Source organism: Globicephala melas, chromosome 3, assembly GCF_963455315.2.
Source record: "Globicephala melas chromosome 3, mGloMel1.2, whole genome shotgun sequence".
Classification (NCBI taxonomy): domain Eukaryota; kingdom Metazoa; phylum Chordata; class Mammalia; order Artiodactyla; family Delphinidae; genus Globicephala; species Globicephala melas.
In genome coordinates this window covers 167,062,816-167,134,160 of record NC_083316.1, presented here as the reverse complement: position 1 = coordinate 167,134,160, position 71,345 = coordinate 167,062,816, and the positions used below count along the sequence as shown (strand labels likewise).

The 71,345-nt window shown below is 51.3% G+C and overlaps 1 protein-coding gene and 1 long non-coding RNA gene across 3 annotated transcripts; both read right to left on the bottom strand.

Annotated features, from left to right (window-relative positions):
- Positions 1-844: 844 nt before the first annotated feature.
- Positions 845-2,481, bottom strand: ZNRF4 (zinc and ring finger 4). Its single transcript, XM_060295555.1, is given in 2 exon segments — positions 845-2,088; positions 2,466-2,481. Coding segments are annotated over 2 exon segments (1,260 nt in total).
- Positions 2,482-27,780: 25,299 nt separating this feature from the next.
- On the bottom strand, positions 27,781-65,783 carry LOC115865070 (uncharacterized). 2 transcript variants are annotated; one of them, XR_004044248.2, is made up of 3 exons: positions 65,590-65,783; positions 62,468-62,643; positions 27,781-28,348 (listed from the first exon to the last, which is right to left on the bottom strand). It is a non-coding gene; the product is annotated as an uncharacterized lncRNA (long non-coding RNA). The 2 variants fall into 2 exon arrangements; XR_009563331.1 differs by lacking the exon at positions 65,590-65,783 and adding an exon at positions 63,025-63,133.
- Between the last annotated feature and the right edge of the window lie 5,562 nt (positions 65,784-71,345).

Genomic DNA, 71,345 nt, shown 5'->3' with positions numbered 1-71,345 from the left:
CAGTCATGATGACCACAGATGTCCCCAGACACTGCCCAGTGTCCCCGGGAGGACAACATCCCCACCCCAGCTGAGAACTACTGCTTTAGAGACACAAATGGAAACATTTACAGATGAAAAAGCATCTGGGATTTGCATCAAAATAGCGAAAGAGGAGGAAGAATAGAGGAAACCAGAGTGGCCAGTAGATAATCATTGAATCTGAGTGATGGGTACACGTGGGGAGGGTCATTATTCCATTCTTTCTACTTGGGTGTGTTTGACACTTTCCACTATAAATAGTTGAAATGCTGAGGACATTCAAATTAAATCCATAGTTCAGTTCATCGTAACCTACCCAAGGTGCTCTCTCGGTTGAATCAAACGTGCGATGCTGATGTAAGACACGAACACTCAGGAGAAGCTGGGCAAGGGGTCCATGGAAACTATCTCTAGTACCTTTGCAACTTTTCTGTAAAGTTAAAATTATTCCAAAGTAACAAGTTTATCTTTTGTTTAAGGTTTAAATGAATCATAAGCATATGAGAAATCAGCCGCTCCCGTGCCCAGTATTGGAACGCAGGCACAGGGGCCCCGTCGCAGGGCCACCAAGGACATGATGCACACAGCAGCCCTGAGAATACCGCCCCCCCCCGCCCCCATATACCCTCACTCGCCCACAGATGCCAGGAGCCAGCCTTAGGCTCAGCTTGCCACACGCGTGGCATGAGGGGCCGGTCCGCCCCACAGCAGCCAGGGCAAGAATCCGCTTTCAAACCCACTTTATTATCTAGTCTCCACACTAGAAACACTCCTCACTTCTACCCTCGCTGCCCCAATCTCCACCAGCCAGGGGCAGCGGGCTTCAGAGGGGTTCTGGAGGCCCCTCCAAGGATTCGCTGGGCTCAGGTGCCCCCACGGAGGTGGCACTCCCGCGGCGGGGGGCGCTGGCTCGGGTCAGCAGCTCCAGCCTCCGGAAGCGCAGCCGGGTCTGGATGGCCCAGATCGGGGGGCGGTGGCCAGGCAGCGAGGGGTCCTCCTCGTACCCATGGCTGCTGACGGTGGAGTCAGAGCTGTCCTCCGTGCTGACCACCGACTGCTTGCAGACAGGGCAGGAGCGCCGGGTGGGCTGGGAGAACCAGGGCTTGATGCACTTGCAGTGGTAGGTATGGGAGCAGGGCAGGATCTTGAGCTGGTCACCTTCCTCGTATTCATCCAGGCAGATGGCACACAGGTCGTGAAGCCTCGTGAAAGTGCTCACCTGGGCCCTCTGGCTGGCCCACGCCTTGACCCCTGGCCCGCGGGCCCACCAGGCCCGCAGCCAGTTCCATAGATACCACAGGACGAAGAAGGCGGTCATGAGCAGGGCCAGGGTGCAGCCCAGCACCCAGGAGATGGCCAGCATGGGGTGGCAGTCCAGGTCCGGGCAGGCCGGCTGGTCGGGCAGCAGGAGGATGTGGGCCAATTTATCGCAGCGCACGATGACCCGCAGGTCCTGGGAGGTGGCCTCGCCCACGAACACCGAGGGGATGGTGATCTGGCGCCGCAGGTCCTCGTAGACATAGGCCATGAGCACCAGGTCGTCAGAGCGCACGTTGTACACGATGGCCGCCTGGAAGCCGGCCCGCTGGGCGTGCAGCACCTTCAGGTCAAACGTGCAATCGTACCGGCGGATCAGCACGATGCCACCCAGGGAGCCGTTGCCCGGCCGCGGTCCCTCGATGGGATGACACGCGTTGGCCGGTCTGGCCTCCGTCAGGTAGCCCCGCACACCTTCGGGAGCTAGGGGCATCCCGAACAGGGCCGGCAGGTCCGCAAACTCCATGGTGCTTGAGTTACCATCCAGCACGGCTCGCACCACCGCCTGTGTGGGCACCAGCAGCCCCAGAAGGATCAGTGAGACCCTGACTGCCCCCAGGGCCAGGACTGGCCAGGGCTGCCCCATGGCCAGCCCCTCCTTCTCTGGCTGTGGTGTGGAGCTAGGTCTCGCTGGGGACCATGGACAGGAGGCCTCCAGGCATCTCCAGGACCTCCCAGGGGGCCCATGGCTGGGGTGTGAATGGAGTTTGAACGGGTGGCTCATAGGCAGTTAGGCAGAGCAGCTGGGACCTGCGTGGCCCTAGACAGAAACAGCTCCTGGTGGCAGCCCAGCGTGCATTGTGTCTTTGAAGGTTGGTCCCAGGAGGAGCTGACCTACCCAGGCGGCCTTCCTAGCAGATGACGCTGAGACCAGGAGCCCCCAGAGTTCTAGATGCCCCCGGCCTCTGTGACATCATCCTGTTACATCCTGGTCCCTCACCCACACCTCCCACCAAGACAGAATTCCTGGGGCTCTGACCTGGGGGGCTGGGCAACCTTCGCAAAAACTTCTGGACGGCTTAGAGCATCCCCAGCTCCTGGACCTCGTAAGGCCCAGAGGTGCCACAAAGTGGGCTGGCGGCTGCCCCACCACCACCCCATGGCTTGGATCCGGCCCTCACACTCACATTCTGCCAACATCATCTCCCCAAGCCTCCTAGGGACCCACTGAGGAAGGGGCTAATTTCCCCCCCCTTTCGAGATTTCCAGGGGACTCAGACTTGTTCAGGGCACCCTCTGCCCATGAGGTCTTAGAGCCCAAATCCCAGATATCCTCCCTCTCTTCCCCTCGCTCACTCTGCTCCAGACACATGGGTCTCCTTGCTGTGCCTCCAACACACCAGGCCCGGTCCTGCCTCAGGGCCTTTGCACAGGCTGTTCCCTCAGCCTGGAATGCCCTTTCTCCCTGTGATCGGCTCTTTCTCACCCTTCAGGTTCTCAGTTCATAGGTCCTCAGAGTCTAACTGACTTGATATAGGGGGAGGGAGAAGTGCCAAGGTCAGAGCTTCCTTTCTAGCCGGGTCTCCAGCTGTCCCTCATCCCTCAGCCAGAGCCCTGGCCATCAGCCTCATGACCCCCCAACTCCTCATACTCAAATCTCCCACCGTGAGTCTGCTGCCTGGCTGGGCAGCCTATTCTAGCCCTGATTCCTTGCTCTGTCATTGACAAGCTGTGTGATGCCAGATAAGTCACTTAAGCTCTCTGGGCCCCAGCTTCCAGATCTGTAAAATGGGTGTAATGATGAGAAACCCGTCTTGTAGGGCTGGTGGTATGAGAAATGAGAGAATGCCTGATTGGCATTCAGCATAGGGTCTGAATTTTTTCATTCTCCCATAACAGACCTGCCTCCAGTTCACAACTCTTTCAGTTCATCACCACATGCCAGCCAGGGATATTTCTAAAATCTCAATCCTCTGGTCTCTCCCATGCTATAAACTCTCCCATGGCTCCCCATTGCCCTCCAGATAAAGTCCATGTTCATTTCTGTGTCCTACAAGCTCTCCCATGGTCAAGCCCCTGCCAATCTCCAAAGCCTCAATGCTTTTCTTTCTTTTTTAAAAATTATTTGTTTGTTTATTTATTTATTTTGGGGTCTTCGCTGGGTCTTCGTTGGGTCTTCGTTGCGTTGGGTCTTCGTTGCTGCACGCGGGCTTTCTCTAGTTGCAGTGAGCGGAGGCTACTCTTCGTTGCGGGGCACAGGCTTCTCATTGCAGTGGCTTCTCTTGTTGCAAAGCACGGGCTCTAGGCGCATGGGCTTCAGTAGTTGTGGCGCATGGGCTTTGTTGCTCCTCAGCATGTGGGATCTTCCCAGACCAGGGCTTGAACCCATGTCCCCTTCATTGGCAGGCAGATTCCTAACCACTGTGCCACCAGGGAAGTCCCCTCAGTGCTTTTCAATGTTCTAAATGCATCATGATTTGCTGACCTCTAGAACTTTGCAAATGCTGTTCCCTCTGCCAGGAACAGAATTCTCTCCCTCAACCATAGTTTGCCAGGCTGGCTACTTATTCTTTAGGTTTTCTCAGTTGGTCTAATACCTCCCAGAGCAGGCCTCGGCCAATGATAGAGAAGAGACACAGGAGTGAAACAGGCAGAAGGCCATGTGACAACAGAGGCAGAGATTGGAGGGATGTGTCTACTAGCCAAGGGATGCCAAGGGTGCCAGCAACCACCAGGAGCTGGGAGTGGGGCACGGAACAGATTTTCCCTCTGAACCTGCAAGAAGGAATCAACTGGGCTGATACTTTGATTTTGGACTTCCAGCCTCCAGAACTGTGAGGGAATACATTTCTGTTGTTTTGAATCCCCTGGTTATGGCAGCTGTAGAAGTGAAGGCACAATGGAATCCTTGTCCTAGGGTCTGCATCTGGGTGAGGCCAAAAAAACATGAGGTGTCACCGCACTGAGACTGGAGGGTAAGGATGAAGTTGGTGTAAGGGGGCAGAGAACAGCATGTTGGGGATGCAAATGGCATGTGCAAAGGTCCTGAGGTGAGCGAGAGGGGAGAGAGAGAGAGAGAGAGAGAGAGAGCTGAATGGTTGGATATGACAAGCCATTCAGAGTGGCTAAAAAGAGGGTCTTACTCAAGGATAGGAGAGAGATGGGGGAAGGAGGGGCAGGACCAGACCCAAACCTTGAATGTCCATGGCCTTGGGGTTTACACAGAGAATGACGAGGAGCCACAGAAAGTTTAGAGTAGAGGCAGGACATGACTGGATTTTGTTTCCCATTTCCGCTCTATATATTTCTGCACTGTTTGCATCTTTTTCGATGGGAATAAATTCACTTATTCCTCCTGAAATAAAAGAGATTTATGTTTCTGAAAGAACCCTCTGGTTGTTGCGTGGAGGGTGGGTTGGAGAGAGAGAGAAAGAGGTGGAGAAGCCACGGAGGCAGCTGTAGCATCAGGGGAGGGACTGGGGAATGGGACAGAGAGACTAAGAGGGGACAATATCCCTGAATGAGTGAGTGGGTGTGAAGGACAAAAGGGGAGGTGACCATGAATGTCTCCCCCTGGGGCTTACTTCAAGAAAGACTTGTTTGGTGGTACAGTCTTTAATGTCTTTCTGGCAATTGCTAATTTCCCTAAGAGACAGGTCCTTGGCCCCGTTGGCATTTTAAAACATCGTTTTGTTTTCTGTGTCTTTGTTTCTTGTGAGTCCCATCCCTTCTTGGCAAGAGATATGGGTTTTTCGTTTATGACTCTCACAAAATTTTCTTTTTAAAGAAAGATAAAATGTAGATCCTTAGGGAGTATTTGGTAAATAAAGGAACAGGTGCATGGTAGTAGGGGAAAAGGTCAAGAAAGAGTTCTCCAAAGATGGGCAGTTGATAAATAGGGTGTATTCGTTTCCTAGGGCTGCTGTAACACAGTACCATAAACTGGGTGGCTGAGAACAGATGTATTATCTTGTGCTTCTAGAGGCCAGAAGTCCAAGATCAAGGTGTTGGCAGGGAGGCACTCCTTTTTTTTTTTTTTTTTTAGTATTTATTTATTTGGCTACACCAGGTCTTAATTGCGGCATGCAGGATCTAGTTCCCTGACCAGGGATCGAACCCGAGCCCCCTGCATTGGGAGCGTGGAGTCTTAACCACTGGACCACCAGGGAAGTCCCAGGTGGCACCCCTTCTGAAGTCTCTTCTGGTGTGCCAGGGAATTAACACCCTGCGGAGCAGCCCAGAAATAATGAAAAATGGAGGCGAGTGGACAAATGCCCCATCTCTCGCTCCTCAAATGAGATAACTCTGGGGTGCACATCTCTCACCATCTCCTAGAGGCCCCCAGTGAGAATGGGCCCCAACTGTCCCCATGATAACTTGCTCCTGACAATGCTTCCTTCATGGGTTGCCTTCCTTTTCCTGTCTCCCTCCTGCCACTCCCCTCCCAGTGTTTTCTGAGATCACCTCCAAAATAAATGACTGGCATTCAAATCCTTGTTTTGGGGTCTGCCCCTAGGCCAACCCGACCTAAGACGCTGCCTGAGAACAGAAGAATGCACAAGCAAGCAGAACAAAGAGACCAGGAGAGACCCAGGTCCCAAAAACGTCATTTGAGCACTTCAGTCCATCTGAACCTGAGGGCCATACAAACGTGTACCCCTGTGACATGAGCCAGTTATAGTCCTCTTTTTGCCTGAGAGAGGGTGTCTATCCCCACACAACAAACCTCATAGGGGAGTGGTGAGTCTTCCAGAACCTCATAGGAGAAGACATTAGGATCAACTGTAAGTTTGATTTTCTTTTTCTGCTTCATGCTGTCTCCTTCCCCAAATATTTCTAGCAAGAGCCTACTTTGATTATGCTGGAGGGGACATACCATAGATGACTGGTTCCTCTGACTGTTAGTTATAAAGCACATATCAGATGGGGTGATGAGATGTGCCAGTGTTCACTCTGATTTCTCCAGAAGTCAGAGTCACATCATATTCCTTCCTTGGTGCCTCTCCTGTAAATTGGATGCTAAACTTGCACATACATGGGCGGGCATGCAGTACACATACCCATCCAGCAGGATTGCGATTCAGGAAACCCGTGTGGCCCCAGGGGGCTGGGGCTTGAGCTGGAGGGGGGGTGGACTTGGAGGTCTGCCAGGGGTCCTTGATAAATTGCCAGTGAGTCATCCACAGGAAGGCTGCCCTGGGCCCCTCTGTCTCTCTGTCTCTCCTCTCTACGTATCTCTATTTATGTCTCTCTCTCCCTCCTTCTCTACCTTTGTGTCTCAGTCAGGGTCGCTTTTTGTCTTTGCCTCTTTTGTTTCTGCCTCTCTCTCTGTCCCTCTCTCTCGAACTTTCTCTCTGTCTCAGTCTTTCTATGTCTCTGTGTCAATATCTCTATTTGTTACTGTCTGACTCTGCTGTAAGTCCTTGTCCTGAGATTTCTGTCTCTGTCTGTGCCTGTCTCTCTATGTAAGTTTTTTTGGTCTCTGTCACCTTGTCCCTGTGTCTCCTTGTCTAATTTACTCTCTTTTCTTGTCTCTCATGCTACTTTCTGTGTGTGTGTCTGTCTTTCTGTGTCTTTCTCTGCCTGCCTCTCTCTCATCCCCCACTTCTCAGTCCCACACCTGGCCCACAGCAGATAACCCACAGTGGGTTTTGTCAGCTTGAAAACAAAGGCACATCTCTGTGACATGGTGAGAGAGGGGAGCCCTCACTTACTGGCTGAGTAAGTCCCTCCCAGTCTCAGCATCACGCCTCCCCATCTGTAAAATGAAGGGCGTCAGTGCAGAGCCAACAGTCTCTGAACACAATTGCCAATGGACCTTCCCACTGTCTTTTGAGCTTGGGGCTGTGCTTTTTCCTACTTTTCCCAGGAGGAAGCTGGCAAAGGGGGGATCATCCTCCCCAAGTGCCACAGCTAAGAGGAGGAGGGACCATCTTCCACGCCCCAGGCTCCCCAAACCTCCTGCCCTTGCTGGGCGAGGCATCCAGCTGCCCGTCACAGACTTGCTGTCTGAGGTCAGATGGCTTCATGTGTCTTCCCACCTTTCCTCTCCGAGGTCCCAGTATTTTTTTTTTTTTTTTTTTTTTTTTTTTTTTTGCTGTACACGGGCCTCTCACTGCTGCGGCCTCTCCTGTTGCGGAGCACAGGCTCCAGACGCGCAGGCTCAGCGGCCATGGCTCACGGGCCCAGCCGCTCCGCGGCATGTGGGATCTTCCCGGACCGGGGCACGAACCCGTGTCCCCTGCATCGGCAGGCGGACTCTCAACCACTGCGCCACCAGGGAAGCCCGAGGTCCCAGTTTTTATGATAGAATAATTAAATTTGTGAAGACAGGAAACATTGCTGAGGAGAGGGGTCTGTCTGCACAGGACGATGTGCCAGGTGATGGGTACACAGTCGTGACCAAGACAAAACTCCTGAATTTACAGAGATTATATTCTAGCTGAGAGGAGGGGAGATAGCCAGGACACAAATTAACTGAATGAATAAACCATCAACCATCAAAAGAAATAATTTCAAGGTGGGACGTGCTATGAAGGAAATCAGGCAGCATTAGTTGGGGCACTCAGGGAAGGGCTTCCCAAGGTGGGGACATTTGAATGGAAGCCCGAAGTGAGGGAAGGCCTTCGCTTCTAGAACATCCTTGGGGCGCCACCAAATCATACTTCATGAGCACCTGGGATTTGTCGATTGGTGTCCTTTCAAATCAAATATTTGCTCATGCACCTGCTGTGTGTGTGCGCCAGGCACTGGGGACACAGGAGCGACTGGGACAGACCCAGCCCCCACCCTCTAGGAGGCTCTGTCCAGCAGAGGAAGAAAAGGTTCAAACAAATGAATAAGAAAGTTTCACAAGACAATGTGGAGATAAGATAAAGGCTCTAAGTATCCAATCAATGGAAGAATGCTAGAAGATGTGGGTGAAAGTTTAAGGAGAAACAGGCTGGTTACATATTGTCAAAGTAACCCTCCCACAATATTTTACAGATTTGAAAGGTAAGAAGGTAACTTTCCAGGGGGGAAATGTGGTGTTGTCCTAACCACGCGATCAAGGTTAACATCACTGGTGATGAGATAGAGCAACTTCCTGAGTCTCTTGACATCCTACACCAAGAAGGATGCAACATCACCCTCATGGGATTCTGGGCAAAAACGCATGACCCCAGTCCAACCGTGAGCAGACATTGGACAGATCAGAACTGAGGGACCTTCTGCAAAATCCCTGGCCAGTGCTCTTCATAAATGTCAAGGTCATGGAAGACACGGCAAGACTAAGGAAGTGTTCCAGAGTGAAGGACGCCAGGGTGATATGACGATGAGATTCAGAGTGATCCTGGGTGGGATCCTGGACACTCATGGCAAAACTTCAGTAAGGTCTGTAAGTTCGTTAGCAATATTGTACCCGTATTACTTTGCTGGTTTTCATCATCTTACCGGGTTACATACGATGTTAACATTAGGGGAAGCTGGGTGGAGGGTATGCAGGAATGCCACTTATATTTCTGCTGCTTTTCTGTAAATCTAAAATTATTCCAAAAGAAAACATTTTTTAAATACAACCAAAGAGGCTTAAGGCACTAAAATGAAGGACGATGGGGAGGACGAGGGAGAGGAAGCAGGGGGAGGAGCAGAGCCTGGCCTATCTGGGCTCCCTGCAAGCAGCCCTGAGACAGGTTTCGGGTGCAAGCAGTTTATGTGGGAGGTGATCCCAGGAAGCCCCAGGAGGGAGTGAGGGAGTGTGGGAGGGATGGGAAGAAGCCCATCCAGGGTGCATTCGTGAGTAGGTGACTGTGGTGGGCAGATGGGGCTCAGTCCCATTGGGGACCTCTGCAGAGCATGAACTTCAGAGTTGCCTGGCTCTGGGAATGAGGGAGCTGGGGTATTTACACTCCTGTTCCTGCCGGCCATTGGTTGGGGGCTGCTGGAGGGAATGGCACGATCTCTGAGATACTTCTCACCTGCCATGGGTGTGAGCAGAGCAGGCTCAGGCAGAGAGTCAGAGCTGGGATGCCTCCCAGCAGTGCAGGGAAATGGTGAGGGCCCAGGGGATCTGGACAGGCCAACAGCATTAGCTGAAGAGACCTTACAGCTGCACTGACCAATATGGCAGCCACCATCTACCTGGGCTTATCTCAGTTCATTAAAATGAAATAAAATTAAACATTCAGTTCCTCACTCACACGTGCCACCTGTGCTCCACAGGTGCTCCATAGCCACCTGTGGGTGACTGTGTTTGGTGGCACAGGTCTAGAACATTCCATCAGTCACAGAAAGTTCTATTGGACAGCACTGCATTGGAGGATTTTAAGCGAGAGAGTGGCATGATCCAATGAAGGCGCTAGGAAAATCCCTCTGGCTGCTGAAGGAAAACAGTCAGCTGGGGGTAAGGGTGGAAGCCAGCAGCCCAGGAAGGAGGCAGAGGCAAGCTGGAGGTGACGGAGGCTCGGACTGGTGCAGTAGCAGTAGGGGAAGTAGCTGTTTGGAAATGGCATCACCAGTGAGTCCTGACCGTTTGGACCTAAGAGGTGAAGGGAGAGGAAGAAGAGGAGCTGAGATCTGGACTCCGCTGTGAGCAGCAGGGGGGCGGTGGGAGGCCTGTCCCTCAGATGGGGACCCAGGAGGGAAAGCCAATTCAGGTGCAAATGTCGGCTTTGTCTGGGCCCCCCAGGGCCTGAAGCGTCAGGGAGAAGTCCAGGGGGACATCCAGTTGGCAGCTGGACTCTAATGGTGGAGGCCTGGGTAAACACAGGAATCTGGGCCCTCAGGCCATTCTGGCCGCAGGCCCAGCTGGCAACTACTGGGCCGTGATCTAACTCGGCAGGCGGAAGCCAAGCCCCGTCCCCAGGCTCGAAGGCTTGCCTAAACGCTAACAAGTTTTGCCTCCACATGGCGGCAGGGTATGCGTGTGTGTATGTGTGTGTTTAATTCCGGAATGAATTTAATTCTAATTCCGCCGACTTTGGGGATGGGAAACAGCTGTCTTAATGAGTTAAACAGTGGGTTTAAAATAGCAGGCATCTGTTCGCAGTCTGAGCTAGCACCTGCTGAAGCTGCTTGGAGGCTCTGGGGCTCACAGTTCGGGGGTCCTCTGGGGATGGTGCAGGACATGGGGTTAGCAGGTCCAAGAAGCAGGTTCAAAGCTGGCCCTGCCACCTGGCAAGTTACCTCCCCCTGGAACTTCTGCTGCTTCGTCTGTAAAAACAGGGTCTGTTTACCCACCACACTGAGCCGTACTCTGTGCTGGAACCAGGTGCACAGCTGAGGATGGCTCAGGCTGGTCCTGCGGGGGTGACAGACCATGAGAACATACCCCCAGAGCTCACATGCCTCCTGGCTGTGTGGCCTGAATCTCTCCGTGTCTGTTTCCTCATCTGTAAATGGAGGTAATAACACTACCCAACGCACAGAGTTGTTTAAAAGTTTAGATGAGGGACTTCCCTGGTGGTGCAGTGGTTAAGAATCTGCCTGCCAATGCAGGGGACACAAGTTCGAGCCCTGGTCTGGGAAGATCCCACATGCTGCGGAGCAACTAAGACTGTGCGCCACAACTACTGAGCCTGCACTCTAGAGCCCACGAGCCACAACTACTGAGCCCACGTGCTGCAACTACTGAAGCCTGCGCGCCTGGAGCCTGTGCTCTGCAACGAGAGAAGCCACCGCAATGAGAAGCCCGCACACCACAGAGAAGAGTAGCCCCCCGCTCGCCGCAGCTAGAGAAACCCTGTGCACAGCAACAAAGACCCAACACAGCCAAAAATAAATAAATTAATTAATTAATTAATTTTTAAAAGTTTAGATTAGTTAAGACACGTGAAGTCCATGCTTAGAACCAGGTCGGGCAGACAGTGAGTGCTATGTAAATGTGTAACGAGTTTTTTAAGTAAATAAATGTATCATAGAATTCCAGAGAGGAATAAGAGCTAGGGAGAGGAAATCACAGGGCGATGGATGCCACAGAGGGGACTAGGCGGAGCTGATTTAGACAGGGAAGTCAGGGAGGGCTTCCCTGAGGAGGTGACTTTTGAGCTGAGACCTGAAGGCTTCCCAAGTGTAAGTCAGGAGTGGAGCGTTCCAGGCAGAGGGAATGGCAGGTGCAAAGGCCCTGTGGCAGGACCATGTTTGGGTATTCTGCAAATAGCAAGGAGGCTGGCATGGGTGGAAGAGGAATAGGGCCAGAATTTGAACAAACCTGTCGGCTGCATTATGGAATTTAAGCTTTACCCTAAAGGCACTGGGGAGCCACTGTGGGTTTCAGCTCAGGAAAGAGTGAGATCTGATTTGCAGCCAGATTGACGGCTCTCATCTTGGTTTCTGCTTGCATTTTTTAAGCACCTACTGGACACCTGGCCCTCATGCAGAATCAGAGTTGCTCATGGCCAAGCTGGGAAAGAGAAACACGTTGAAATGCCGCACACTTCTATCCCAGCTCGGCAGAGTGTAGCCCACGGGTGACGTTCTGGGCACAGACAGCCCTGGGTTCGAGTCCCAGCTCTGCCACTTCCCAGCCACATGGGCTGTCCTCAATCTCTCCTTCTTGTGACTGAGTTGTCTTCTGGATGGAACAAGACGATCCACGCCCAGCGCTTCTCATGTGCTGTCATCACGTTTCCAAAGCTTAAACTAACTTCTTAAAAAGCGAAACGCACACCTACTACATGACCCAGCAATTCCACTCTTAGGGATCTGCTCAAGAAAAAGAGATCACACATCCATACAAAGACATGTACCTGCAAGTCCAGAGCAGCCCCAAACTGGAAACCACCAAACTGTCCATCAACAGGTACATGGATAAGCAAACCGTGGTCCATATGAACCATGGAACATTCCTCAGCTGTGGGGAGGAACGAAGCCCTGAGACAAATGACACGGAAGCCAGACGGAAGAATGCACACCACGTGATACCCAGAAAATGCAAACTAATGTATAGTGACTGAAAGCAGATCAGCGGTTGCCTGAAAAGGATGGGGGGGTGGGCGGGGAGGAGCCGTAGGGAGGAGTTACAAAGGGACCCAAGGGACCTGGCGGGGGTGATGTGCCCGCACGAAAACACATCCAACTCACACTTCAAATATTTGCATTTTACTGTATGCAAACTATACCTCAATAAAGCTATAAAAACAGATGAATGAAATAACCCCTTCCCCCAAAATGCCAAGCACTTAGCCCAGTGCCCAGGGTGCAGGAGGTACCAGCTGGGTTGGAAAGTTCGTGGGTGACCATAATGGGGGTGGGGGACAGGCATGGGGTTGGGGGAATTTAGGGGGACTTTGGGGGGAATCTTCCTGAGGCTGCAGTCCGGGGCCACAAGCTTGCCCCAGATACACTTCCTCCCCACCCTTGCACTCCACAAGCCTCCATCCGGGAAAAGGAGCCTCGCCAGCCCGCACTTCACCCAGGCCCGGAAAAGTAATTTCTTAACGTTCTGCTCTCCGCCAACAAGACACAAGATTAATTACAGCCATAAACACATTGGGCGCCGCCTAAATATTTCATAGGTCTGTGCGTGCGCGCGCGCACACACGCAGCTCTCTCGTTTTTTATATTTTGTTTTTAAGGGAGGCTGCAGGTGGACACATGGGGAGATTGCCCCCCTCTTCCCTCCCGTCCCTTCGCTTTCCTTTCCCTCCTGTTCTCTCCTGTCTTTTCTTCATTCCTTCCCCTGCTAGAAGGGTCTCAAGGATATGGGGAGCTTTTGCCCTGGGTTCAATGGAGGAATGAGTTTCCCTGGCTGCCTCTTTGCAAGTTGGCAGATGTGCCAAGAGGATGTAGGGGATGGCAGGGGGTCTGGGCATGACCTTACTCTCAGGGGAAAAACTGGAGGCCACTATGTCATTATGGAAAGTGGCCAAGAGCCCCCTCCCCCTTCCCAAGGATCAACACTCATTTATTCATTCGACAGATGTTTCCTGGGGCTGTGGAGTATGACAGTTTAGAACACAGACTTGGGATCAGAGGACCCGGTCCAATTCAGCCTCGACAATTTCTTGGCTGTGTGACCTTAGGTGACTGTCTTTAACCTCTCTGAGCCTCAGTTTCCCTGTTTGCAAGATGGGGATAATAATTGTACCCTATATCACAGGGCTGCTTTAAAGCTTAAATTAGACCTAAAATACTTATAATGTTCTCAGTGTGGGGCCGGGTATACAATAGGTGCTCAATAAGGTTAGCTATCATAAGGAGGGTATATTACTGTTTGTTGAGCTCTGGGTCCTGTCCTGGGAGCTGGGAATGGAGCAGCAAAGAAGACCAATGGTTACCACCCACCATGTTCAGACCTTATTTCTTCTTTTTTTAGCCCTGCACTTTACATATGGAGGCTCAAAGCCATGAAAGGGTTTGGTCAGAGACTCAGTGTAGGATATGGCTGAAGGAACTCAGAGATGCCTCAATAATCTCAAGGTCTCTTCTTTTTGCTGATGCAGAAATTGAGACCCAGAGAGGGACAGGGAAGTCTCCCATTCCTCCAACTCTGTGCCCAGCCCCAGGTCTCAAGAGGGAGCCCAGAAAATTTCCTGTCACGTCCCTGCCTGTCTTTGGTGCTGCAGTGTTGGGAGCCGCCTGCCTGCAATTTACCAAATATGACAGTGTCTTGGCCCCAGTGGTCCAGCCTGAGCCAGTGGCATCTGCAGGGCTGTCACCTCCCACGCTGGGTCTGAGTAATGGAATGAGAGCGAGAAACTCAGGCTCTTACTGTGTGCCAGAGCCCAGCTGGCCAAGAACTTCTGCAGAATTGGGGGATGGCCGGAGACTCTCATCAACCCTACAGAAGGACGGATCATAACCCCATTAGATAGATATGGAAACTGAGGCTCCAGGATGGAAAGTAAGTCAACCTGTGTTATACAGAAGATACTAATCTGAGTCTCTCCTATTGCTGACCCCGGGTTTCAGGTTGCAGACAAGCAGTGGCCAAGACAGACCCAGGAGCAGCCCTCTCAGGGCTCAAGTCCAGAGGGGAGGATGGGCAATGAGCAATAAACACTATAAATAATTGTATGGTGTGTTGGATAATCAATGCTGTGGGGAAAACAACAAAGCAGGGAGAAGGTATAGTATGTCAGAGACGGAGGAGGGTGAAACGATAAGAGGGGCTCACTGAGGAGATGACATCTGAGCAGACACCTGAGGGAGGTGAGGGAGGGAGCCATGGAGGGGGGGCGGAATCTGAGCAATGGTATTCCAGGCCGAGGGCACAGCCCGTGCAAAGGCCCTGGGGCAGGACTGTGCCCGGTGTGTTGGAGGAACAGCAAAGAGGCCCTTGTGGCTGCAGCACAGTGAGCAACGGGGAGAGAGGGAGGAGGGGAGGGCAGGGAGGGGACGGGGCAGGTCGTGCAGGGCCTTGTGGGCCCCCGGGGAGGACTTGGGCTTTTACCCCCAGGGAGGTTGGAGCCCTGGAGGGCTGTGGGCAGGGGAGGGGCGGGGCCTGACTCAGGTGCTCACAGGTGCCCTCTGGCTGCTGTGGGGAGGACAGACCATGAGAGGTGAGAATGGGAACTGGAGGACCCAGGCAGTTATAGTTATCAATAGTAAAAGGCCATGGGAGGAGAGGGGGGAGGTGAGATTTAGCCCAGGTGGTCTGGGAACATATCTCTGCAGTGGTAAGCTTTGAGTTCTAACTGAGTGAGAAGATCTAGGTAAGAAAGGGCATTCCAGGCAGAGGCCACAGCCAGTGGAAAGGACCTGAGGCAAGAACAAACTTGGCCTGTGTGAAGATAACGGAGACCGAGTGAGATGGGGAGAGGGACATGGGAGGAGAACACAGATTCTGGACCAGGCAGAGCCCTGTGGCCCCCAGTGAGGTGTTTCCATTTATTCTAAGGCAATGAGGATCCATGCCTTTGAGCAGGGAAGGGACACAATAGGGTAGATGATGTGGGAGGCAGAATAATATGCCCCCAAAGATGTCCTCATCCTAATGCAACCTGTGACTATGGTTCCTTACATAGTGTGGTGGGATGAATAGTGTCCCCGCAAAATTCATGATCACCTGGAACCCCAGAATGTTACCTTATTTGGAAATCAGCTCCTTGCAGATGTAATTAGTTCAGGATCTAGAAATGAAATCATCCTGCATCTAGGGTGAGCCCTAAATCGAATGACTGGTACCCATGTAAAAAGAAGAGAGACTCAGCCATTAAAAAGAATGAAGTAATGCCATTTGCAACAACACGGATGGACCCAGAGATTATTATGCTAAGTGAAGTAAGTCAGACAGAGAAAGACGAATACCATACGATACTGCCTAAACGCAGAATCTTAAAAAAAAAAAAACAAATGAACTTATTTACAAAACAGAAACAGACTCACCGACTTAGAGAACGAACTTATGGTTACCAGGGGGAGGGTGGGCAGGAGAGATAGATTGGGAGTTTGGGACTGATACGTGTACACGCTGCTGTATTTAAAATAGAAAACCAACGAGGACCTACTGTATAGCACAGGGAACTCTGCTCAATATTCTGTAATCACCTAAATGGGAAAAGAATTAGAAAAAGAATAGATACATGTATACGTATCACTGAATCACTTTGCTGTACACCTGAAACTAACACAACGTTGTTCATCAACTCTACTCCAATATAAAATAAAATTTTAAAAAAAGGAGAGCACAGAGACCCAGAGAGAACATGGTCACGTGAAGATGGAGACAGAGATTGGAGGGATGCTGTCACATGCCAAGGAACACCTGGGGCCACCAGGAGCAGGGGGCATTTATGTGTCTTTAACCACAATAAAAATTATTTTTTAAATGTAAGAAGTGACACTATATTTGGGGTTACTGGATTTTCTTTTGGGGTGATTAGAATGTCACTTAATGCCACCAGGTTGGTTAATTTTGTGTGATGTGGATTTCACCTAAATTTTAAAAAGTAATAATAAACAAAACAAAATAAAATATAACCCCTTGCCTTGGGTACCCCCCGTTGACATTCTGATGCAAATGCTTCCAGAACTTTCTCTGCCCACATGATTGTCCTGTGGCTTCCTCTTACCGTTGTCCACGTGTCCCTAAGCAGTCCACACCTGCTCATATAGCTGACCTCATCCTCTGTCACAGCTGTGTAGCCTTCACTTATCCGAGGTGCAGGGGTCACCCACCTCGGTGGTGGGCTTCGGGCAGTTTCCGGTGGTCTGTCCTTCAATGCCAAAGTGACAGTGACTGGACATATGTCTCTGTCACTCTAGAACGGGGGCAGAGGCTGAGTTCGGTTTATTTGGAATTTCACTGGATGCTGCCGACACCTCCCAGCGTGTGTGGGAGGGTGTTTGTTCCTCATCTTTCTGCCCTCAAGCCAGGCTGGGTGGCCAGGGCTCTCTTCCTTGGCCTCCACACCTCTACTCTGTACCCCTCCAACCCATTCCCAAGGGATATATTTACACATAAAGGAGATCACAACCCTCCCACCCCCACCCCCTCAAACATCCTCCCAGGGCTCCATAAAACCCAGGCCTCCCCATGGCCCACAAGGCCCTGCACGACCTGCTCCGTCCCCTCCCTGCCCTCCCCTCCTCCTTCTCTCCCCCTCGCTCCCTCTGCTCCAGACACACGGGCCTCCTGGCTGTTCCTCCAACACACCAGGCACGGTGCTGCCCCAGGGCCTTTGCATATGCTGTTCCCTCTCTGCCTGGATCACTCCTCCCACTCACCCCCTTCTCCAGGCAAACTCCTCATTTTGCAAATCACAGCTCCAGTGTCATTTCCTTATTCCAAACTCACTGAGGAGGGAGACAGAGGTGAAGGGACTGAAAGACCGTGAGATTCTCAAGGGGAAAAGCCAGGCAAAGACCGGAGAGGAGCGGGTGGGGAGCTGGGCATGGGGAGGGTTGGGAGGGTGATCTGGAGGCTGAAGAGGATGCTGGGCTGCAGTGCCTGTGGCTGGTCCCCATTGTGTGGAGCCCCTACCCCCCCACCAAGCCACTGGCTCTTACACATCAACACTCGCCAGAAATGAAGGAAATATTTTCTCTCTGATGACACTTTTGGCAAAATACAAATCCTCCAGTTTTTTTCCATGCAAAAAACATGTCCATCAAAACCATCCCTGCAGTGTCTGCTGGAGAGGGAGGCCACTGGGTTTGGTCCGGGGATTGCAGAAAGGGCTCCGGGGAGAGGGAGATGTAATGGTCTCGTGTGTCTCTGCAGTCAGAGGGCGACACAAAAACAGTAAGAATAGTAATAAAATAGCCCCCCGTTTGCCGAGCGCTTGGTCAGTGTTGGAAGCTCCGCTATCTGTACCTGCTCTGTGCAACTCCACAATTATCTCCATTTTTCAGATGAGGAAGCGAAGCCCAGAGAGGGGAATACACCTCCCCAAAGTCACACAGCAGAGCCAGGCTTTGAACCCACAGGCCACTCAACTTCCCAGGGATACCTAGAAGAGCCCCTTCTCAGAAGGGAAAGGGGAGGAAAGGCAATGGAGACCAAAGGATCGGCATATGCAAGGGCTTCAAAGCATGTTCCATTCAATAGTTCTAGGTGTGGCCAGCAGCCCTTAGCTAAATCAGTCTGTGACTGTGTAGAGCCTAGGTGCATAAGCTGGGTCCCCAGCCAGATCCCCAGCCACAGTGGTGATGAGGATGGGGTGTTCCTGGTGTCCTCCAGCTGGCAGGTCACATCTTCCCTGACTGCCTACATTGCCTTTGTCACATCCTGGTCCCCACAAACCCCTAAGCCAGGGGTGAGTGTGAGAGCAGCAGCTGTGCGAACTTAAGCAAGTTGCTTAACCTCTATGTGCCAGTTTCCCTGCTGGTTAAAGTAGACATAAAAAATAATCCCTAACTCCCAATTAAAACCGTCAACGTCCCCAAAACACTTGACCCACAGTAGGTGTTTATAAATGTGGAATATATTTAGGTAAGTGGTTCCTGACCAAGGACTGGGTAAGCCAGGGGGTATCTTCTTTCGTCCCCCCCCCACCCAACCCAGGGAAAGGTGCAACTTCTAGAAAGGCAGCAGGAAGCTGGCTCTGGTGTTCTGGAGCCCCAGCTGCCGCCTGTTCCCGTGGTGAGGGATTGACTTTTCTAGAACGTTACCCCTCCTCCCAGTTTCCATCCAGAGCCAGCACTGCTGCATAAATTCTACTTTATGGCTGTTATTGATGAGGAGCGGGGAAAGCAGCCCTAGCAGGGCCCAATTAATTTTCCTGTCTGGCATCTGTGCACCGGGCGAATTTCTGAGCTCCTGGAGGGAGGGGGGCAGAGCCAGCTGGGGACAGGCCAGGCTGAGGACAAGGTCATGGGCAGGCCAGGGCATTCTAGACCCCCATCCTATGAGTACTGTTCAGAGAGTTCCAGATTCTGAGCCCCAGGTTCTTGTCTGGAAGGTAGGATAGGAGCTATCTGTAAATTCTGAATAAACTCTGCGATTTTTAATTAGGATGAAAATGAGGGTTTCACCCAGGAGACCCTTGAGCAAAAACCCAAAGGAGGTGAGAGGGAGTCATGTAGATTTCTGAAGGAAGAGCTGCCAGCAGAGAGAACAGCCCATGCAAAGGTCCTGGGGCAGGACCATGCCTGGTGTGTTGGAGGAACAGTGAAGAGCCTGTGTGTCTGGAGCAGAATGAGCAAGGGGGAGAGAGGGAGGAGGGGAGGGCAGGGAGGGGACGGGGCAGGTCGTGCAGGGCCTTGTGGGCTGCAGGGGAGGACTTGAGGTTTTATCCCAAGGGAGGTGGGAGCCCTGGAGGGCTGTGGGCAGAGGAGCGGCGGGGCCTGACTCAGGTGCTCACTGGGGCCCTCTGGCTCTCTGCAGAGAACAGTTGGGGATCCACAGCGAAAAACAAAGCCCACTTATTAAATTCTCCCTGTCCTGGGCCCCAAGCTGTGACCACGAGGCCTCTTTCCTCTTTAGAAGGAAAATTAGTGCATGTGAGGAGGCATTAAAGCAAGTTCTTGATGAACTTCTTGTGAAGAGAGAAATGGTCTATATCTGTCCTGCCCGATATGGGAGCCACCAGCGGCATGTGGTTTCTGTGTCCAGTGCAACTGTGGGACTGCATTTTAAATTTATTTAATGATTTTATTTTTTAAATTGTGGTAAAATACTCATAGCATAAAATTTACCATTTTAGCCGTTATTAAGTGCACAGCTTCAGTGGCATTAAGTACATTTATATCGTCATGTGACCAGCCCCACTGTCCATCTCCAGAACTTTCTCATCTTCCCAAACTGAAACTCTGTCCCCATTAACTGACTTCCCATCCCTTCCCCTAGCCCCTGGCCCCCACCATCTACTTCCTGTCTCTATGGACGTGACTCCTCTAGGACCTCCTGTGAGTGGAATCAGACAGTATTTGTTCTTTTGTCACTAGCTTATTTCTCTGAGCATCATGTTCTCAAGGTTCATCCACGTCGTAGCAGGTGTCAGAATGTCCTTTCTTTTTAAGGTTGAATAATAATCCAGTGTATGGATGGACCACATTTTGTTTATCCATCTACCTGTTGATGGACACTGGGGCTGCATCAACCTCTCAGCTATTGTGAATAATGCTGCTATCAAGATGGATGTACAAATATCTCTTTGAGACCCTGCTTTCAATCGAATTTTATTTTATTTTGATTAATTTAAATTTAATGGCTACTGTATGGGACAGTGTGGTACTAAAAAGATTCTAAAAGACTTTGAGAGAATGAATTTTCTCTTTATTCAGTGTCATTTAATGCCCTGTCTGAGCCAACAAACGACATCGTATAAGTCACCCCCACTTATTAGCGTCCCACACTATAACCTCTTGTTCAGAGTGGGACACAGCCCAACAGCTTTGGAACTAACAGAAGAGCCCATACCCAGTATGAGGTAGCCTAGGCCCACCGCCACCTCCTCCCCAGGGGCAGGTGGCCTGGACCCCATAGGCCTAGGGATGACGAGCACCATGTCCTTAGTTACCCCTCTCTGGCTTTTGCTACCCATCCAGCCTTGCCTGCAAGAGCCCCAATGCAGCCACATCCCACCCCATGACACTGGGCCTTGTTAGAGTGGTGCCATGGAGGCTGGATGGGGAATATGGATCTCCCTGTATGTTACCTGAGCTGTAGAAGAGCCCTGAAGGAAATGTCTAAGTGGAAATGTATCAGTCAGCTATTGCTGTGTAACAAAGTACCCACAAACATAGCAGCCTAAAAGAACACATTTACTATCTCAGTTTCTGTGGGTCAGGAATCCAGGCATGACTTAGCTGGGTGGCCCACTTCAGGGTCTCTCATGAGGCTGCAGTTTTGGTGTCTCTGGGACAATAGTCTCATCAGACGCTCAACTGGGGAAGGACCTGCTTCTAAGCTCCTGCAGGTCGTTGGCAGGACTCATTTCCTTGTGGCTATAAGCCTGAGGGCCCCAGCTTCTTGCTGACTGTCAGTTGGATGTTGCTCTCAGCTTCTAGAGGCCACCCACAGTTCCTTGCCACATGATCCCCTCCAGGGACTATTCTCAAAATGTCTGCTTGCCAGTAAAAGAAAAAAAGAGTGGCAAGGCTGCTAGCAAGAAAGTGTCTTAAATAAGGCAGCATAATCACAGAAGTGGCTTCCTATCACCCCTGCCATACCCTGTTGCTTAGAATCAGGTCACGAGCCCCACCCACATGCAAGGGGAGAGGGCCACACAAAGGTGTGGGCGTCAGGAAGCAGGAAGCGTGAGAGCCACCTTAGGGTCTGTCTGCCACAGGAAGCAAAGGGAGGGAGATGTTGCAATGGCTCTGGGTCCCAAGGGGTTTCTGAGAGAAAAAGAAGGAAAGGAGGAAGAGGGAGGAGCTGAGGGTAAGAGAGTTTGGGAATTGGGAGAAAGACATTAAATCCAAACATATTTTTGGTATCCCTTTTTTGTCCAGGCTTGTGTGTAGAAAAGACACAGCCCCGAGACCTCTTGGAGCAGCACTGATACTCCCAGCCTGGTGTCATATCTGCTATGATGGGCGAGAGGGATGCACAGGACACTGGGGGAGCCCTGATCCACTCTGTGTGTCACAAAAGGCTTCCTGGATGAGGCAGCCTCTGTGCTGACCCCCAAGGATGAGACAGAGGCAATGGGTGAGTTGGGGGAGTTTATTCTGGGAGGAGGGACCAGCAAGAGCAAAGGTCTGGAAGCCTGAAAGAGAGCAGAGCAGCATGGTCATGGAAGGGGGTGGATGGTGAGTCATCACTTTGCCTCTGAGGGAGGTAATGCCATACTCATTGTACAGATGGGGAGACTGAGGCTCAGAGAGGTGAAACGTCTCCAGGTCACATGGCTCAGAAGAGGAGCAGCCTCATTCGTCAAATGGATGTTTGAGGTCCTTCTGTGCTCTCACACCCTGACTTTGAGATCCTCCAGATTAAAAACAACAACAACAAACAATAACAATAGTAGTAGCATTTGTTGAGCACTTTCTATTCACGAAGTATTGATACTCTTGCAAATGCTCTATATACATAAGGAGTCAGCCAGGGGTCAAATATGGCCCAACACCTGTTTTGTAGATTTTTAAATGGTTGGGGGAAAAAAAATCAAAGAATAATATTTTGAGACACATGAAAATGATATGAAATTCAAATTTCAGTGTCCATAAATAAAGTTTTATTGGCACACGGCCACGCTCATTCATTTACGTATCATCTATGGGTGGGTTTTGCACAACAATGGTGGAGTGGATTATATGGTCCACCAAGCTGAAAACGTTGACTTTCTGGCCCTTTACAATAAAAGTTTGCTGGTTCCTTCCGTTGGTGTATTAACTCCCTGGAACAGCTCTACGAGTTAGAGGCTACTGCCTTCCTCAGTTTACACAGATGGGGAAACTGAGGCATACAAAGTTAAGGGGCTTGGCTAAGGTCACAGTGGATAAGTGGCCAAGCAGGGATTTGAACCCAAGTCTGTTGGACTCCACGTACAGTGCTGTCAGCTCCGCACCAGACCTGGTCATGCCCTCTGGCCCCACCCTCAGCACTTGGGGTTGGGAGTGCCTGGATCCAGCTTTTTCTGCTCCCAGCCTGGGGAAGGGGTGGCAGTGAGCAAGTGCCCAGGGCAAGCTTCCTGATTCCACCCTGCCTTCTCCAGTCGGGACTATCCAGAAAGATGGCCACTTCGGAGCAAATCAATTAAACAAACTCCATGCTGGCTGCTGCCCTGTTTTTCTGACCTCAGCCAAGAGGCTCACGTTCCGAGCCGGCTGACTTGGGTTCAAGCAAATGCACTTGTGGGCAGAGCTGAGAAGGGCCCGCAGCATCAGGGATCCTCACAAAGAACTCTAGCCCGGCCCCCTGGGGGCCTGTGCTGTTGGATTGTGTAATCCGATCCCCCGGGGGAGGTGCGGAGGCAGGGACTGTATGAGCAAACACTGGGAGAGGGGGACCCTGGGAAAGGAGAGCCTGTTCTGTAAAAGATGAGCTTCTCAGTGTGACCGGGAGGGAGTACGAGGGGAGCAGTGGGAAGAGAAGGCTATAATTTGCTCATTTGATCTGTCAATCAAGTGATGAAGGTTGCTGTTTCTTTGTCACATGCTATTTGAGAGATCTGATACCTGAAAAAAGGACTGTCATAATGCAGGCTATTCCTGCTGGGCTCAAACCTGAAAGGATATGAGGTTAGACATCTTGCTGCAGACCTCTTGTTAGGCTCTCTACGCAGAGTCTGAGAACAGAACAATGCAGAGAAAGCAGAGCAGAGAGACCGAGAGAAATGAGCTCCTGGATTCAGCCACACCTGAAGCTCATATCCACCTGGTCTTTCCACTTACCACCTGGGCATTTATGTATATGGCTAATGCATGGTAACTAATAATGATCTCACCAAATATTTCCTGACCTCACCTTCTGGATTATGGAAGATTAGATTATTACTCAGCAAATTCCAACAGATCCCCAAACTCCACAGGAGAAACATATTTCCCTGACCCACTGATGTCAGTCCCAACCATGAGACTTGCTTAGGCCAAAGCGATATGAGCAAAAGTGATAGTGTGTCAAAACTGAGCTGAGGCCCTAAGAGGGACTGCATTCTTCCGCATGCCTTCTTGTGCTACTGCCTTTAGCCATGAGACAAATATATCTTGAGCTGCCACTAATCCAAGGACGATGAGAAACACATGGACCAGATCTGGACACTGAGTACTGAGCCCAGCTGACCTACAGATGTGCAATGAGAAATAAATGCTTGCTGCTGTATGCCAAAGAGATTCGGTGAATGTTTGTCACACAGCAATAGCTGACTGTTACATGAGCACATCCACGAATGGTTGGACTGGGTGGGGCTATATGACTAGTTCTGGTATACAGACCAGGAAATGACCTGTGTCACTTTCAGGCCAGAGCATTTATTGCTAGTAAGAGAACCTCCAGAGTTGTCTTTCTCTCTGACACAGAGACCAACAATATTCTAGACAGTGCCTGCTCCATCAGCCAGCATCTTTGAGTCAGGTGGCATGAGGCAAGCCCCCAGCCCAAAAAACCACGGTGACTATACAATGTGAGTGAAAAATAAATTTTTTTTTTGGCCGTACCACGCAGCATGTGGGACCTTAGTTCCCAGAACAGGAATCAAACCCACGCCCCCTGCATTAGAAGCGTGGAGTCTTAACCACTGGACTGCCAGAGAAGTGCCGAAAAATAAATCTTTGATGTCATTAACCTCTGAGACCTATGGGCTGTTTGTTACTGCAGCAAAACCAAGCCTGATCTAATAAATAAGACTGGAAGTTTTTTGACAGTTTGGACAGAAAGAGGTGATGCAGGTTCTGGATGAAAGTGAAGACTCCTGATTCTAATAGGTAATGTTGATCAAGCCCTTCCTATGGTCCAGGTGCTATGCTCAGTACTTTTCCTGAGTGATTTCATTTAACCCACACCCCCACGCTCCCAGGTAAGAATTGATACTGACTCTGTTTTACAGACCAAGACACTAGGCTCAGGAGGGAACATCACTTGTTCGAGGTCGCTTACCAGGAAGTGGTGGAGCCGGAATTGGCCCCTAAACCCGTCTGACTCCAGAGCCTGCCTGTTTCCAGGAGCTGGCTTTCCTCCGGGGTATGATGCTCCGAGCCTCTGCAGCCGTGCGGTTTATCATCCCATCAAGGAGACTTGAGGCCACAATAGAAACCACATGTCCACAGGCCAGAAAGTTGCTCCAACTTCCACAAATCAACAAAACCCAGTACCTTTGCCAGGGCAACCCCTGGAGCCACTGCCCAATGCTTCCAGCTCCTTCCACCATCTCACCACGGTCCTACCCCAAATACCTGGGACTCCCTCTCTGGTGAGACGCTAAATATGGTTGGTCCTCTTCTAACTGCATTGTAACCACGTGATACGTGACCAGCTGCAGAAGACTTGGATGCTTCCGTGGCCCCGACCCTTAGGTGTGACGTGAGCAACAGAGTTTCTCGGCTGGTGTCAAGGACTTTGGAAAACACCATCTTTCATTTCTTCTCTCCTCACCTTCAAACACCCCCTGCCACATACTTACTTATTACTGTATCCCATGGACTCTGAGATGCCATCAAAGAGAAAACCCACCCTTGTTTTATATCCTGCTAAGGATGAAAACATCCCTGCCAATTAAATCATGGCACAGGGGAAGAAGACACATCCCAATTTCAGAGATGTTACAACAGGAAAATGAAGCATCTTAGAATCAGTGAAATGTGATGAGTTCCTTGTTTGGTGACTGTCTCTTCTGCTAGACCCAAGAGGCAGGATGTCATTTGTCATGGTTGTTGCTGAGTTTCCGGTGCCCTGTTTTAACAGGGCCTGGCACACAGGAGGTGCTCAGTAAATAAACGAGTGAATAAATGAATGAATGAATGATGAACGACCTGATTGATCTGATGCTAAGAAGTTTTCAAGCACGCTCTCATTTTATCCTCATCATGAAACCATCACCAACCTCTGCATTTAATGGAGAAAGGAAACCAAGGCCCCCAAAGGGATGATGACTTGCCAAAGCCATACAGTCAAGCCTGAGATTGACCTTCCCGCCCCGAGGCCTGGCTCTGGCCCACAGGCCCCTGCCCGCTGATTCTCCATCGGGCCATCCAGGGCAGCTCGGGTCCGACTTCGCCCTAACATCCTTCTCATCTTCCCTGCAACCTCTTTGATGAAAACCTAATCACGCCCACCCAAAAGTCGACATCGAAATTACTGCCGAGCCCTTGACTTGAGGTAATTAAGAGCATTTTGGGACGCCTTGCTTGATTAAAAGCAGCTCATCCACTCAGAATGAAAATTCAGGAGGCAAATTGCTTTTGTTGCTGCCACGATGCTATTTTAAACCCACGCGCTCTCGAGCTAATAACGGCCCGTAACTCGTCACTCGGGCTGTCGGCCCGCTCTAGACGCATTTGCATGGCTCTCCACGGCTGTTTACAGCCGTCACTCCACCAATCCTGGCACCCAAGCCTGGAGGGACCCCTGTCAAAGCATCAAACCCAGGGGGATCTGGGCAGCTCTGGATGTTGCCCCCAAACCTGTCCCCATCTCAGGGGCACCCCTCGGTTTGCCTGTCCCCACTGCCCATCACAGCCCTTCCCCTGTCTGCCTGAATCCCAACCTCTGCTCCTCCCTGGTCTCCCTGCCTCCAATCCCAAGCCTTCCCATCCATCCTCCCCAAAAAGGCTCCTAAAATCTGATCCGGCTACTCACTCTCCATCTTCACCCAACTAAACTCCCTGGACCCTTTGAGACTCAGCTTAGAAGTCACCCCGAACTCCAGGCCGGCTCAGGGGCTTCCCCGGGCTCTTTCAGCTGCCTGCATGCTTCCCATCAGAGCTCTCTTCACCCAGTGGCGACTACCCAGTCACGTGTCCATCTCTGGACTGTGAGCTCTAGGAGGACAGGGCAGGGTCTGTCTTTGTCACTGCTGTGTCCCCAGCACTCAGGTCAGGGCACTGAGGGGGGAGGTAGATACTGAATGAATGAATGCATGCATGCATTGGGGCAAGAGGTGCTAGGGACCCCATGGATCTCGAGACATCAGGCCCTCAAACAGCCCCTGTCTCTGCCCTGAAGCTCACCATCCCGCAGGCCTGGAGCCCTCACTCTCCTTGCTTTGGTCCCTCCTTCCCCAACCAGGGACCAGACAGGATCCCCCCTCAGAGCCTCAGCTGGAAGCTGATTGCATTATTCCTCCATCAAAGGAAGGGCCAGCTCCTCAGTCCAGGTCACAGCAGGTGGGAATTTTCCATCCACCCCCAGGGTAAGGGAGGGGTGGGGGCTCCCCTTCTGCAGAGGCTGGTGGCAGGGGTGGGGAGTGAAGTTCCAGCCAAGAAGGGGTCAGAGCTCCAATGGGAAGTCCCTCCTGCAGTCTCACCTTGGGCCGGGAAGTGTCTGGTCTCATAGGTCATGATGTGTCCAGCTACCGGGAGGGTCATAGATACAACTTGACAATACTGCCATAAAATTCAGAGGACCAGTGGACAACATCTGTCAGTGTTTTCAAACCATGGGCACGTGCTTTGGCCTAACCAAGTCACTTCTAAGAATTAATAATAATGGAAAGCAGGGACCTCCCTGGCGGTCCAGTAGTTAGGACTCCGTGCTTCCATCGCTGGGGGCATGGGTTCGATCCCTGGTCGGGGAACTAAGATCCTGCGAGCTGCACAGCCAAAAAAAAAAAAAAAAAAATTAAAATAATAATAATAGTACTGATGAACCTAGTGGCGAGGCAGGAATAAAGACGCCGACGAAGAGAACAGACTAGAGGGCGCAGGGGGGCGCACTGACATATACACGCTACCAAATGCAAAATGGATGGCTAGTGGGAAGTTGCCGCACAGCACAGGGAGATCAGCTCGGTGCTTTGTGACGACCTAGAGGGATGGGATAGGGAGGGTGGGAGGGAGGCTCAAGAGGAAGGGGATGTGGGGATATATGTATACATAGAGCTGATTCACTTTGTTGTACGGCAGAAACTAACACACCATTGTAAAGCACTTATACTCCAATAAAGATGTGAAAAAAAAAATAATGGAAAGCAGTGGTTTTCATCTGGGGGCAATCCTGCACCCAGGGGACACTGTGAGGCAGGAGACAGATGGGCCCCCAGGGCAAATGGTTTGAGTTCGTTCCTTGTGGACTGATACTCAGACGGGAATAACAGGACAATTGAGAGAGGAGGCTGGGCCCTGCCCAGATAGAAGATAAGAGACCACATATTCCTCATTCTTGAAGTCAGGAGACATCCCGACTACACATGCACAGAAAGGCTCCTGGGAGGTCAAAAGGGGAGTGATGCTAAGTGATGGTAACTAATGCTCACTACCCATAGGCCTCTTCGGTTGAATCCATCTTGGCTAAGAGATGCGCGCTCACACGTGGGAAAATCCTGAGATATACCAAATACGGACTCTGAACCAGGCAAATCAAAATGATTGGCCAAAGGAAACCTGGAAGAAACGCCTCATAAAAGTGATTCAAACTACCAAGAGGGTGCGACTCTCTCTCTGAGCCCGCCCGTGTGTCTAGCCACACGTACTGCACTCTTCTTTTCCTTTAATAAATACTTTACTTGTTTCACTACTTTCCATCTTTGTGGGAATTCTTCTTCTGCAAAGCCATAGCGCCAGGGCCTCGTCACCGACCACTGGTCTAGTGGCTAGGATTCGGTGCTCTCACCGCTGTGACCTGTCACCGGCCAGAAACCAAAACCCTGCTTCAAGCTGCTGTAGGCCGAGGCCGCCCGAGATCAACCGGGCGTTATCACAGATACATCTGTGGTTGTCACAACTGCGGGTGCTCCTGGCACCAAGTGGGTGGGGGCCAGGGAGCCGTCGAGAGACCCCTCTGCTGTCCTCCTCACGTCCCTGCAGCTCCCAGGGCAGCTGAGCCCCACGGGCTAGGTCCCTTCGGGATGCAGGAGGCCGTGGCTGAAGCTTAACTTCCCTATTGTGGCGCTGAAAAGGGAGCAGGTGTTGGCAGCTTTGCCGAGGAGGCCCCGCTCGGCCGCCTTTGTGATCTGAGCTGCTAGAATCCTCGCTCGAAGCGGCCTCCATTCAACCCGCTGAATTCCACAATCCGCCTGAAAATCTCCCATTCTGCCCGGCCGGCCTGGAACGCGGTGGCTTTGTTCATCTTTCCTTGGCCTCCTCTGCCCTTCATCGCTTCTTCCCTGAGCTGAGAGGAGGGAAAAGGAGGGTGAGAATAAAGAGAGGGAAAAATAAAAGAGATTTGCCAAGTGTTCGGCGGAGGTTTGCATTGAAGGGGATTCTCGCCTGGCGCTTTGAGATGTTGACAAAGACGGGCGGGGCCCTAGGCGGGCTGGCTTGGCCAGGGCAGCCGCATTGAGATATTCACAAATACAAATTCATCGGGACTGTCTTTGTAATGGTCTGGCTGCCAGACGTCCATTAACCCGTGCCAGGGTGACTACCTTCCGCACTCCCTCCTCAGGCCCAGAGAAAGAAGGGAGGCTGGGGAAGGGGTTGGTACGATCCCAAAGTTGAAGTGGGAAGTGGGAAGCAGAGACCACCTGGTAGCCAGGGGCCCCTCTCTCTTTGCCTTGCTGTGTGACCTTGAGGAATCCACTTGCTGTCTCTGTGCCTTGTCAGTAATCAGACCTTTAGGTTCCCTCCGTGGTGGAATGTAGGATCTGGGAGCTGCTCAGAGGGTGGAAGGTGCTTGCCAAAAGTCACCCAGCCGTCGGGAGGCGAGCTCCTAGTACAGGGGTCCTCTCCAGAAGCTGAGAGGAGAGGAGAGCCTCAGAGGCTAGTCAGGGTATCCAGAGGGAGGACCCTAGCCACCATTCCAACGTCATCCCAAGGCAAATCCCCAGATGGCCTCGGGAGCTTCCCCTCTCCATTCTGGGCCTTTTCTGTAATAATAATCCATCTTAGGTATGTTGTTTAATTCAGACCAAAATATTGACTGAGCTCCTACTATGTGATGGTTTGTGCGTGGGGCGCTGGGGACACGGCAGGTGCACTCAGCCCTCCCGGGGCTCACAGATGGTCACATGACCAGGCAGCTCCGGTCCCAGGGTGATGAGTGCTGTTGGCTGCACCCAGAGTAACCTGAGTAATCAGAGACCGTTTCTTGGAGCAGGAGGTGTCTGTCCCGCCAGGTCTTCTGAAGGCTGTAGGTGGCTGGACTCAAAGTCCACATTAGCCGCATCACAGGACACGTAGCCAAGCCTGGCTGAGGTTGTTTCTGTCTCTGAGGCTCTCCACCATCCCAGAGGGTTGGGATCAGAGCAGATCAGGTGACCAGCACCCACTGCCCTTACACACACACACACACACACACACACACACACACACACACACACACACACACACACACGACTTTTACACTGAGACGTGTCAAAATAAAAGCTGCGAGCCTTCAGGGATGTTACCAAGCAAAAGGGCTTGTATCCATGGAGAGGCTGTTTGGAGCTGCCTGATGTATGCGTCTCCTGGGCTGGTGTAACCGATGACCACAAATTTAGTGAAGCACTTAGCAAAGCCGCACAAATTTATTGCCTGACAGTTCTGGAAGTCAGATGTCCCGCATGGGTCTCACTGGGCGAAAATCAAGGCATGGGCAGAGCTGATCCTTCCGGAGGCTCCAGGAAGCCTTTTTTTGCCCATGCTGCAGCGTCACATCTTCCAGGAAACCCACTCCAATCTCTCCTGTCTCCTCTTTGATTCTCACAGATACCAGGCACCAACCTGCCTCAGGGCTTTTGCACTTGCCATTTCCGCTTCCTGAAACACCCTCCCCTACTTCTCTATATGGTGCTTTCCCGTCTTTTCCAGCTTCTAGAGGCACTCGCATTTTTTGGTTCGTGGCCCCGCCCTCCATCTTCAAAAAGCTTCACTCCAGCCTCTGCTTCTGTTGTCACGTCTCCTTCTCTGGCTCTAACGCTCTGCCTCCCTTTTATAAAGACCCTTGGGATGACGCTGGGTCACTCGGATAATCCAGAATCATCCCCCATCTCAGGGTCCTTAACTTAATCCCATCTGCAGAGTCCCTTTTGCCATGGAAGGTAACATAGTCACAGGTTCCAGGGAAACCAGGATTCTGACTACCACACCCGCCCCCTGGGGGTCATGGCCCAGAGGGGTCAGAATAGAGGATCTGGGCAAAGTCCTGGCATTGGGGGGGATCTCAGTTTCCCCATCTGTCAACTGGGAATCAATCACAGGCCTTGAGGGACTTCCCCGGTGGTCCAGTGGGTAGGACTCTCCACTCCCAATGCAGGGGGCCCGGGTTCGATCCCTGGTTGGGGAACTGGATCCCAAATGCATGCCGCAACTAAGAGTCCGCATGCTGCAACTAAGAAGTCCACGTGCTGCAACTAAGAAGTCCGCGTGCCACAACTAAGACCTGGCACAGACAAAATAAATTGAAAAAAAAAAATTTCCTTATTTAAAAAAAAAAAATCACAGGCCTTGATGCTGAGGGTTGGAAAGTTTGGCTCAGGCATTGAAAACCGAATACTCAGCAACGGCCAATACTAAGCGTGGCCCCTGGACCCGTGGGCATGATGGTGGATAGTAAACATGGGGGAAAATCAGCAAAACATTGATGGAAGGGAGCATAGTGGGGGGCTAGGGAAGGCTTCTCTGAGGAGGGGACCTACGAGCAAAGCACCATATAGAGAAGTAGGGGAGGGTGTTTCAGGAAGCGGAAATGGCAAGTGCAAAAGCCCTGAGGCAGGTTGGTGCCTGGTATCTGTGAGAATCAAAGAGGAGACAGGAGAGATTGGAGTGGGTTTCCTGGAAGATGCGGGGCTGCAGCATGGGCAAAAGTTGGGAGTCTGACGAGCCTAGCGGGAGGGAATGGAGAAGGCCAAGGGCGGCTGGTGAACAGAATGGAAGGTACAGAGGTCGGCTCAGAAAGCTCCAGCATTCGGAGCCTTGACTTTGCCCTGGGAGCCCAAGGGAAAGCCCAGGAGGGTTGTGAGAGGGAAGGGAACTGCCAGGGCCCAGCACCCAGCCTGGTGTTTAAGAGCCAGCCAGTACAAAAAAAAAAAAAAATTAAAAAAAAGAGCCAGCCACCCTGCCTGTGTTCGAATCCCAGCTCTGCCAGGCTCATGCTGTGTGACCTTGGGCAAGTCACTTTCCCTCACTGGGCCTTGTCTCCCCATCTGTCAAATGGGGATAATGGTAATGCCAACATCACAGACCTGTGTGAGGATGAAATGAATAAATCGATGATAAGCTCTGGGCTTGGAGCACAAGAAGGCAGAGGCCAAAGGCTCATTTACTTCGAGGAAAAACTCACCCCTAAAGATCCTGCAGCCGCTTTTGTCCCAGCCTCAGGTTTTTATTTTCTTTGATGACACATGTGCCCGTGTCCCTGGGCAGGGAACCCCCTACCCCGCCCCCGCCCAGGATCCACTCACAATGGGGGCAGTCGGCGGTGGGATGCAGAAGCCCCAAAAGGGGGCAGAATTAGTCACGGCGCCGTTCGTGGGAGGCACCTCGGTCATTGCAAACGATTTAATAACAGGAAAAAAAAGTGTACTGCTGCCCTGGGAATTAGAGGGAGGCGATTCACATCAGAATTTTGTTTCTTACTTTAAGGAAAAGGGCACAATATAATCCTGTTGTTTTGGGGCCCTGGTCCTGGGTTCGAACCAGACAGAAGCGCTCTAAGGAAAGGATGTCTCTTTAGGTGGGGTCCTCAGATCCACCCACCCACCCTCCAAGTCACAGAGGTTTTCTCTCTTTAAGGTACTTCCCAGGTCTTGTGTTCTGCCATCACACACAGGTCGTCCCTCTAGTTTCCCCTCGGAGTCTGCCTTGTGCGCAGTAGGGACACAGAAATGCTGGTTCAGTGGAACCGAGTTGCTGCAAGGGGCCAGGGAGAGGCTTGAGGTGGGGAGTCTGACTCCGTGCTGTCACTCGGGTACTTCTTCCTTCAATAAATATTTACTGAGCACCTACTGTGTGTCTGAGCCTGTGCTGGGCGCTGGGGACACAGGAGCACAAAATAGATATTTTTTTTAAGTTTACCCTTGTGGAAGGATTTGGGCAGGCTGAAAAACAGGGTGATGGGAGTTATTTGGGAGGTGCTCAGGGTGAGGGGACCTGACCCAGTGGCGGGGGGCATCCTGGAAGACTTCCTGGAGGAGGTGACTCTGAGCAAAAAACCTGAAGGATGAGATGGGAGGAGCTAAAATAAGGGATACTGGGTGCAGCAAAGGCATGTGGGGTGGGGAAACTATGGCTCCTTCCGGCAATTGGAGGGTACATGAGGGGTGCTGGGGGACCAGGGAGTAGGTGGGAGTGGGGGGCTACAGTCAAGGCACAGCCATGGGGCAGAAAGGAGAGGATAGATGGAAGAGAGGCTTTGGAGGGAGAGCAGGCACAACCTAGGGACTCACAGGCTGTGGTGGGAGTGAAAGTGAGGCAGGGCAGGAGGCTGACATCTGGGTCTCCAACTTGGGGATGGGGGCATGGTGGGGCTACCTCAGAGATAAGGACCCAAGAGGAGGGGCAGGTTTGCAGGGAAGACGCTGAGACCAAATTGGCCCCTGAGGAGGGAGGCACTGGGGGACATCCAGGGAGATGCCCAGGGTGGCAGCTGGTCCTGCAGGGAGGGGGCTGGACTAGAGTCTGAATGTCTGGCATCCATGCAGAGCTGCTGTTCCCCTTGCCTAGAACACGCTTCCCTGCAGCCTCCATCCAACTACAGCCTGGAAGCTACCTCCACCTGGAAGCCCTTCTGGGTTCCCACAATGCCCGTGCCTCCCCCTTAACAGCTGGGAGCGTGCTTTGCTGTCACTGCCTGGTCACAGTGAGCCGTGTAAAGGTGGGGCTGGGTCCATCTAAGTCCTGCTGTGTCCCCAGCACCCAGTCAGAGCCCTCAACCTGTCTGTTACAGGAACAAGTGGGTCTGTCATTTTCGCCATTATGTGCCTGGCACCCAACAGTGCTTCTGGCCCGTGGTCGGGCCCTTCGGGTAACTCCCCTGCCAATCATCCAATCCCATGAGGTTCTTCTTTGAGGCCCAACACTCAAGGCATCTCAGAGGCAAATGAGACCCAGGCCACTTCTAGCTGCCAAGGCCCCAGAAGAAAGCAAAAACTAAAGAAATACCCAAAGCACTGGTTTATTTTAACAGAGAATGTTAATCATGAGTAGATGCTTCTGCTGCATGCCACACACAATCCGGTGCATGTAATTATGCTCTTCACAAGGTCATGACATGATTTATTTTGAATTAATAATTCAAGGCACACCAGAGGCGGGACTTGCCCATCCACTGACAGGTACGAACTGAGCACCCACTACGTACCAGGTAGTATTCTAGGCACGGTGACAGGATGACCAAGACAGTCCCACTCCCAGCCCTCGCACAGTTCAGTGAGAGAGACAGATAAGAAATGCATTGGCAGATAAACAAACAAGAAAATTTCAGACTCTGATGAGGTCAGAGCCAACATAAATAGAATGGTGGGGTCGAGAAACCCAGGGGTGCTATTTAAGCCAGGGAAATCAGGGAGGGCCTCTGGGAGGAGGTGATATTTGAGCCAAGAGAGTTGAAAGTTGAGATGGAGCCAGCCATGTGGATATCTGGGCAGAGGGCACAGCATATGCAAAGGCCCTGAGGCAGGACCAGGCCTGACATGTTGGAGGAATATTGCAGCCCTCCCGAGTATTTGTTACTGTCACGCCCACAACCCCATATGGAAAGAATCTGAAAAGAAGACCTTTGAGGCGCTCTGGGAAGACCAAATGATCCTCACCTCCTACATGGCCCCGGCCAGACCCTGGCACCGCCTTCTTGACCAAACCCCTACCCTGAGCCCAAGGATGGCACCCCCCCATCTTCCAAGCATCTCCTGGCTGCACCCCCAAGCTGTCCCACCCTTGTCCTGGCTTCTGCTCCACACATCGAAAGCTCCAGCCAGAGCCACCCAGTGTTCCCTCCCAACACCCACAGCTGTCTCCACCATCTCCCACCTGCCAGGACTGGGGTGGGGGGTCTGGGAGAGAAACCACATATCCGTGGTGCCCCCACTGAGTTTCTGGACACCTAGGGGGAGAAAGGTCATGACCACATCCACTAAATATGCAAGGAGAACTACGGTGATTGTCACCGTGTCTGGATTCCACCCCTGCTGGCCTTGTAGATGTCCCTGGGGATTCCTTTATTCATTCAACAAACACTGGCTTGGTGCCCCCTTTAAGATTAGTCTAGGGCTTCCCTGGTGGCGCAGTGGTTAAGAATCTGCCTGCCAATGCAGGGGACACGGGTTTGAGCCCTGGCCTGGGAAGATCCCACATGCCGCAGAGCAACTAAGCCCGTGTGCCACAACTACTGAGCCTGCGTGCTGCAACTACTGAAAGCCACGCGCCTAGAGCCCGTGCTCCTCAACAAGAGAAGCCACTTCAATGAGAAGCCTGCGCACCGCAAGGAAGAGTAGCCCCCGCTCGCCACAACTAGAGAGAGCCCCCGTGCAGCAACGCAGTCCCAACGCAGCCAAAAAAAAAAAAAGATTAGTCTAAACCAGGCTGAGCCCCAGTCCAGGCTGGGATGCTAGATTCTACCCCACTCTGAGTCTCAATTTCCATATGCATCCTTGGAAGAGGCTGGACTCCTTGCAGTCCTGACACTAAATCCTAAACCCAACCCTAATGTCCCACTGCAGGGCCTGGCCGACCCACAGCAGTCTGGCCGGATCCATAGAGCAGGGCTCCTGACGCACCCTCACCTTTCAGAGCCCCCAAGACTGGAAGTTTCCTGGGACCCAGGGCAGCGAGTGAGCAGGTGAGGGTTAAGGCCCTGGTAGTGGATAGGTCTCAAACCTCTCTACTCTTGGAGGCCCTGCCGGGCGCTCCATCTTCTGCCCAGTGGGGGCCGCATTAGCCGCTCAAAATCTATTCGGGGGAAATTAGAGCAGAGGCCTCTGCGACAATCATGGGTCATTCTCGTCTCTGGTTCCCAGGCTCTCCTGCAGTGATGATAGCCCAGCAGCAGGTCTGAGCAGGGGGACACAGGAGGATTGGGGGATCCCAGCCGGCCGGCTGCAGCCCAAGGCCTTCTCCAAGCCAGCCGGGGAAAGAAGAGTGCAACCACTGGGAGTTTTAAGGGAGTCGCTTCTCTGCTCCACCACCTTTGATGGCTCCCAGCTGCCAAAATTTCAGTCCAGATGGTCCAACTTGATAAATAACAAGTCTTGGCAGCACCAGGGGAGAAGCCCAGTCTCCCAGCTCTCCCTATTTCTTCCCACCAAGTCTGTGGGTTCCCTGAATATCCTCCAGCCTCTGTGGCTCAAGAGGCAAAGTTGGGCTTGGTTTGCATTTTATTCAGAAGTAGGGTGGACTTCAGGAATGGTTTGATCCAGCATTTGAACTTGTCATCAAGAATCGAAGTGTACTCTGTCTTCTGACATCTAGTCCCAATCTCTTCCCCAAATTCCTCAAGCTCTTCCAGCCCCAGGTTTTTGCTCACACCTGGCTGGCCAGTTTCACCCCTCCTAACCAACCCCCCACCCATTCCACAGCCCAAATGTCATGCCCAGAGGCAGCACAGCAGTGCAGTCCCTGGAAATGAAGGTCAGGAAGTCGGCTGTTACCCAAGCAAAGAATTCTCTGCCCTTCTCGAGGCCTCAGTTCCCCACCTGGGATAAGAGAGGTTGAATTCAAGGATCCTTAGAATCTCTTTCAGCTCTGAGGTTCAGTGAGTCTGGGGCCCCCATAGGAGGTGCTCAACAGGGATTAGTCCTCTCAGTGGCTATTTTAGTCATGGTAATAACAGCCAACGTTAGTACATGCTTCCTATGGGTAAGGACCATGCTAGGTCCTTCGGTCTGTGATGAGGTGAGTTTGTTTGTTTGGTTTTTTTAAGGATTTTTTGATGTGGACCATTTTTAAAGTCTTTATTGAATTTGTTACAATATTGCTTCTGTTTTATGTTTTCATTTTTTGGCCATGAGGCATGTGGGATCTTAGCTCCCCGACCAGAGATCAAACTCGCACCCCTGCATTGGAAGGCGAAGTCTTAACCACTGGACCACCAGGGAAGTCCCTGAGGTGAGGTTTTAATCCTCACCTCCTGTATGAAGTAGGTGTCAGTGTTAGCTCCATTTTACAGGTAAGAAAATTGAGGCCCAGAGAGATCCAGCATCTTGCCAAAGGTCACACAGCTGGTAGGTGGCAGAACCAAAATTTGGTACTTGTGAATCTCATTCCAGACTCTACAACCTTAGCTCCCATGCTACAGCACCTTTGGATCTCCTGGCCAAGATTTCTGGGTGCAAATCTTCAATTCAGGCAACAAGAAGGTGGGTAGAAGGAGACCTTTTCACCCATGAGTGCATCTCCAGGTTTGTAAGAGAGTCAATGGACTCGGTTTACCTCCTAGGAAGTCCCCCTTTCCACATTGCTGACAAAAGAAACTCCCTCTTTCTGAACCTGTGGAAAACTCAGGTTCAGAAAGGAGGAGCAATTCTCCTAGGGTCTCCCAGCCAGGCAGTGCTATGGTGTCTTATATCAGGCAGGATGGGCTTGTTGTGCGGTTACAGCAACCTTACGGAGCCAGCCTCCAAGATGGCCCTCTGAGCCTCGTCTCCTGGTACTCGTGCCCTTGTGGAGTTTCTCACACCCTGAGTCAGGGCTGACCCATGTGGTCAGTGGAAGTTCTGAGGGCCAAGTCATAAAAGACGCTCCAACTGCCACTTTGCTCTCTCTGGGATCACTCACTATGGGAGAAGCCAGCTACCATGTTGTAAGGAGGCTCAAGCAGTGCTGCGGAGGGGAACTGAGGCCTCCCACCAACAGCCCCAAGAGGGGACCAGCTTGGTAGTGGCTCCTCCAGCCCCAGTCGAGCTTTCAGATGATGCAGCCCCAGCCGACAGCTAGACTGCAACCTTGTGAGAGATTCCGAACCAGAATTGCCTGGCTAAGCTGTTGCCAAATTCCTGACCCGCAAAACCATGAGCAGTAACAAATCGTTATTTTTGAGCCACTAAATTTTCAAGGAATCTATACAACCATAGCAACTGGAGCAAATCCCAAAATCGTACTGGCCTTAAGACAACTAAGGCTTGGGGCTTCCCTGGTGGTCCAGTGGCTAAGACTCCATGCTCCCAATGCAGGGGGCCCAGGCCTGATCCCTGATCAGGGAACTAGATCCTGCATGCTGCAAGTAGGAGCCCGCATGCCGCAAGTAGGAGCCCGCATGCCGCAAGTAAGAGCCTGCATGATGCAAATAAAAAGAACCCGCGTGCCTCGACTAAGACCTGGCACAGCCAAATAAATAAATATTTTTTTAATGTTAAAAAAAAAGACAGCTAAGGCTTATTTATCACTCACACTGTATTCCCAACACAGGTTAGCAGGAAGCCTGTGAGTCCACTGTATGCAGGCATCACGGCAGATGGGTGGAACAAGGTGGTCTCCAAGGCGGGGAGAGGACAGGGAATTGCACACTTGCTTTTAAAAGGATTCCACCTGGAAGTGAGGCACATCGATTCTGTTCATGTTTTCTTGGCCATAGTAACCCCTGGAGCCACGGCTCACTTCAAAAGTCATGTGTATTAGGTTGCTAGGGGGCTGCCATCATGAAGTACCACCAACAAAGTGACACAAACAACAGAAATGTATTATCTCACAGTTCTAGAGGCCAGAAGTTCGAGATCAAGGTGCTGGCAGGGCCATGCTCTCTCTGAAGGCTCTAGGGAAAGATCTGTTCCAGGCCTCCCTCCTGGCTTTTGGTGGTTTTTTGGCTTTTGGCTGCATAGCCCCCATCTTCACGTGGCATTTTCCCTGTGTGCGTGTGTCTCTGTATCTGAATGTACCCTTTTTATAAGGACATAATTTATAGGGAATTAAGGACCCACCCTACTCCGGGATGACCTCATCTTAATTAATTACATCCGCAGTGACCTTATTTCCAAATAAAATCACCTGCTGTAGTACTGGGGGTTAGGACTTCAACACATGAATTTGAGGGGACAGAATCCAATCTGTAACAGCAGGGAAGTGCAACTGTATCATGTCCCTGGCAGGAGGAGAACTGGAATCCGGCAAACAGCCCTAGTAACCACGACACATCCATTTATTGAGCACCTACTGTGTGCTAAATCCTTTACCAGGCTCCCCACATATGCTTTCTTATCCATCTCTCAACAACCCTCCCAAAGAGATAGTCTCATCTCATTTTATCGTTGAGGAAACTGGTCTCAGAGATCACAAGACACTTGCCTAATGTCACACAGCAAATCAGAGGCAGTACCAGAGAGAAGTCTGTTCCACCAGCTCACCATCTTTCTTCCCACAGAGTTTGCGGGTCTCCTGAATTTCCTCCTGCCTCAGTAGCCTACAAGGTAAAGTGGGGCCATGCTTGGATTTAATGCGGAAGTAGAGTGGACTTCAGGGAGGGTTTGATCCAACATTGCAACAGGTCAGCCAGAATACAGGTTTATTCTCTCCTTCCTCTGCCACATCGGTCCTAAATCTGGTTCCATTGGGGTTGAATGGAGGCTGTTGACAGTGACAGTTAGGGTTGGGGTGGGGGGCGGTAAGGGAGAGAGAGAGGGAGAAAGACGGAGAGAGTGCAGATTCATGAACTAGGCTGCATTTGAAGCTACCCTGCTCTACTTGTTTTTGTCATACTTATCTATGCCCAATATTAATTTATCATGCTTACTGTTTTACGTCTCTTTCTCCCCCCCCCCCCACTGGACAGTCAGCTCATGAGGACAGAGATATTTGACTGGCTCTGTATTGTATCTGAAGTGCTCAGAACAGTACCTGGCACATAACAGGTACTCAGTAAAGATCCAGTGAACGAATTAAAAACGCAGGATCATGCTTAGACAAATCACGCTTCTCTCCTGGGACTGAAGTTTGGGTCGGCCTCCCTGGAGGCATGAAGCTTATGGCCAAGCAAACTGGGGGTTCTGTTAGGTAGGATAACAGAGGGCTGGGTATATATTTCCCTGGCTTTCTCTCTGCAGTGTTGCTGTGTCCCTTTCCCAAAGGCTCAAGTCTGGGTAGGTGGCCCTTCCCATACAGCTCTCTCCAGGGTCCTCCCCTTCCTCCCTCAGATCTGGGGGTGGTAGGGGCTCCCCACTGTCGCTAGCCTAGGTGCTGCGTCTTCCCTTAGGAATATCCTTTAACCTCACCACACTTCCAAAAATAGTACCTTTATTCAACTTGCTACAAATTACCCAGATTTGGGCGGGCCAGCTATGTGCTGCTGGACCCTATATCTCTCCATCTTTCCACTTCTGCCCCTGTGCTCATCAAACTCCACCCTCCTCCACCCTCTCCAAGTCACAAAAGAGCCTAGTGAATGCAAGCAGAGATAAAAGGGAGTGTCTACACCAGCAGAAGCTCCACGTGCTCAGAATATACACTGCCGGGTTTCATCCTATTTGCTTTTCCCATGTGGTGTCATTGAAGCCTCATGGACGTTATCAATCTCTTTTTACAGATGAGGAAACTGAGGCTCAGAGAGGTCAAAGTATGTTGCCCAGGGGCTTCCCTGGTGGCGCAGTGGTTGAGAGTCCGCCTGGGGATGCAGGGGACACAGGTTCATGCCCCGCTCCAGGAAGAGCCCACATGCCACGGAGCGGCTGGGCCCATGAGCCATGGCCGCTGAGCCTGTGCGTCCGGAGCCTGTGCTCCGCAATGGGAGAGGCCACAGCAGTGAGGCCTGCATAACTCAAAAAAAAAAAAAAAAAAAGTATGTTGACCATGGAGGTGGTAAGTCCCAAAGCCAAGTGTTATGTGTAGAATTGTGTGTCCCACAGAAGATACCTTGGGATCCTAACACCTGGTACCTGGGAATGTGACCTATTTGGAAATAGGGTCTTTGCAAATATAATTGCATTAAGATGAAGTCATCAGATGACCCAGCAATCCCACTACTGGGCATAAACCCAGAGAAAACCATAATTCAAAATGAGACATGTGGGCTTCCCTGGTGGCGCAGTGGTTAAGAACCTGTCTGCCAACTCAGGGCACACGGGTTTGAGCCCTGGTCCGGGAAGATCCCACATGCCGCAGAGCAATGAAGCCCATGCACCACAGCTACTGAGCCTGTGCTCTAGAGCCCGTGAGCCACAACTACTGAGCCCACGAACCACAACTGCTGAAGCCCATGCACCTAGAGCCTGTGTTCCACAACAAGAGAAGCCACCACAATGAGAAGCCACCACACCACAATGAAGAGTAGCCCCCACTCACCGCAGCTAGAGAAAGCCCGTGCACAGGAACGAAGACCCAACGCAGCCAAAAATAAATAAATAAAATAGATAAATGTATGAAAAAAAAGAGAGAAATGTACCCCAATGTTCATTGCAGCAGTATTTACAATAGCCAGGACATGGAAGCAACCTAAATGTCCATCAACAGAGGAATGGATAAAGAAGATATGGTACACATATACAATGGAATATTACTCAGTCATAAAAAGGAACAAAATTGGGTCATTTGTAGAGACATGGATGGACCTAGAGACTGTCATACAGAGTGAAGTAAGTCAGAAAGAGAAAACCAAATATATATTAACACATATATGTGGAATCTGAAAAAATTGGTATAAACGATCTTATTTACAAAGCAGAAATAGAGACAGATGTAGAGAACAAATGGATGAAAACCAAGTGGAAAAGGGGTGGGTGGGTGGGATGAAGTGGGAGATTGGGATTGACATATGTACACTGTTGATACTATATATAAAATAGATAACTAATGAGAACCTACTGTATAGCACAGGGAACTCTACTCAATGCTCTGTGATGGCTAAATGAGAAAGAAATCCAGATATATGTATACATATAGCTGATTCACTTTTCTGTACAGTATAAACTAACACAATATTGTAAAGCAACTATATTCTGATAAAGAAATTTTTTAAACTTAAAAAAATAATTTAAAAAAGAAGAGACAGGAAACAAACAAAAAATAAGAATGGAAAACTGTTCACTTTATTTGGGATTGATGAAAGCCTTACTGAATGAGTTAAAATCTGGAAACCATAAAAAAAATACTGATGTTTCACTGTATGAATTCTGAAAATATCTATATAGCAAAAACACCTTAAAGTCAAAATCCCCCCCCAAAAAATAACCAAAAAAAGATGAGGTCATTAGAGTGGTCAAATCCAAATATGACTAGTGTCCTTATAAGAAGAGGGAAATTTAGACCCAGATCCACACACAGAGTGGACAGCACCATGTGAGGACACAGACCCAGGGGGAAGGTGGCCATGTCTTAAGACAGATGGAGATGGGGAGATTTGCCAGCCCAAGCCAAGGAATGCCTGGGGCCACCAGAGGCTGGAAGAAGCAAGAAAGGATCCTCCTCTAGAAGATTCAGAAGGAGCATGGCCCTGCCGACACCTGGATTCTGGACTTCTAGCCTCCAGAACTGCGAGAGAATAAATTTCTGCTTTTTTGTGATACTTCGCTGCAACAGTCCCAGGAAACAAATACACCAGGCTTCTGCCTTTCACTTCTCTTCCTGACTGCCTGTTACTTAGGATTCTCCCAACTCCAACCCTCCCCATAGATGCCCAGAGCCCAGAAAATCAAATTGGTCTATTCCTTACGTAAGGAACTTCTAGATTTCGCCTTTTTCTCCCCTTGGCTTTATCTTGGCATGGTGTCTAAGAGAGCAAGGTGGCAATGTCACCTTTCACCAGTAGAGGTCTCTCTCTTTCTCTCTCACACACGCACATGCACACACTTCTATCCTCCAACTACGCGTGCATCCCTGCCCTGGTTTGCAGTGGGGTGAAACTGTGAAACTTGAAACTGTGTATGTGATCCTCTAGAAGTGAGGGAGGGACTTCCCAGACGGTCCAGTGGTTAGGACTTGGTGCTTCCACTGCAGGGGGCACGGGTTCGATCCTGGGGAACTAAGATCCCACGTGCGGTGCGGCCAAAAAAAGGAAACGAGAAAAAGAAAAAAACCCCACAGAAGTCAGGGAGACCTCAGCATTGAGATTTACAAGGACATGGGCTCATGGAGCTGGGCCCTTCATGGTTGTTGATTCTTAATGTGTGAGACACAGCAAAGGAAACTGTAAACAAAATGAAAAGACAACTTACAGACGGGCAGAAAATATTTGCAAATGATGTGACCGACAAGGGATTAATTTCCAACATATACAAATAGCACATACAACTCAATAACCAAAAAAAAAAAAAAAAAAAAGCCAGCCCAATCAAAAAATGGGCAGAAGACCTAAATAGACATTTCTCCAAAGATGACATACAGATGGCCAAGAGGCACATGAAGAGATGCTCAACATCACTAATTACTAGAGAGATGCAAATCAAAACTACAATGAGGTACCACCTCACACCGGTCAGAATGGCCATCGTTAAAAAGTCTACAAATAAATGCCGGAGAAGGTGTGGAGAAAAGGGAACCCACCTACACTGTTGGTGGGAATGTAAACTGGTGCAGCCACTATGGAGAACAGTACGGAGGTTCCTTAAAAAACTAAAAATAGAGTTGCCATATGATCCAGCAATCCCACTCCTGGGCATATATCCAGATAAAACTCTAATTCGAAAAGATACATGTACCCCTATGTTCACAGCAGCACTGTTTACAATAGTGAAGACACGGAAGCAAACTAAATGTCCATCAACAGATGAATGAATAAGAAGATGTATGCATATACAATGGAATACTACTCAGCCACAAAAAAGAATGAAATAATGCCATTTGCAGCAAAATAGATGGACCTAGAGATTATCATACTAAGCGAAGTAAGTCAGAAAGAGAAAGACAAATACCATATCATATCGCTTATATGTGGAATCTAAAATATGACACAAATCAACTTACCTACAAAACAGAAACAGACTCACAGACATAGAGAACAGACTTGTGTTTGCCAAGGAGGAGGGGAGGTGGGGGAGGGGAGGATTAGGAGTTTAGGATTAGCAGATGCAAACTATTACATATAGAATGGATAAACAACAAGGTCCTACTATATAGCACAGGGAACTATATTCAATATCCTGGGATAAACCATAATGGGAAAGAATAAAACAAATTTGTGAGACAGGTTATATCAGCCTGATTTTAGAAACTGCAAGGCTGAGGGCCTGAGAGGGGCACTGCCACAGACCTCCTGGCTTCCATATGTGGTCTCACATTATATCCTTAAGGTCTTCTTTTTTTTTTGGTCTAACATCTAGTCTTTCAGTAAATCCTGTCCCCTCTGCCTTCAAAACCCATGCAGGGGCTTCCTTGGTGGCGCAGTGGTTGAGAATCTGCCTGCCAATGCAGGGGACACGGGTTCGTGCCCCGGTCCGGGAAGATCCCACATGCCGCGGAGCGGCTGGGCCCGTGAGCCACGGCCGCTGAGCCTGCGCGTCCGGAGCCTGTGCTCCGCAACGGGAGAGGCCACAACAGTGAGAGGCCTGCGTACAGAAGAAAACAAAAAAACAAAAAACCCATGCAGAACCTCTCTCCTCCTCTGCCTCCACCTCGCTCACCCCATCATCAGCTGCCTGGCCCAAGGTAGTTGCCTCCTCCTTGGTTCCTGGGCTCCCACCCTCACCCCCCACAGCCTGTCCTTCCTGCAGCAACCACCAGAGGGCGCCTACTCCAACGTCACCTCCTCACTGAAGCCCCCTACGGTTAATTTTAGTGTCAGTTTGACTGGGGGGGGGGGGGCGGGGCGGGGCCCAGATCTTTGGTTAAACGTTATTCCTGGGTGTGTCCGTGAGGATGTTTTCTGAAGAGAGAAGCATTTGAATCGGTGGACTGCGTACAGCAGATGGTCCCCCCCAGCGTGTGTGGGTGGACCTCATCCAATCCGTGGAGGGCCTGAATAGAACAAAAAGGTGGAAGAAGGGAGAATCCACTCCTCTGCCTGACTGCATGAGCCGGACATCCATCTTCTCCTGCCCTTGGACTGGGTGTCCAGCTTACGGACAGCCAATCATATGACTTCTAGTTTCCAGAATCACGTGAGCCAAATCCTTAGAGTAAATCTCTTTCTAGATGTATATACATCCTATTGGTTCTGTTTCTCTGGAGAAACCAACCTCTGAAACTGCCTTCTTTATTTATTAACTCACCAACTAATTCTTCCTCTTCCCCAACTAGAATTTAAATCACCTGGGGGCAGGCGTTTTCTCCATCTTGGTGGCTGGATCCCCAATACCTACAACGGTGCTTGGTATACAGTAAGTGCTCGATATATGCTGGCTGGATCGAATCCCTGGCTCCAGGATCTGTACAGCCCTGCGGGGAGGCAGGTGAGGGACCCAGAGACCCATGTGATGGTGGCAGAAACTAAACGGAGCGACTTTTCCCTGGACTGTTACACGGTCAGCCACAGACCCAGAACTTGAACCCGGGTGTCTCTGTGCTGCCACAGCAGGCCTGGTCCCTCTGAGCTTTGGAATAACAAGGACACAGAGCTCAGAAGTGAAGATGGGGAAGAAGGTGGGCCCTGGTCATTCTCTGTAGAGGGCCATCCTGCACACTATGGGGTGTGGAGCACCCTCCCTGGCCCCCACCCACTCAATGCCAGGCGCAGCCCCCAGTGTGACCTCCACCAAGGTCCCCAGACACTGCCCAGTGTCCCCTGGCTGGGCAGAATCATCTCTGGTTGGAACCACTGCCTTGCAGAACTGGCTCCTTGCCCGCCTCCCCCACTGCTCTCTATACGTTCCCGCAGCGCTTACAGGCGGGGTGGGAGACCGCACATTCCAGGCTGGACTCTGTCTGGCAGGCGGGAGGCCTTGTCCAGCCCACCCAGTCCCTTCCAGACCCAGGGAAATTGGATTAACTCGGAGAAGCTCGCCAAGATGATCCGTCATGCCATCTGAAGGACGGCGTATTGATCTCCAGGTGGCAAAAATATTACATGATATCCCTTTTTGTTATTTAAAACGCTGCTTAAGCAATTCCGTAATGGAACTCCCTGGCCGGCCGGCAGCCTCTCCGGATTGGGTGGAGGATGAGAGAATGTGAACGCGGGCCTGTGCTCCCCCGGGGAATCGACGACCCCCGGAGGACAGCTCCATTTTGCTGGCGACATGTGCAGCTTTGATTTATTAAAGACATAACAATGATGAATATAGCTGATTTATAATCAACTTGTCCAGGGCCCTAATTGATTTCTGGGGTGAAGTTTAGAATGGGAGATATTGACACCTTGAGTGGAGGGCCACCGGCCTTGGGGATGGGCCGTGATAGGGTGGCTGGCGGGTCTGGTAGGAGGATGGAACGGGGAGACGGTGGCCTGAGTCTGACAGCGTTCCTTGCCACCTCTTGAAGTTTGGGGTTTCTGCTCAGCTTTGCCTGAGATAGTCAAGCCCCGATGGACGCCACCATTTCCGAATGACCGAGGCGGGCCCTGGCTCCAGCAGAGGGATGTGCGCCATATTGCCCACAAATCTCTCAGCATGTTCTGTGTTCGGAGACTTCCTTAGTAGTATATATGGTGGCCATGAGAGCCTGGCACTGTGTATGTAAAGGAATCTGCCCCACAATGTCCAGAACCTTCTCTTCCTCCAGAGCCCTGTGCTAAGACTGCCACATTTGGCCAGTAAAAAGACAAGAGTCCCAGTGAAATCTGAGTTTCAGACCAACAGCAAGTGAATTTTAGCATAAGTATATCCCATGCCGGAGTTGGGATATACTTATACTAGAGAATTAGTATAAGTATTAGTATAAGTATCATCTGCAATTCCAGTTTAACTGGGAGTTTTGTATTTTATCTGACAAACCTATGGTGACATTCAAGACCCCAACTCTCAAAATCCCCACAGGGTCGAAAAGATACGTGCACCCCAGTGTTCACAGCAGCACTGTTCACAACAGCCAAGACATGGAAACAACCTACATGGCCACCAACAGATGAATGGATAAAGAAGATGGGGTGCATGTATACAATGGAATACTACTCAGCCATAGAAAAGAATGACATAATGCCATTTGCAGCAACATGGATGGACCTAGAGATTATCATACTGAGCGAAGAAAGCCAGAGAGAGACAAATACCATATGATGTCACTTCCATGTGGAATCTAAAAAAATGATATAAATGAACTTATTTACCAAACAGAAATAGACTCACAGACATAGAAAACAAACTTATGTTTACCAAAGGGGAGGGGGGGGAGGGATAAATCAGGAGTATGGGATTAACATATACACACTACTATACATAAAGTAGATAAACAACAAGGTCCTACTGTATAGCACAGCAAGCTATATTCGATATCTTGTAATAAACAATAATGGAAAAGAATATGAAAAAGTATATATATATATATATATAAATAAATCACTTTTTTGTACACCAGAAACTAACACAACATTGTAAATCAACTATACTTCAATTTAAAAAAAGGAAAAAAATATGGGCCCATTCACCTGATGAGGAGATTTTGAGGCAAGAGGATATTCAGTGTCTCCCGAGATCACGTGGTGGCTGACTTAAGATTCAAACCCTGCCCTGAGGTCTGAGCCTTGCAAGGCTTCCGAGATCCCACATTGCTTTCAGAGGGAAAGGACAACAGATTTTCTTTCTAGGCAGTGATAGGTTATCCTGGTAGCAGGTCTGCCTTGTTATTGCTGTGTGACCTTGAAAAGAGCTTGGTCTCTCTGGGCGTCAGTCTCCAGCACAGGAAAATGGGCGTGATCATGGGGTCTCCATCATAGGGTGCTGGGAAGGAGAAAGTGTTTTGTGGGTGACCACACTGGATGAGCACCCAATACACAGGAGGGGTAACTTGGGTCTCCCCATGTACTAATAAAGACAGAAAGAGACAGAGAGAGACAGAGAGACAAAGAGAGAGATAGCAATAGAGGGAGTCAGAGACAGAAAGTCAGAAAGAGTCAAGGCAGAGAGACAAAGAAAGACAGTGACAGAGAGAGGGGTGCACCCCATTTGGAGATGGGGTGGACCCAGAGGGTGGGAATTAAGTCTGCAAATCAACAGGTTCTAGCAGTTTCTGTAAGGGGAGGAGAGAGCAAAGCAGGAGCCGGAGGGATACAGCATCCGGAGCTCAGGGGCCGGCAGCTGCCTGTGCCCAGTCTCCGTGACAGCCCTGTTGAGCAGTTTTAAGTATCATTAAAGATAAAATAATTTTCCCCCCTCTGAGTCGTGTGACTGACATGGTGATGGCCCCACCGACAGGGAGAAGGTCAGGCTGGAATGTAATCATTTTTTTCCAGAGGGATGGCACAGCAGCTGGGAAAGGGGAAGGGACCTGAGACTGTCCCCAAATCCTCTAAGCTCTCAGCTGCAGGGCATGATGGGGCCACGGGGACAGTGAGGGCCAGGGGGACTTCCTGGAGGAGGTGTGCCTGCTGCTGGGATTGGAAAGAGAAGGCATCCCAGGCAGGGGAGACTGCAGAAGCAAAGGTGTGGAGGTTGGATATGTCTTTTCATACATCTTCCTACTCCCACCTGATGTCAATTCATTAATCCCAGCTTCAGACCTTCCACGGCTCCCAGCTACCCACCCCACCTCAGGGTTCAAATCCTGGCTCTCCCTCTTATTTGCCATGTGATCTTGGGTGTATCACCTCCCCCTCCCAGCCTCAATCTCCTAATCTGTAAAACAGGATCATCATAGGACTTTCCCACCCCGTGGATACGGCGAGAACTCAAAGAAATAACAGTGGTGTCAACGCTTTTGGCTGCAAGTAACAGGAAAAGCCAACTTAACTCAGTCCAACATTAGGAACCATTTTTCATCTTATACAATGAATCATTAAGATCTTTACTCAAAAGGTACCTCTTCCAAGAGCCTTCACTGATCAATCCCTGTGCTCGCTTTTAATACCCTCCTTTATTTTTCTCCCTAGTACTAATCATTTCCTGAGAATATTTTCTGCTCCCTCTTCCTCCAAATGGCAGCTCCCCAAGGACAGGAATTTTTATCTGTTGTGTTCACACGTTCCCCATGGCACACAGAGGGTGCTCATTAAACGCTTGTTAAATAAATGGATGACTTCTTCATCCAAGGATGATTCAGTTATTTAAGAACAGAGTCCTGTGTCTTCCTCAGGATATCTACCATGTTGCTCCTCATGGTCCAAAATGCTTGCCAAAGCACCAACCATCACACCCTTGTTCCAGCAGCAGGAAGGAAGAAGCATGGAAAGACAAAGGAGGCTTTCTCCAGTGGACTGTCTCCTATACAGAGCCTTCCAAGAAGCCCCTCCCCAAGTCTCATTGGCCAGGACTCAGTCACATGGCCACACCTAGCTAGCTAGCTGCGAGGGAGTCTGGGAAATGGAGTCTTTAACAGAGTGCCATTCCACCTCTCCCAAAATCTAGCAACCTGTGTGAGGAAGGCCAGGAGGATGGATGTTAGGAGGCAGGGAACAATGGACATACCCCTGACCCTCTACCTCTGCCAATGCCAGTGACCACCTGTATTAGTTTTCTCTGGCTGCTGTAATTTATCCAGTTACCACAAACTTAATGAAACACAGTAAAAGAACACAAATGTATTATCTTACGGTTCTGTAGGTCAGAAGTCCCACGCGGGTCTCACTGGGCTAAAATCAAGGTGTCGCCAGGGCTGGTTCCTGCTAGAAGGGAGAACCCACGTCTTGCGTTTTCCAGCTTCAAGAGGCTCCCTGCATTCCTTGACTCCTGGCCCCTTACGCCACCTTCACAGCCAGCAATGGCAGGTCAAGTCCTTCTCACACTGCCTCTCTCTGTTTCTCCCCTTCCTGCCTCCCTCTTCCATATTTAAGGCTTACATTGGGCCCACCTGGACCCTCTCTCTCTTAAAGTCTCTTAAAGGAAGACCAGCAACCTTCATGCCATCGACAACCTTAATTCCTCTTTGCCATGCGATAGGGATTTGCTGAGTTGTGGGAATTACAAATTTCACCCTCCTGGGCCTCCCCAATCCTCTTCACAGCCTCCACGAAGGAGAAAACACCACGGTACCCATTGCCCAGATCAGAACACTGAGGCCCCCGGAGATTGAACAGCTTGCCCACGGTCCCCTTAAGGCTCCTAAATTCCAAAAACTGGAATCTGAACCCAGGCGTGTGTGATTGCCAAGCCCGTGCCTCCTTCAACGATGCTGTTTGTAACCACAGCTGTGGTCCGTCATTGCTATTATTAGGGTTATCATTCGGTGAGTGCCTGCCATGCCTGCACCAGCCTACAGGGTTCACGCTGACCCTCTAGAGAAGGGAGTTACAAAGCTGAGCACAGAGGCACAGGGAGATTGAAGGGCACTCCAAGGTCACTCAGTGGGTGGCAAAGCCAGAACGTAAGCCCAAGTCCTCCTGGGTACAGACCACTGTCGTCCCCACCTCTGGGGAGAAAGCTATTGCCTAACAGAGGCCACAGAGGACCCAGCTAGGGTTTTCTGGCAGCACCAGGGGCTCACTAAGCCCTTTCTCTTTCTGGCAGAGGCTGGGGCAGCAGCAGTCAGGGGGGAAGCAAGCCAAGTGCTGAGTCTGCAACGTGACATGCCTCCGCGAAAGCCACCAGCCACGTGGCCACAGAGGCCCACAGCTCTGGGGATGATCAATCTCCCCCCATCCCTCTCGCTGGCTGCCACCCTCCTACCTCCACCCTGGCGCCCTCTGTCTCTCCCTCTCCCGGTCTCTGCCCAGCTTCCTGCATCCTGGGGGAGGCATCGTTCCAAGACCACCCAGGGAAGGAAGGGCAGCCCCCCATCATGGAAACGCTCAGAGGCAGGATTCACCAGTTGGAGAGAGAGTAGAGGGTAGGGGCACAAGTCATGGGGTCCACGGACCAGGTCCCCACTTCAGCTCCTCCTCTAATGCTGGGCCAGCTAATTCATCTTGCTAGCCTCAGTTTCCTTGTCCGCAAAATGGGTTTGAGAAAAAGAATCTACACTGTAGGACTGACGTGAGGGTTATGTTAACTATGACAAGCACTTTGGATATTGACAGTAGATAAATCCTGTGTGAGGCCAGAGGAGATTTCAAGGTAGTCTGGGAAGGCTTCCTGGAAGGGGCAACATTTGATTTGGGCCTTAAAATATGAGGAGAATTTGGAGGGACTGGCAGAAGGGAGAGGGAAGATCTGGTGGGTAGATGAAAGAGTTGGGACTTTGCTACAGGTAATAGGGAGCCATAGAAAGTTCTCCAGCAGGATGGTGAGAGCATCAGTCCAGCTATGATTTTTAGGGCGATGAGCCCAGCAGCAGGTCAGGGTGGGTCTAAAGACCTAACCTCCAAAGCAGAGCCCATCAGGCTTCCCTCATCCCCCCACTGGGGTGCCTGGGACTGGGCAGTGATTCAGGCACCTGAGGTGGAGGAAGAAGATAAACACATGGGTGCTCATAAGGGGAAACCAAGGCACAGAGAGGGTTACTAACTTGCCCAGAGCCACAGGACAGGCAAGTTCCAGGGCTGGGATTTGAACCCAGGCAGTCTGGCTCCAGCCAAAAAAGTTCTGCAGTTGCCCCCAGGACCTCAGAATGTGACTGTATTTGGAGACAGGGTCTTTATACAGGTAATTAAGTTAAAATGAGGTCATTAGGGCGGCCCCTAAACCAATATGACTGGTGTCCTTATAAGAAGAGATTAGGACACAGACACACACAGAGGGAGAGCATGTAAGGACACAGGGAGAAGACAGCCGTCTGCAAGCCAAGGAGAAGAAACCAATCCTGCCAACACCTTGTCTCAGACTTGTCTCCAGCCTCCAGAAGTGTGAGAAAATAAATTTCTGTTGTTGAAGTCCCCCAGTCTGTGGTACTTTGTTATGGCGGCCCCAGAAAACTCATACACTGCCCATGTCTCCAATAGTTAGGGCTCTTTGGTCTGAAAATGACAAAACAAAACAAACAAACACTTGATTTGGATTGGCTTAAGCAAAAAGCCAATATATAACAAAATATATAGCTTCAGGCACAGTTTGATCCAGGTGCTCAAATCATGACAAGATCATCTGCTTTCCTATTAGTTCCATTCACACGGAGGTGCTTCCCACATGGCGACCAGAGAGCTCCTAAGAAGACCAGGTTCTTATAAGCTCAGCAACCCCTGAGGAAAAGAGTATCATTTGTCCCCCTAAATCCAGCTAATTGTTCAGGAGTTCACTCTGATTGGGCTAACTTGGGTCATGGTGGGTGGCCCTGAGCCAATCACTGAAGCCAGAGGTTCAGAATCCTGATTGGCCAGCCCTGGGTGTTTTTTGATTGGGCTCCCCCAGAAAGAGACCCTGAGGCAAGGATGGGGGGATTACTGTGTAGGCCACTGTGACCCACTGGGGGCCTCTAGGACACTGTGTAGAGCATGCCTTGGAGTTTTCTCAACAGAAGCAAAAGGGAGCTGCCGTATTTATCCACCAACTTCCCATCTGTAAAGGCTGAGGGCTGCAATAACTCTCCTGTCTTCCGGTTTGGCCTGCCTGTGGCTAAGTGAGCTCCAACAGTCTTAAAAAATACTTTCAGAGAAATGGTTTCAGGTGTTCACAGGAAGTAGGCTTTGCATGAAGTGAGCCCAAGAGGATATCCATGGGGCTGCTGCACTGGGTCGCAGCCCCCCTCCACGGAGCCCTGCCTGAACTTCATGAACCAAAAGCAAGACAGGGGAGGCCCCCCCACAGGAAAATCCAAGGCACTGTTCCAGAAGAAGAAAGGATGCAGAAGACGCTAAAAAGCCAAAAATGGTCTAACTGAAGCCAGTTTTCCTTCATTCTTCCCATGAATCTCTATGTTCCCACTGACTGCACTTTTACATTTCCCTTAAATTTTCCAAGACCCTCGAGCCCCTTATCAGTCCAAAGGGACTCTCTCAAACATTAGACAGAGGAGCAGGGGACGGGATGCATGGGGCCATTCCCGCTGTTACTCCTGTGACTGCCGTAAGGTGTCATTGTGGAACAACGGTCTTGCACAGCCTTGTCTGTTTTTCCCTTGCGTGTCCTAAGCCAGACAGATCCTTGCACGGTCCCCAGTGGAACCCCAACTTGGGTCCCCGAGGTTAGAGCCGAATGGCTGACACTCATGAATCCGTTCAGGCCTCAATCACCAAGCTAGACACTTGGACAGGGGAAATGACACACCAGACACACCAGGACAGGGGAAATGAATGAAGCAGGACTTCCAGCCCCCGTCACACTCTGTATTAGAACCAACCAGTTTCTTCCCCCAACCCCCCTCCCACTTCCGTTATAACTAAGTCCCCACTGGGACACCACTGAGTATCCTTTTCTGCCTTTACATCTCCCTCGGGGCCACCTCAACCCATCAGAGTGAACCACAGAAGGGAAGGAAAAGGAACATCAATCCCATCGCTCCCAAGAATTCCACCTCAGGAATTCCCTGGTGGTCCAGTGGTTAGGACTCAGTGCTTTCACTGCTGTGCACCTGGGTTTGATCCCTGCTCGGGGAACTAAAATACCGCAAGCCAAGCTGCATGGCCAAAGTTAAAAAAAAAAAAAAAAAAAAGAGCTCCACCTCATTGCCACTGGCCCACTCTGCACACCGAGGAGTTTGGGGAGAGATGTATCAGTCAGCTATTGCTGCATAACAAGTTGCCACAAATGCAGCAGAGTAAACCAACACTCCTTTATTATTTCACAGTTTCTGAGGGTCAAGAGTCCAGGCACAGCTTAGCTGGCCCTGTACTCCAGGGTTCCTTCCCTGCAAGATGTCAGCTGAGGCCACAGTCGTCTCCAGGTTTGACTGGAACCTGGAGCAGGGTCTGTTTCCAAGTTCAAGAGGCCTTGCAGGCTTCTGCTCACTCTCCTAGAGCCCAGCTGCCATGCAAATAACCCCAGGCTGGTCTGCCAGAAGAGCATCCCTGCTCTTCATGGAAGAAATCCATGGAAGAAAGCCCAGTTGTCCCATCCAACGGCCAGCTGACCCCCAAACGAGGGAACCCAGCCAAGATTTGCAGAGCTGCCTGCAACCCCAAGTTGAGTGCAGAGGCAGGAATGAGCCTGGTTGAGATTAGAAGAATCACCTAGCTAATCTGCAGACTCGTGAACCAAAATAAATACTTAGTGCTTTCAGCCATTAGATTGGGGGCTGGTTTCACAGATCCAATCTGCTACAGCATCATCATCACCATTCCCCCATGACGATGGGCATCCACTTAAATACGAATAAAACTAGGAGGAACCATTCAACTGACTCTCCCTAAATAAAGAAGTTCTACTTCACAGAGCTTAGCTGTCTCGACTCTACAAAGGAAATGTGGCTGGCAGCTTCTCCTGATTAAAACATGTGAAGTTCCACTTCACCAGGCATCACCATACGCTCCTTTTCCGTCCACCTTCCCAGGGAGGCTCAGGAGGGAGGGGACGCTCTTCCAGGCTTGCAGGCTGGACCAGGGGCTGGTCAGGGGCTCTCAGGACCCTTTGGCTGCCCTAAATGGGACCCCTCCCTGCCATCCTAGTCCGGGGCGCTTGCTACAGAGATTCCCTAAGGATCTGTTGGTCTTTTCTTTCCAACACCCCAGACCCTCTCAAGACGAAGGAAGAGGGACTTCCTGGGGGTCCAGTAGTCGAGACTCCGTGTTTCCACTGCAGGGGACACGGGTTCAATCCCTGGTCAGGGAACTGAGATTCTGCATGCCATGTGGTGCAGCCAAAAAAATAAAGTCTATTACGTTAAAGAAGAAAGAGAAGGAGAAGAAGAATCCATGCGAGGTGGAGGATGACAGAACTGGCTTCGGGAAGCCTCAGACCCCAGCACTGGCAGACCGGGAACAACACAAGCAGTGTTCCAAACTTGGCTGTGACCTTGAACTTGTCACTGTCCAGAAACACTCGGTAAATAGGTGATATCTCCTGACCACTCCCCTGACCCATCCCTAAGTCCCCTGGACCTCTTCCAAGATCTGGCCACTGACAGCACTGCTGAGACCTGGCCCCAGCAAGTCCATTCTCATTGGTCAATGCCACAGCCATACCTGTAGCTAAATATAGTTACTATCACCCCAAAAAGCAAGAGTTCTCAGCTGAATAGCTCGGTGATCAAGGGCAGAAACTCTAGAATTAGACCCATGTATAAACCTTAGAAAAAGTGAAAGAAGTAAATAAAGGATGGAACGATGATCCTTCCACACCACGAAGTCCTATGCAACTGTACAAAAGAATGAGGACTCCCACGGAAGGATCGCCAAGATACTTTAAGAATAAAAAGCAAGAGTAGTGGATACAGAGTTTCTGTTTGGGGTGATCAAAACAAAAACACATTTCGGTGGCTGGATGGTGGTGGTGACTGCACAGCAATGTGAATTATGTAAAGCCACTCAGCTGCGCACTTAACCATGGTTCAGATGGTAAATTTTATGTCAGGGATGTCTGGCCGCAATTGAAAAATCAGGGTGGGGGGCAGAGGTAAAGGTTTTGTCTCTCAAAACCTTTGGGACCCCATCCTGTGTCTGTCACCCTGCAGCCCCTCACAGTAGGCTTAGAAGTATCAGGAGCCAGTTTAGAGAAACTGAGACCCAGAGAGGGTGGGGAGTTGCCCAGAACCACACAGTAAGGAGGACGCGTGGCCAGAACATAAGAAACTCCAACGGAACCCGAATGCATAAGACAGTCCCACGCAACCCTCTCCAGGGAGTGGTTGATTTTGCTTAAGCTTCTAGGGGGGCGGCGGGGAGGCCAAATGAGAAGGAAGTTGTTTTTTCCTTGTGGGAGCCGTGGGAATCCCTCCCTGGGGAGAGGTGCTGGCTGGTGAGGACATCCCTGGTAAGTCTCCGATCACAAGATTAGGTGATTTCATTATTGTCTGCGAAGCCCTCGGGAGGGTTGGCGCTTACAGATAATTACCCGTGATACAGGGCGCTGGAGTCATCAAGGAAGGTTGAGCCCGCTCGGAAGATGGGGCCAAGGTGTTGGGGCCAGGAAGGTGCTTGAAAACGGCCCCATCCATCACCTTCAGGCAGAGGAAGGGGCTCAAGGAGACAGAGAAGGGGGAACCCGTCCAAGGTCACACAGCCAGACAGAGGCAACGTACTCCGTCATAGCCACCCAAACCAGAGTCAGGTCACGTCCCCCCTCTGCCCACAGCCCTCCAGGGCTCCCACCTCCCTCGGGTTAAAGCCCAAGTCCTCCCCGTGGGCCACAAGGCCCTGCACGACCTGCCCTCACCTCCTCCCTCTGTCCCCCGGCTCCCTCCAGCCCAGCCCCCGGCACCTAGCAAACGCTCAGAAAAAAATGAAAGGACCCAATAAAGAATAAATGGGCAACTGGAGCACATCTGGGCTCTGAAAGGAACTTCTAGCCCACAGCCTCTGCCTGGACTCCTCTCTGGATGAGGAGCTCACTACGTCCCAAGGCTCCCACTTCATCTCTGAGCTGTTCTGGTCATCAGCAAGGTCCTCTGCAAAATCTGGGCTGAGTTTTGTGCCCTAGAGTGTGTGTGTGTGTGTTTTGAGGGATGGGGGAGTGACATGAGGTCATGAGCAGAAATTCTGGAATCTTTGCAGGATGGTCACTGTTTTGAATCCTTGGAAAGCCTTCCCCTAAAGCCCTGGGGGTGAAGTTGGTCCAGACTGACTCTCTCTCTCTCACACACACAGAATTTGTCTGTCTCTATTTATCTCTCTCCTTTTCTCTTTTTTGTCTCTGTTTCCGTCTCTGGGTCCCCGTGCTGCTCAAAATCACCCAGATACACAGATACCGAAGCAGCTTCTCAGCCCCGAAAGAAAATTGCCAGCCGCCCCAGCAGCAGAATAATTGAACCGGTGGGCGGCCAGGATTGAATCAAGTGCGAGGGGGTGAAGGGGGGAAGCTGGGGCAGGGCTGTGGCGGACGAGCTTAGCTCTGGGCAGTGGGAGTGCAGCCATGTGGGCTGGAGAGGGGCCATGAAATCTCACGAGCAAGCCTGGTCCCCCCCAAAACCACTGGCCCCCCCCAGACAATCTGAGCCCTGCAGAAAGAGCTAGAGGTCTGTGTCTAGGTACCCCCTCAACACACAGAGCCTGCTGAATCCTCAGAGCCACTTGGCAGGGCTGGGATGGGGGGTTTCACCCAGGTCCACTGCCAGGGGCAGCCCACCCCCATCAAAGCCAGGTTCATTACCGTTCATTCATTCATCCACAGATTTTCTCATCCCCACCCACGCACCTATGCTTCTATCCACCCACCCACCCAGCCAGCCATCCTCCCATCCCCCAACCTAAATGCCCCACTCACCCACCCACCCATGCAGCCATCCATTCCCCCACCCAACACCCAACCCACAGGTCAACCACTCAACAAGCACTTATTAAGCTCCTGCAGAGCTCTCCTTTCTGTGCTGGGTCCTGGAGACACCGGGATAAAAATGACAGCCAAGGCCCCTGCTCAGCTGGGGAGATTAGCGTCTAGCTGGGAAGAGAAATGTTAACAGACAGTTGAACAAACCACTCCATCACGGAAATGGTGACAGTTCCTGAAGCCATGCCCAGGCTGCCCTGGGATATAGGATAGGGGTGTGGGGCTGGGGATGAGACTAATTAGGTTGGGGGGCCACGGAAAGGCTTCCAGGGGGAAGAATGTGACAGGCAGAGGGAACAGCATAAGCAATGGAGAGGCCGATGTCCAGTGTCTGGTTCAAGGGCAGGGCATGTGAAGTTGACCCTGGACAGGAAGTAGGGACACTGGATGAGAAGTAGGTCGGAGGGAAGTTGCTGACTGCAGAGAAAGGGCTCTTGGGGCTTGTCCAGTGCAGATGGGCAGGACTCAAAAATAGGGGACAGGAGGGACTTCCCTGGTGGCGCAGTGGTTAAAAATCCGCCTGCCAATGCAGGGGACAGGGGTTTGAGCCCTGCCGGGAAGATCTCACATGCCATGGAGCAACGAAGCAGGTGCGCCACAACTACTGAGCCTGCGCTCTAGAGCCCGTGAGCCACAACTACTGAGCCCATGTGCCACAACTACTGAAGCCCGTGCGCCTAGAGCCTGTGCTCAGCAACAAGAGAAGCCATCTCAATGAGAAGCCCGCGCACCGCAATGAAGAGTAGCCACTGCTCGCTGCAACTAGAGAAAGCCCGCACGCGGCAACGAAGACCCAACGCAGCCAAAAATAAATTAATTATTTTGAAAAAAAGTAGGGGTGAGGAGGGACTTCCCTGGTGGCACAGTGGTTAAGAATCCGCCTGCCAATGCAGGGGACATAGGTTTGAGCCCTGGTCCGGGAAGATCCCACATGCCATGGAGCAACTAAGCAGGTGTGCCACAACTACTGAGCCTACGCTCTAGAACCTGCGAGCCACAACTACTGAAGCCTGCGTGCCTAGAACCTGGGCTCTGCAACAAGAGAAGCCACCGCAATGAGAAGCCTGTGCACCGCAACGAAGAGTAGCCCCCCGCTCGCTGCAACTAGAGAAAGCCTGTGCGCAACCAGACCCAACACAGCCAAAAATAAATAAATATTTTTTTTTTTAAAGAAAGAAACTTATTAAAAAAAAATAGGGGACATAAATGGGACTTCCCTGGCGGCCCAGTGGTTAAGACTCCACGCTTCCACTGCAAGGGGTGCTGCTTCCATCCCTGGTTGGGGAACTAAGATCTCACATGCTGAGCAGCGCGGCTAAAACATTTTTTTAAAAAATAAAGATAAAAATAGGGGACAAGGGGCTTCCTTGTCCCCTAGAGAAATCCTGTGCGCAACGAAGACCCAACGCAGCCAAAAATAAATTTAAAAAAAATAGGGGACAGGAAGGCAAAGGAGATGAGAAGGCACAGCCAGAGAGGTGAGAGAGAAGCCAGGGGTGGTGGAATCCCAAAGCCACTTTGCCCAGATTGAGAACTTAAGGTCCAGGGATCATGGAGTCCCACCTTCCGCCCAGGCTCCACCAATAACTGCTATGTCCCTTCCTAGCGTTGGACAGTCACAGAGGCCCTGAGGATCGCTGAGGGAGACCTTCAATAGCTGCTTTCTCATCCCAGCCCCACCAGCCCTCACTGGCCAAGCCACACACCTAATCTAGCAGCCTCCACGGTCTCATCTGTGAAATGGGTACATTTCAGCCACTGCACCAGGCTATGGGAAAGTGCTGAGGTCAAGATGACCCCAGCTAGAAGTTATTGTGTCCTCTACACCATGATTAGCATGGCCTCCTTGCTCCTGCATCATTCATTCATTCATTCAACAAATATATATTGAGTACCCAAACACTGTTCTGGGTACTGGGGATACAGCTATGAACAAAACAGACACGGTTCCTCTGTCCTCAAGGTGCTGATATTAAAGTAAAGTAAGACTTGGACTTCCCTGGCGGTCCAGTGGTTAAGACTCGCGCATCCACTGCAGGGGGCACAGGTTTGATCACTGGTCGGGGAATTAAGATCCCTCATGCCATGCAGCGCACCCAAAAAAAAAAAAAAAAAAAGGAGAGTAAGACAGAGAGTAACACACCAATGACTAATCCAATTTCAGGAAGCAGTAAGAATTCTAAAGCAGGGAAAGGGGACAGAAATGGTCGCGGGGAGATGCCTTATCTCTGGAGTAGGCAGGGAAGGCTTCCCTGAGGAGGTGACATGTGAGCTGAGACTGTGTGGGGAAGTGTGAGACTGGCCAAGAGTTTTGGCAAAAGCATTCCAGACAGCAGGAATAGCAAGTGCAAGGGCCCTGAGGCAGGACCAGGTTTGGCATTTTAAGAATCAGCTCCGTTTTTGTGGCTGGAGTGAAGGGAGGGAGAGGGAATGGGATCCATGACCCCTGATCACCCATCCCTGGCACAGTTTGCTTCTCCTCCATTGTGATCCATACCGTGTGCCATGCTATACATTTTTTATATTTATCTTGCCTGTTTTCTCTCTCTCCAACTGTTAGCTTTATAAAGATGGGGACTTCTTTCCTTCTGGGCTCCCTGTTCCCTGCTCCGCTTCCAGAGCCTAGAACAGTCCCAGACACTCAATGTGAGATTGTGAATGAATGAATGAATGAACAGGCATCATTCCCATTGGAAGGGCCAGATGGGAAGGCAATTAGAGGCTCCGTCCACTTCAAGAGGCCCCTTTAGGAGGTCAGAGCTGAGAGATGTGGGGTCAGAGCCTCCCTCCATTACTGAGATTCTAATTAACTCCGGGGCCGAGAGGGTCGCCCTGCTCAGAGGAATTATAGATAAGTTTCCATCCTAGTGTTTGAGCAGCGGCTCTAACGGGGCGGACAGCGGCTCTTCCTCTCCCCGGACCAGCCAGCTGGCCACGGAGGCAGGCGCCGAACGAGGTCATTTGCATAGGCAGGTAATTGGTTTTGCAAATAAATCTGGTTCTTGAAATTTGTAGATTAGCAATAATATGTCTCCAGATGAGAGAGAAAGGTCATGGATGAATAAAACAACAATTAAACTTTCAGGAGATTATTAAACTAAACAGAAACCTGGCACGGGGCGGCCAAGGGAATAGGGAGCGAGGCGGGGAAGGTGGAAGGGGTCTGGGGTGGGCGGCCTGCAGCCTGGAGCGGCTGACTCCCTCGACTTCCTGCCTCGTGGGAGCACATTCTGTATGTCAGGCTCTGGGCACAGTGGGATACAGCCAGGATAGTTATCAGGATCCCATGTCCCAGTAGAGAAAACTGAGGTCCAAGGCTGCGCAAGGCAGGATTCAATCCCAAGACCAGCTTTGCACTGTCCCAGGTGGCAGTGAGCCTCATCTCACAGTGGAAAGGAAGAGAGAGGGTGGACCCCTCCTCTGCTGCCTCTTGGCTGTGTGACGAGAACCATCCCTACCATCCCTTCCCCCGACCTGTGCCTCAGTCTTTCCACACCTCTAAAATTGGGGCTGAGAGAATTTTATGTGTGATTTTTAATTTGCAAATATTTTTGTACTTGTGTGGGCAATTAAATGTGGCACAGCTGCTAATGGACCGGGCACTGTGCCTGGAATGATGGGGGTGCCCCTCTGGTCATCCTGGGCTCCTGGCTGCAAGCAACAATCATGTGCTGCAGGAAACATAAGCAGAACTGAAATTTATAGATAACTCTCCGGGTGGAAGGGAAAGTTGGAGAAAGAGGGTCCGTCAGATAGAGAGGAAACGGAAACTCGGCAGGTGACACAACCGTATTTTGCCACCCACTAGCTTGTGACCTTGGGTGAATCACCTTTCCTCCTCGAGACCTCAGTTTCCAGAGCTCTAAAAGAGGGAATCATTGTGCCTGCTTTATTTATTCAATGTAGTCATTCAAAATATTTCCTGAGCCCTGAATGAGCACCAGGCACTGTCCTAGGCACCAGGAATGCAGCTGCAAGCGAAACAGGCAGAAATCTCTGCCCTGGTTGAGCTCAAAGCCTAATGAGGGAGACAGGCAATGAGCAAATAAATCAGTAAAGTCTATAGGGCTTTACAGAGTGCTAAGTGCTAGAAAGGAAATTAGGGCAGGGAAGGCATTGGGAAGGAACAACAATTGAGGAGGGAGGGCAGGTTGCAATTTTAAACAAGATGTTCAAGGAAAGCCTCTGAGAAGGTGAGATTTAAGCAGAAATCTGAATGGGGGGGAGGGAGGGAGAGACCTGGGGGAAGAGCATTCCAAGCAGAGGGAACAGCACATGCAAAGGCCCTGGGGCAGGACTGTGCCTGGCTGGCATGTTGGAGGAACAGCGATATCTGTGTGTCTGGAGCACAGTAAGTGAGGGGGACAGAGGGAGGAGGTGAGGGCAGGGAGGGAAAGGGGGCGGGTCCTGAAGGTCTCCTTGTCCAAAGGGCATCTCCCTGCTAGGGTTGCCTCAACAGTGACAAATGTTCACTCCTTCTTCCCAACCCATTTGGTGGAAGAGGTTATGGGCTGGTCCCCAAATTTCATGCTCTATTTTCTCCTTTAGAACTAGAACCTAGGGCTTCCCTGGTGGCACAGTTGTTGAGAATCTGCCTGCTAATGCAGGGGACACGGGTTCGAGCCCTGGTCTGGGAGGATCCCACATGCCGCGGAGCAACTAGGCCTGTGAGCCACAACTACTGATCCTGCGCATCTGGAGCCTGTGCTCCACAACAAGAGAGGCCGCGATAGTGAGAGCCCCGTGCACCGTGATGAAGAGTGGCCCCCGCTTGCCACAACTAGAGAAAGCCCTCGCACAGAAACGAAGACCCAACACAGCAAAAATAAATAAATTAATTAATAAACTCCTACCCCCAAAATAAAATAAATAAATAAATAAATAAAAAGAAATAGAACCTGCCCAGGTAAAGACTACATTTCCCAGCTGCCCTTGAAGCTCAATGTGACCATCTGATTATGTGATGGACAATAGGATGTGAGCATAAATGATGCCTGTAAGTTCCAGGTTGTAACCTCAGAAGACAAGGATAGGCCCTCCTCTACCCCTTCTCCCCTTCCCCCTCTGCCCTCATCTGGAAGGTGGCTGTGATGGCAGGGGCTAGAGCAGCCATTACGTTCCAAAAGATGGAAGCTTGGCTGAGGAGGTAGAACACCAATAGAAGCCTGGATCCCTAGTGATTGTGGAGCCACCACTGCAACCTGGGCTGATGCCCAGACTGTGCGGACAGGCATCATTTAAGCCATGGTTTCCTCTTTTAAGTCATAGTCATGGTTCCATAGATCTCAAATAATCACAAGTTTTGAGCACTGTCACTACCCACATTGCATTCCCCAGACTTCCTCTCTTCTCTGCTAACACTCCTCTGCTGCAAATTGCCCTTCACTCCCCCTCCTCCTCCCGATTTCCCTCTGACTCTGCTCTTGGCCTCACTGCTCTTGCTACAACCAAGCTATGCCATAACAAATGAGCCACCTTGTGGCCAGCCTGAAAACTGTCTTTCTTGGCTCTGGAAATCCTGCCCATCTGAGGCTGCCCACTGGCTCTCCAATAGACTTAGTTTTATTCCAAGATATTTTCATGGATGTCTATCTTCCCCCACATCCTCCTCCCCTTCTATCTCCCTCTCTCTTCCAAATTATGGCAACGCCACCAGAGCTTTTGACCTCTAAGTCCCATGTGTATGGCAATTTTGTAAGGCAAAAGGAAACCAGGGGCTTCCCTGGTGGTTCAGTGGCTGGGAGTCCGCCTGCCGATGCAGGGGACATGGGTTCGTGCCCTGGTCCAGGAAGATCCCACATGCCGCGGAGCGGCTGGGCCCGTGAGCCATGGCCGCTGAGCCTGTGCGTCCGGAGCCTGTGCTCCGCAGCGGGAGAGGCCACAGCAGTGAGAGGCCTGCGTACCGCAAAAAAAAAAAAAAAAAAGGAAAGAAAAAGGAGACCAGAGAGTGTGAGTGACCTGGCTGGGTCACACAGCCTGGATATCCTGTCCAAAGGAAACAGAAGAGTGAGAGAGGATGGACCACTGACCTTCTGGCCTGGGAAGAGAGGACAGTGGGAACCCACTGAGTTGTTCACCCAGGAAACGCCTCTATCAGAGCTGGCTAATCTCATTCCCCCATTTATTCCACAAACACTTACCGGGCAACTGCTGTGTGCCAGGTCCTATTTCAGATACCGGGCCCAAAACACGCTCATCCTCTCCCTCTCAGCACTCACAGGTTAGTGTCAGAGCTGTGATGGAGGAGCTCAGAAGAGGCCCCTGAGCTGGGCTGGAGCCTCAGGCTTCCTGGAGGAGGTGATGCGTAAGCTGAGATCTGAAAGATGAACAGGGGAAGGCAGGGTGACCCACATGAAGGAAACAGCAGAAACAAAGGCTCAGAGTCGTGGTGTGCTGGGTTTGAGTCCCTGGGAGCATCCAGAGCAGGGGAAGATAAAGTCAGGGAGGCAATGGGGGTGAAAGGCTGGGGACTTCAGGCCAAGGGCAATGGGGAGCCAAGGAAGGATTTAGAGCAGGGGAGGAGTGAAATCTGATTTGCCTTTGACGAAGGTCCCAGGGAGGAGGGCCAGGAGGGGCCAAGCCCGGCGGCCGGTCCAGGCCGGAGGGGATGCAGGACCGGCCGCCCCTCCCCCACCACATCCCCCAGCAGCCTCGCTACACCCGGACTCGAGCAGGAAGGAGAGCCGGGAGGGGGTACCTGGCAGCCAAAAGCCCAGCGGCTAATGAACCCGGTGCTGCGCGGGCTATTTTTAGCAGCCGCTCCTCTGGACGCCTAATCGCTCTGGCCGGTTCCAGCCTGGCTGCCATGGAAACGCACAGCGCCGCAGCGGGGAGCTCGGTCCCAGATCCCGGACTGCGCTGCCCGCCCCCAGCCGCGGTCCAGGACGCTGGCGCTGCCACCGCCGGGAGGGGCCCTGCCTGCCCTCCCGCACCGCCGCTGTGTGACCCGGGGACACCTCTGCCCGTCCCTGGGCCTTCGAGGGTGAGGGGGTCAGCGCGGGCTCTGGAGGCTGAGCCCCAGGTTCAAATGCCCGCTGAGCCAGCGGTGCGAGGCGCGACCTCAGGCTTATCTTGCAACCTTGGCTTCTCATGTTTAAAACGGGTCCCCCCTCATATGACTGCGGGGACTGGGATGCCTGGAGCTTGAAGCTCAGCGCCTGGCCCCAGTGCCTTCAGCAACGCATTGAGCACCTATGTATGTCAAGCATTGCCCTAAGCTTTCCGCGCATTCATTTTATGTATTTAATCCAGAGACATTTTGTAGATTGCCTTTTTTTTTTTTTTTTTTTTTTTTTTGCGGTACGCGGGCCTCTCACTGCTGTGGCCTCTCCCGTTGCGGAGCACAGGCTCCGGACGCGCAGGCTCAGCGGCCATGGCTCACGGGCCCAGCCGCTCCGCGGCACGTGGGATCCTCCCGGACCGGGGCACGAACCCGTGTCCCCTGCATCGGCAGGCGATCTCTCGACCACTGCGCCACCAGGGAAGCCCCTAGATTGCCTTTTGCAGATGGGGCCAGTTGCTACAGAGAGGTTAAGTGGTCTGCCTAAGGTTACACAGCATGCACGTGCTGGAGCCAGGATTTGAACCCAGGCCAGTTGGCTCTGGAATTCCAGTGCTAAACCACTCATCGAAATGCACATATATTTAAACTGGAATGTGGAGGGGGTCGTGCTTATCCCCCAAGGAAGGCTTCATGAATGGTGGCTTCTCAAGCAGTGGGGGGACCTGGTTTCACCACCAACCTCGCTGGATGGGAAGCCAGGGGTGAGAGGCTTCACTCTCCCAGGGGACAAATGGGGACACTGTGGCACAGGCGGGGGCAGCAGGTGGTCGGATGCTGAGCCCTGGAGCCCAGGTGTCTCCCACCCACCGGGAAGAGATTTTTTGGAGGATTGTGGGCATGTGGCCCAGGGCAGCCTGCCAGCGACTGACACCCAAAGCTATTTCGGGCCATGTAGCTCAGACAAGTTGTTGGGGATTGGCTGGGTGTCAGGAAGGAGGTGTCCAAGCTGGGGAGGGGAGAACAAAGCCCCGACCTGGGCCAGGACAGGGGGATGAAGTGGGGGAGCGGGAAAGTGGACAAGGGCATGCCGCCTGGCCTCTCCATGCTTCAGTGTCCCCATCTGTAAACTAGGCATTGACCATCACAATCCCCACCTCCTAGGGGCTGTCAGGATGATCAGATCATACAGTGCAGGGTCCCATCCATCTGTATTTAATATTTGGATGTCTTCTTCCATGTGGATTTTTTTTTACATTGGTTTGGATTCTTTTTTTTTTTAAGATTTATTATTTATTTATTTATTTTATTTTATTTATTTTTGGCTGCATCGGGTCTTAGTTGCAGTACGCGGGACCTTCGTTGAGGCATGTGGGATCTTTTGTTGTGGCGCATGGGCTTCTCTCTAGTTGTGGCTTTTCTCTTCTCTAGTTGTGGTGCACAGGCTCCAGGGCACGTGGGCTCTGTAGTTGTGGCACATGGGCCTAGTTGCTCCACAGCATGTGGGATCTTAGTTCCCTGACCAGGGATCGAACCCACGTCCCCTGCATTGTAAGGCGGATTCTTTACCACTGGACCACAGGGAAGTCCCAGTTTGGATTCTTTAAAATATGACAACCTTAGAAATGCATTCAAATATACAGTAGGTACAGGCAAATACTATTTGACTCCACTTATACAAGGTACGTAGAATAGTCAAATTCACAGTCAGAAAGTACATTGGTAGGGCTTCCCTGGTGGCGCAGTGGTTAAGAATCTGCCTGCCAATGCAGGGTACATGGGTTCGAGCCCTGGTCTGGGAAGATCCCACATGCCGCGGAACAACTAAACCCACGCGCTACAACTACTGAGACTGCTCTCTAGAGCCCGTGAGCCACAACTACTGAAGCCCAAGTGCCTAGAGCCTGTGCACCACAACGAAGAGTAGCCCCCGCTCTCCGCTACTAGAGAAAGCCCTCACGCAGCAAGGAAGACCCAACACAGCCAAAAATAAATTAATTAGTTTTTTTTTTAAAAAAGAAAATACATTGGTGGGTGTGGGGGGGAGGAGAATGGGAACAGTGTTTCACGGGGACAGAGTTTCAGTTTAGAAAAGTGAAAAACTCGGGAGATGGGTGATGGTGAGAGTTGCACAACAATGTGAATGTACTTAGTGCCACTGAACTGTACGGTTAAATATGGTTAAAATAATATGTTTTATATTATGTGATTTTTACCACCATAAAAAAACATTTTAAAAATATGACTTAAAATGGTATTTACCTCTTTGGCTGCATCTGTGGGCGCCTCCTCAAGTTTTGCATCGGAGGCGAGCGAGGCGTTAATCTCCGTCCGGTGACAATCGTGCAAGTTGCTCAGAACTGTTCCGGGCATACGGTAAGCACCCAAGGACACCGGCAAAGACTGTGGCTAACGTTTACGGAGGGCCGAATGCTACAAACAGTGCGGAAGGTCACGTGATCTCAGCGTGGGTTATTACCTATCGTTAGGTACCAGCTGGCTCTGTCCTGGGACCTTAGGCTTTGGTGGGTCCACCTGGAAGGTGATGTAACAGCCTGTAGCAACCCAGATAGCAGTATCAATCCTGATCCGTGGGACTGAAGGAGGAGGGAGGGAAGGAACCATCCTGATGCTCGCTCACAGCTGCCCTGAGCTGGAATCCCCATTCTTCCCACCGCCCTGCCAGGCCCTGCGCCCGCCTTTCCGCCATGAGCGCCGCCTCCTTCCTCCTCCGGGCATGCACCCTAGCAGGAGGTTCAGGAGGGCTGGCTTAGCTGCCTAGAGCTGGGGCCAACAGCGGGTCACAAGCCCCCGTCCCTCCACCCTTCCCCAGTCACCCCGGCTGGCAGGAAGGGCTGGGGAGGGTAGGCCAAGGTTACCACGCCCCTCCCCCAGCCTGGCTATAATTAGCCCCAAGATGAATTAAACATGAGGCCGGCCCATCTCGGGCCGCGGCGTCCCTCTGACTCTATAATTGTTCCCAGGCAGCAGGCAGAGGGCTGGGCTGCTGTGTGAAGCTGGGGGGTGGGGGAGACACATACCACCCACAAGCACCGGCTGTGGTCCACGGGGTGTGCGGTGTCAGCCGCAGGTGTGTGTGTGTGCCCACGAGTGTGTCCTGAGTGCTCACCGGACCGAGGGCCGCAGTGGCCCTTGGGTCTCAAGAAGGCTGGAGGCTCAGGAGACCCAGCTGAAGGGGTGAAGCTGTCAGGCCTGGATCATTAAAGCTGCCGCCTGGCATTGTGCCTTCCTGGGAGTCATTACTCCAGTTTCCTGTTAACACACCTGAGTTTCCACCATTAAGACTTCTATCAACCACTCACGTCTTCATGAGCATGAGAAGCTCCCCAGGGCAGAGCTCTGGAAGGAGGGGAGGAGACTCACCTGGATGTGAGCCTTATGAGGTCGAGAGACCTCAGGCCCCGCCTTCCTCTCTGGACCCCAGTCTTCCCATCTGCGTAATGGACCTATGGTAGCCAGAGGACGCCTTGGGGTAGGGGAATGGGTGTCAGGCTCTCACTTTGGGGTTCGCCTCTCCTAGCCTCAGCCTTGCACCGGTTAAATTAATTCCTTAGACCCTGGACCCCAGGAAATGGTGAAATGTCCCCAAAGGCCAGCCAAAAAGACATGGGCTCCTTTAAGTATTTCTGCAGCAGGAGAGGGAGGTGGGTGATGGGGACAAGGCAGAAGGGGTAGGAGCCTCGGTGTCCCCAGTCTGAGGACACACCCTCCCTCTACCCCACTGTGCCCCATCTCTCTCTCTCTTTTTTTTTTTTTCCTCACCGCATGGCATGCCGGATCTTAGTTCCCTGACCAGGGATCGAACCCATGCTCCCTGCAGTGGAAGTGCAGAATCTTAACCACTAGACCGCCAGGGAAGTCCCACTGTGCCCCATCTCTGTGCCCCTCGCCCCCCATCCACTCATTCCAGCCTGCCCACTTTTGTCTGGGCCATGGCAACAGCTGTGAGCACTGAGTACGTACTGAGTGTTTACATACTCTTCTTAGCTCGTCTTCTCCTCACAATAGCTCTGGGGGGGGGGTGAGCTATCAGCACCCCCATTTTGCAAGAGCTTTCTGACACTAGGATCAGTGCTCTGGGGCCCCACGGAATACCCCAGAATGGGTTCCCCCACCAGCCCTGCCATGATCTGGCCCTTCCCACCTTCCATCCAGATTCATCTTCCATTTTGATGAGGGGCCCATCCCCAGCTCCACCACCAGGACCAGCCATATGACCTCGGCAAGGCCAGTTCGCCCCTTGGTGACTCAGTTTCCCATCTGCACAGTGTGGGGCAGTGGACACAGGAAGCAGTTCATGACAGAGCATTGGAGTTTGTCCCCTCTCTGCTGTGTGACTCAGGTCACTGGCTCTCTCCCAGCCTCAGTTTCCTCCCCTGTAAAATGGGAGGATAATACTAGTGCTTGGAGGTGAGAGGAGAAACCAAAGAGCCCATGAGTGTCCTCCCGTGACTGATATCCTACCCGAGCTGGGCTATGCAGGATCCAAAGAGCCAGTACTGGAGATGCCCCCAAGCTGGGAGACACAGAGACCTTCCAGCCCGAGCAATCAGGCTGGGGAGGAGACTGTGGGGGAGCCTGTGGTGGGATGGGTGGGTGAAGCCTCAATTTAGGGGTTCACAAAGAAAACCTCCTGCAGACATGTGCCCCTGAGTTTTGAAAACTGAGGCGGATTCACACATACGAAGGAGGGGCATGAAGGAGGGGCGTTTCTGGTGGGAGGGTAAAAAAAAAAAGCCAAGGTAAATGTTTGGAGGCAGAAAGCAAAAAGTAACAAGATCTGGGCTCAACTGGAACCCAAAGTGGCTCACAGAAGAGCCTGTCGGGGCTTTGCAGGACAAGATCTCAAGTCAGAACCCACTCTGGGTTGTTCTGTGGGGTCCCAGAGCACAGATCCTAGTGTCAGAAAGCTCTTGCAAAATGGGGGTGCTGATAGCTTGCACCCCCCCAGAGATGTTGTGAGAAGATGAGCTAAGAAGAGTGCGTAAACGCTCAGCACATACTCATTGCTCACAGCTGTTGCCATGGTTCCAAACAGAACCGCGTAGATCATTTTTTAACAGTTATATAGTTACTTCATTGTATAGCTCCCCAAATTTATATACCATCTACTCTGCGCAGAAAATATGTATCTGGGTTTTCATGGTAGGATATAAAGTTGCATTTTTTTAATAAATGTATTTTCTTGGAAAAGCATGAGGAGGAGGTTTAGAGAAAAACGATGGAGAGAATGAGGGAAGCCTGGAGCTGGGAGCCACTCGGGTAATAGATTTCTCAGCCTGTTCCTGGGCCTAGTAATTAATCCTGAGGGGCTAATTAAGTTCGGGCTTCTGCTCCAGCCACTCAGTGATCTCCCTCCTGGCCTTCCCTCTCCCCGGGGGGAGGGCCAGCTTGGCCCACCCCTGCCAGGGTCTCCCTCCTGCATCACTGCTAGGCCCCCAGATCCCTAGGCTTAATTATCTGGAATGAAGGTTTAATCAGAGGCCTTTACCGCAGGGAGGGGAGGCTGGGCAGGAGGAACGGCCTCCCAGGTGCAGCAGCGCCTGAAATAGGGTGAGGTGAGGGTGGAGCCAGTGCAGGGGTCAGAGCCTGTCAATATTGAACACTTAGATACTTTGTTCATTGCAGATGTTTTTGCATTCATTGGGAGTTTTTTCAAATGTTGCATTAAAATAGTATTTATCTGAATGATTAATTTGGCAGTGCCTCCAAAGTTTTTTTCCCCCCAGTTTTACTGAGAAATAATTGACGTACATCCATGCATAAGTTTAAGGCCATGATGGTTTGATTTACACATACTGTAAAAGGATTATTGCAATAGGTTCAGCTCACATCCATCTTCTCGTATAGATACAATAAAAAGAAAAGAATAAAGGGGAAACATTTTTTCTCCTTGTGATGAGAACTCTTCTAGGATTTACTCTCTGTCTCTCTTTTTTTTTTTCCAACTGTGTTGCACAGCTTGTGGGATCTTAGTTCCCTGACCAGGAATCGAACCCGGGCTCCCTCAGTGGAAGCACGGAGTCTTAACCACTAGACCGCTAGGGAAGTTCTAGCTTTTACTCTCTTAACAGCTTTCCTATATATGCTACAGCAGTGTTAGCTGCAGTCATCATGTACATTACATCCTTGGTACTTATTTTTCTTATAACCGGAAGTTTGTATCTTCTGACCACCTTCCTCCAAGCCCCCTAAGTTTTGTGCGAAGGCCAGTGCCTTGCTCTCCTCACCCTAATCCCAATCGTGACTGTTGCATGGAGCCAGAAGCTCCTACCCATCCTGAGCTCATGTGAGGCTCACCACTGTGAGAGAGTGGTCTACTATTGCACCGATTTTACAGATGAGAAACTGAGGCCCAGAAGGGCAAGTCATTAGCCTCAGTTCACTCAGCTAAGGGTAGGCAGAGGCATGATTCAAATCCTTGACTCCTGGGTGGGGTCATCGCCTGTCTGGGATCCAGAGACCGTGCGACCAGCCTTCCCCTCAGAGCTTTCGCTCTTGCAAAAACCCACCACATTCCATCCGTCTAGGAGGAAAAGCCCATGTCCTCCCCACAAGGTCCTGCACGACCTGCCCCTATCCCCTCCCTGCCCTCCCCTCCTCCCTCTCCCCACCCCCTCACTCTGCTCCAGACACATGGGCCTCCTCACTGTTCCTTCAACACGCCAGGCACGACCCTGCCTCAGGGCCTTTGCACTGGATGTTCCCTCTGCCTGGAACTCTCTTCCGCCATCATCACCTACCTGGACCAGCGCAGTTGCCTCTACCCTTGGTCCCCTGGCTCCCAAACTCACCCCCCAACAGCCTGCCCTCCAAGAAGCGGCCACCAGAGAGCGCCCGTGAGCGCCTGAGTCAGGCCCCGCCCCTCCTCTGCCCACAGCCCTTCAGGGCTCCCACCTCCCTCGCGGTAAAAGCCTCCCCTCCGCCCACAAGGTCCTGCGCGACCTGCCCCCGCGGGCAATGAGATCCATGGAAGGCTGTGGCCTTCCAAAGTGGCCCAGCAGAGCCAGGCTTTGAACTCAGCTCCATCTGGCTCCAGTGCCTTCTGGGCTTCTCCCCTCAGCCAGCTGCCTCCCAACCTCTAATAAACTCCTGAGAAGTGCTGGGCAGACGTGGCAGTGAGGACACTCTATCTGTCCAGATCAGGCCAGCTCGGCACAGCAGTCAATAATTAATTCTGAATTTCCCCCATTTATCAAAGCGGCAGGAGCCAGAGTGCCTGGAATCCCAATTCCGAGGCTCTGTGCCCCGTGGCCACCTGGAGCTGGACACAGTGGTGACAGAAACTGGGGCGGGGGACCCTGAGGGAGTCTGGGAAGGGAGGGAATCCCTGGCTCCCACTCCCTTACTCTGGGTTATTAAATACTGTGCGATCCATCAGTGATCAGACCAGACCTCACCCCAGCCTTCACGGTGCCCAGAGGCTAGTGGGGAAAATAATACATTGAATGAATAATAATATAAATAATTAATGCTACAAAGGAATAGAACAGGATACTGTGTGAATGCAAGACGGAGGGAACGAAAAAAAAAAAAAAAAGAGGGAACGTGGTTGTTTAGAGCCTCCCCAAGGAAGTGACATTGAACCTGCAAATCGGAGGATGAAAGATAAGGGGTGGGGAGAGGGTCCTCCAAATGTAGACACAGCACATGCAAAGGCCCTATGGCTGGAAAGAGTTTCTCCCACTTGGGGCCCGGCAAGGGGTTAAGTGGGTCTGGAGCTCAGAGCACAAGTGTGAAGTCAGTGCCAGGCCTAGAGCCATCATGGTGAGGCCAGCAGCCTTCAGTGGATAGCCAGGGGCCATCAGGGGAAGAGGCAGGAAGTTTCTCTGATGACCTGGGGGATGGCAGTGAGGCTGCTTCCACCCAAGGTAAGTCAGACAGCAGCCTGGGCAGGCGACTCCAATTTTTTTTTTTTTTTTGGCTGCATTAGATCTTCGTTGCTGCACATGGGCTTTATCTAATTGCGGTGAGCGGGGGCTACTCTTCGTTGCGGT